Source organism: Thalassophryne amazonica, chromosome 3 (assembly GCF_902500255.1).
Source record: "Thalassophryne amazonica chromosome 3, fThaAma1.1, whole genome shotgun sequence".
NCBI classification, from domain to species: domain Eukaryota; kingdom Metazoa; phylum Chordata; class Actinopteri; order Batrachoidiformes; family Batrachoididae; genus Thalassophryne; species Thalassophryne amazonica.
Window position 1 is genome coordinate 123,211,906 of NC_047105.1, and position 72,089 is coordinate 123,283,994.

The 72,089-nt window shown below is 42.3% G+C and overlaps 1 protein-coding gene across 1 annotated transcript; it reads right to left on the minus strand.

The window, feature by feature from the left end:
• Window positions 1–12,305: 12,305 nt before the first annotated feature.
• Window positions 12,306–58,846, minus strand: si:ch211-112f3.4 (EF-hand and coiled-coil domain-containing protein 1). Its single transcript, XM_034167403.1, has 9 exons — window positions 58,154–58,846; window positions 43,761–44,202; window positions 43,545–43,679; window positions 37,743–37,822; window positions 22,424–22,571; window positions 15,857–16,004; window positions 13,918–14,028; window positions 13,435–13,504; window positions 12,306–13,337 (listed from the first exon to the last, which is right to left on the minus strand). Exons 1-9 carry the CDS (start codon window positions 58,704–58,706, stop codon window positions 13,210–13,212), a joined length of 1,815 nt encoding a protein of 604 aa, XP_034023294.1. The 5' UTR covers window positions 58,707–58,846; the 3' UTR covers window positions 12,306–13,209.
• Window positions 58,847–72,089: the final 13,243 nt, after the last annotated feature.

Sequence of the window (72,089 nt, forward strand, 5' to 3'; positions counted from 1 at the left end):
CTGTTCTGTGTACTATAAAATGAATTTAAAGTGGATATGACATCTAAAAATTAGGTAAACTGATATAGAATATCAAAAATATACATACAGTATATAAGTTGAAAGTGGTTTTAATCATTATCACTGAGAAATGAAGTTTGTACAGATTCTCAAAAGTGTGTTTCTTTGTTGCATCAGCGGTCATGTGATGCCGTGACGTCACAGCGCGTAGAGTCCCATCTTTGTCTGTTCGATTGACAACAAGAACAGATAGGCCTCAGCATGGACAGACGAGAACTTTTCTGACTCCTCTTCAAGTGTGGATTGTTTCTGTGAGGAAATCGAGACTTACTCGGATCCTGAGGATGTCGCAGCAGTGATTAGACCCTACAGATTCAAGCCGTATCTTTCAGACGAACAGTCAAAACAGGAGCATTCTGATCTGACAGCGAAAATAATGCCGATGGTGCTTATGGCGGAGCCGAAGTAGAGGCAAGAGACGTGCCAATTCCAATGAATTTTGAAAGGCTGCAGAATACAGAATGGTAAGGGAGGCTTTGATTTTTGTTGCTAATTATAGCATTTTCGATTCTAGCGTCTGTTTACCACCTTTGTTATTTTTTCCGGACCCGCGATAATGTAGCTACTACTTGCAGACCACCGTCATTACCTTCGGGTTTTTGCCGTTTTCGAGTGCCTGGCATTGCATTAATCCGTGTTAGTTACGTTATTTTTCTTTGCCGTGGACGTCGATGTGCCGCGGGGAAAGGTACTTGGAACAGCCCCTGGCAACAAAACCTTCTTGTGACGTACATTTATCAATCAATCAATCAATCAATCAATCAATCAATCAATCAATCAATCAATTTTTTTTTTTACATAGCGCCAAATCACAACAAACAGTTGCCCCAAGGCGCTTTATATTGTAAGGCAAGGCCATACAATAATTATGTAAAACCCCAACGGTCAAAACGACCCCCTGTGAGCAAGCACTTGGCTACAGTGGGAAGGAAAAACTCCCTTTTAACAGGAAGAAACCTCCAGCAGAACCAGGCTCAGGGAGGGGCAGTCTTCTGCTGGGACTGGTTGGGGCTGAGGGAGAGAACCAGGAAAAGACATGCTGTGGAGGGGAGCAGAGATCGATCACTAATGATTAAATGCAGAGTGGTGCATACAGAGCAAAAAGAGAAAGAAACAGTGCATCATGGGAACCCCCCAGCAGTCTACGTCTATAGCAGCATAACTAAGGGATGGTTCAGGGTCACCTGATCCAGCCCTAACTATAAGCTTTAGCAAAAAGGAAAGTTTTAAGCCTAATCTTAAAAGTAGAGAGGGTGTCTGTCTCCCTGATCTGAACTGGGAGCTGGTTCCACAGGAGAGGAGCCTGAAAGCTGAAGGCTCTGCCTCCCATTCTACTCTTACAAACCCTAGGAACTACAAGTAAGCCTGCATCTGAGAGCGAAGCGCTCTATTGGGGTGATATGGTACTACGAGGTCCCTAAGATAAGATGGGACCTGATTATTCAAAACCTTATAAGTAAGAAGAAGAATTTTAAATTCTATTCTAGAATTAACAGGAAGCCAATGAAGAGAGGCCAATATGGGTGAGATATGCTCTCTGCTTCTAGTCCCCGTTAGTACTCTAGCTGCAGCATTTTGAATTAACTGAAGGCTTTTTAGGGAACTTTTAGGACAACCTGATAATAATGAATTACAATAGTCCCCGCCTAGAGGAAATAAATGCATGAATTAGTTTTTCAGCATCACTCTGAGACAAGACCTTTCTAATTTTAGAGATATTGCGTAAATGCAAAAAAGCAGTCCTACATATGTGTTTAATATGTGCTTTGAATGATATATCCTGATCAAAAATGACTCCAAGATTTCTCACAGTATTACTAGAGGTCAGGGTAATGCCATCCAGAGTAAGGATCTGGTTAGACACCATGTTTCTAAGATTTGTGGGCCAAGTACAATAACTTCAGTTTTATCTGAGTTTAAAAGCAGGAAATTAGAGGTCATCCATGTCTTTATGTCTGTAAGACAATCCTGCAGTTTAGCTAATTGGTGTGTGTCCTCTGGCTTCATGGATAGATAAAGCTGGGTATCATCTGCGTAACAATGAAAATTGAAGCAATGCCGTCTAATAATACTGCCTAAGGGAAGCATGTATAAAGTGAATAAAATTGGTCCTAGCACAGAACCTTGTGGAACTCCAGAATTAACTTTAGTCTGTGAAGAAGAGTCCCCATTTACATGAACAAATGTAATCTATTAGACAAATATGATTCAAAGCACCGCAAGCGCAGTGCCTTTAATACCTATGGCATGCTCTAATCTCTGTAATAGGAAATTTATGGTCACCGTATCAAAAGCAGCACTGAGGTCTAACAGAACAATCACAGAGATGAGTCCACTGTCCGAGGCCATAAGAAGATCATTTGTAACCTTCACTAATGCTGTTTCTGTACTATGATGAATTCTAAACCTGACGGATAACTCTTCAATAGACCATTCTCTGCAGATGATCAGTTAGCTGTTTTACAACTACCACTTTCAAGAATTTTTGAGAGAAAGGAAGGTTGGAGATTGGTCCTATAGTTAGCTAGATAGCTGGGTCAAGTGATGGCTTTTTAAGTAATGGTTTAATTACTGCCACCTTAAAAGCCTGTGGTACATAGCCACTAAACAAAGATAGATTGATCATATTTAAGATCGAAGCAATAAATAATGGTAGGGCTTCCTTGAGCAGCCTGGTAGGAATGGGGTCTAATAAACATGTTGATGGTTTGGATGAAGTAACTAATGAAAATAACTCAGACAGAACAATCGGAGAGAAAGAGTCTAACCAAATACCGGCATCACTGAAAGCAGCCAAAGATAACGATACGTCTTTGGGATGGTTATGAGTAATTTTTTCTCTAATAGTTAAAATTGTGTTAGCAACGAAAGTCATGAAGTCATTACTAGTTAAAGTTAATGGAATACTCAGCTCAATAGAGCTCTGACTCTTTGTCAGCCTGGCTACAGTGCTGAAAAGAAACCTGGGGTTGTTCTTATTTTCTTCAATTAGTGATGAGTAGAAAGATGTCCTAGCTTTACGGAGGGCTTTTTTATAGAGCAACAGACTCTTTTTCCAGGCTAAGTGAAGATCTTCTAAATTAGTGAGACACCATTTCCTCTCCAACTTACGGGTTATCTGCTTTAAGCTACGAGTTTGTGAGTTATACCACGGAGTCAGCCACTTCTGATTTAAAGCTCCTCTTTTTCGAGAGAGCGGCAGCATCCAAAGTTTGTCCTTCCATGAGGATGTAAAAACATTGACGATACTCTATCTCACTACAGAGTTAGGTAGCTACTCGCGGCACTGTGTTGGTATATGGCATTAGAGAACATAAAGAAAGGAATCATATCCTTACACCTATTACAGTGCTTTCTGAAAGACTTCTAGTGTAATGAACTTATTTCCCACGGCTGGGTAGTCCCATCAGAGTAAATGTAAATGTTAGTAGAAAAGGATCAGACAGAAGGGAGTTTTCAGGGGAATACTGTTAAGTCTTCTATTTCCATACCATAAGTCAGAAACAAGATCTAAGATAAGATTAAAGTGGTGGGTGGACTCATTTACATTTTGAGCAAAGCCAATAGAGTCTAATATAGATTAAATGCAGTGTTGAGGCTGTCATTCTCAGCATCTGTGGGGATGTTAAAATCGCCCACTATAATTATCTTATCTGAGCTAGCACTAAAGTCAGACAAAAGGTCTGAAAATTCACAGAGAAACTAACAGTAACGACCAGGTGGACGATAGATAATAACAAATAAAACTGGTTTTTGGGACTTCCAATTTGGATGGACAAGACTAAGAGTCAAGCTTTCAAATGAATTAAAGCTCTGTCTGGGTTTTTGATTAATTATAAGCTGGAATGGAAGATTGCTGCTAATCCTCCGCCTCGGCCCGTGCTACGAGCATTCTGACAGTTAGTGTGACCGGGGGTGTTGACATCAGTTAAACTAACATATCATCCTGCTGTAACCAGGTTCTGTAAGGCAGAATAAATCAATATGTTGATCAATTATTATATAATTTACTACAGAGGACTTAGAAGAGAGAGACCTAATGTTTAATAGACCACATTTAACTGTTTTAGTCTGTGGTGCAGTTGAAGGTGCTATATCGTTTTTTCTTTTTGAATTTTTATACTTAAATAGATTTTTGCTGGTTATTGGTGGTCTGGGAGCAGACACCGTCTCTACGGGGATGGGGTAATGAGGGGATGGCAGGGGGAGAGAAGCTGCAGAGAGGTGTGCAAGACTACAACTCTGCTTCCTGGTCCCAACCCTGATAGTCCACGGTTTGGAGGATTTAAGAAAATTGGCCAGATTTCTAGAAATGAGAGGCTGCTCCATCCAAAGTGGGATGGATGCCGTCTCTCCTAACAAGACCAGGTTTTCCCAGAAGCTTTGCCAATTATCTATGAAGCCCACCTCATTTTTTGGACACCACTCAGACAGCCAGCAATTCAAGGAGAACATGCGGCTAAACATGTCACTCCCGGTCCGATTGGGGAGGGGCCCAGAGAAAACAACAGAGTCCGACATTGTTTTTGCAAAGTTACCAATCTGCCAGAGGGGAACTAACGGCGGCTAAGCTACCTTGGTCCGCACCGACTACAGGGGCCTGGCTAGCTGTAGAATTTTCCACGGTGCGGAGCCGAGTCTCCAATTCGCCCAGCCTGGCCTCCAAAGCTATGAATAAGCTACACTTATTACAAGTACCGTTACTGCTAAAGGAGGCCGAGGAATAACTAAACATTTCACACCCAGAGCAGAAAAGTGCGGGAGAGACAGGAGAAGCCGCCATGCTAAATCGGCTAAGAGCTAGTAGCTGCGCTAAGCTAGCAGATTCCTAAAACACGCAAAGTGAATAATGTGTAAATAATTTAGAGGTGATTCAGCAGAAGGAGTGCTTTAGTTAAGGCACGTGAAGATTACACTGGGAAACAAATCGTTATCTAGATAACTAGATCAATCTAACTGCGCAAATTAAACAGCTAACAGATACAGAAAAACACCGCTGTGCTCCAGAACAGGAAGTGATACAATACCGCAGTGAGAGCCAACCACCAGTAGAGGCAAGCAAGCAAGTTATCCCAAGCTGCTCCTTCAAAGCTGGGACAGCGTCGAAACACCCATCTTCAAATGTGCACAGCACAACAAAGAATACGCAGTTGGCCTCCATAGCATCCCCTTCATCAGACCTGATCTTGTACGACGAACTTGCTGAACTCACTTTTTGCTGAGATTTTCATCCTGTGGAAACTTGAAAAGGCTTAAACCTTTCGCCCTTGTGTTTGTGCAATATGCTGGGACACACTGGTCAGGCATATCGACAAACAAGGAGAGCTGTGTTTAATCAAAGTTTCTGCCGCTAAAAAAGTGTAAACAATGGCCGCAAAGCGTGCAAGCCGATAAGGTCTCCAGGCAGTGAGGTATTTCCGGTTTTGTGGTTAGCGGGAAGCTGGTCACAGGGCATGCAGATTTTTCAGTGGCGGGACATTCAAATGTTGTATATAACGGGAGAACTGCGTCCATTTTCCCAAAATGCTTAGGTTGATCAAATTATATAACCTTTGTTACATGTAATAAGACTATGTTGACTTTAAGTGTTATATCCACTTTAAAGGGATAGGAAATATAGTTCCATACTATGCCAGTATGCTTGCCATACAAGAGGGAGAATAAATGTGTCTTAGTTATTATTGTATTAATAGTGCATTGTGCGTGGGGATCCGTGGGTTCTAGATTGGCTAGTGTTTATAAAATAGTTAGGTGACATTTTTCAGGGGTGGTAATAAATTATGCAAAGTTTCTATAATGATTTTAACTGAAAGTGCAGGAAATTAAAATGAGAAAGTTTTCTGAATAATTGTATTAATTATTTGGCACATTTAATTAATGTCATGCTTTACAACGGGCAGCACGGTGGCTTAGTGGTTTGCACTGTTCACAGTGAGAACGCCATGGGTTTGATTCCCACCTGTGGCCTTTCTGTGTGGAGTTTGCATGTTCTCCCTGTGTTTGTGTGGGTTTTCTCCGGGTGCTCCGGCTTCCTCCGTGTGTGTGCGGGTGTGAATGTGTTTGTCTGTGGCCCTGTGACAGCCTGGCATGACTCCTGGGATAGGTTCCAGCCCCCTGCAACCCTTAATTGGACTAAGTGAGTGTGATGTTTTACAACTGGCAAGGTTTAGATATTTCCTTTGTTCAGAGCTTGTCTGGTTACCAGGGACTGATTAATGGTGATATCTACATCCAATGTTCACTGTTGTTACAGTAGTTTTCAGAATAATAGTAGTGCTATGTGACTAAAAGATTAATCCAGGTTTTGAGTATATTTCCTATTGTTACATGGGAAACAAGGTACCAGTAGATTCAGTAGATTCTCACAATCCAACAAGACAAGCACTCATGATATGCACACTCTTAAGGCTATGAAATTGGGCTATTAGTAAAAAAAAAAGTAGAAAAGGGGGTGTTCACAATAATAGGAGTGTGGCATTCAGTCAGTGAGTTCGTCAATTTTGTGGAACAAACAGGAGTGAATCAGGTGTCCCCTATTTAAGGATGAAGCCAGCACCTGTTGAACATGCTTTTCTCTTTGAAAGCCTGAGGAAAATGGGATGTTCAAGACATTGTTCAGAAGAACAGCGTAGTTTGATTAAAAAATTGATTGGAGAGTGGAAAACTGTCTGAACACTACTGTATCTAATATCCATATTTTTTTCCAAAATATTAGTCCTGTCAGCTTTCCATGTTCACGGTGTTCATCCTTGACCCAAAATATATATCTACGCCAAACGGCAAATGTCAGGTCTCCCCGGTTTCTCAGTGATCAAAGTCACACACACGCATATACGTACACAGATGCCACTTGGCTTTTAATACATGGATAGTACATCCAGATAGAATTCACAGCATTTCACTTTTGCCACATTTTGTTATGTTACAGCCTTATTCCAAAATGGTGTCAATCAGCTTCCGTACATGAGGGGTTTTAGCCTCTGACACAGCAGACCCTTGGAAAAACATTGTGCAAATCCCATCTGTCACTGTTCATTTCAAGGGCTTTTGTTTCATGTATTTTGAACCCACACTGAGCCTTTGTAAACTGTTTGACCTCACTTAATATGCACAAAAAAGGAATTGCATATGTTGCACTTTGCAACAAAAGCATATTTGAACGTTGTGAAAGGTATAAAGAGCATTTGGATGAATACTGCCACAAGTTGGAACAGAGGTCTTTACTTAATTTTGACAAAACAACATATGGAGCATTTTACATTTAAACTCTTCACATATTGTCGTCTAACTCCTGAGAGCCTCCAGCTCTGCTGTACAGTAGAAGTAAATGAATATCTAATAGTATAAAGTGAGATAAAGAATTGTGTTTCCAGTATTTAGAAATGTAGACCTGGGTTCAATTCCCCTTCATGCTACCTCTCTGGGGAACAAAGTGTGATGAACTACCATCCCCACTTGGGGGATTCAGAAAGCATCCTTTGTTTCACACATCAGAATCCAGGGACAAGCACTGACACCAATATGCCTCAGGATTTACTTTTCTGTATTAGTCACATGATCTTTGGCCTTGCGTAACCTTGAAAGTTCAAACTCATTTAGCGAGCATAGACAGCATATTTTTTTCTTCCAGGATCTACAATGTGTGTGTGTTTGTTCGTTTGTTTGTTTGTTTGTTTTGTGTCCTAATGGAGCAATGGACATTTTTATGATGTACTTCCCAGTTTGCATCACAGAAGGATATTGATAGACATTATTTTATTTGCTAAAGACACAAGACAACTAGCTGGAACTGGTGAGTAATTTTCTTTAACAACTATGCTCATGAATGTACCAGATCACTGCCATGCAGTGTTTCCAGTGGTTGGAGCTGCTGTGCTGTACGACAAGATATATTGTTGTTGATTGACTCTCGGCTGCTCCTACAGTGCATCCAAAAAGTATTCACAGTGCTTCACTTTTTCACATTTTGTTATGTGATAACTTAATTCCAAAATGGAGTAAATTATTTTTTCCCTCAAAATTCTACACACAATACCCCATAAAGACAACAACAAAAAAGTTTTTTTTTTTTTTTGTGCAAATTTATTATATATAAAACAACTAAGAAATCACATGTACATACATATTCACACCCTATGCTCAGTACTTTGTTGATGTACTTTTGGCAGCAATTACAGCCTCAAGTCATCTTGAATATGATGCCACAAGCTTGATGCACTGATCTTTGGGCAGTTTTGGCCATTTCTCTGGAGCTCCATTAAGTTGGATGGGGAGCATCGGTGCAGAGCCATTTTCAGATCTCTCCAGAGATGTTCAATCAGATTCAGGTCTGGGCTCTGGCTGGGCCACTCAAGGACATTCACAGAGTTGTCCTGAAGCCACTCCTTTGATATCTTGACTGTGTGTTTAGGGTCATTGTCCTGCTGGAAGATGAACCGTCACCCCAGTCTGAGGTCAAGAGCGCTCTGGAGCAGGTTTTCATCCAGGATGTCTCTGTACATTGCTACATTCATCTTTCCCTCCATCCTGACTAGTCTCACAGTTCCTGTTGCTGAAAAACATCCACACCGAATGATGCTGCCACCACCATGCTTCATTGTGGGATGGTGCCTAGTTTTCTCCAAATGTGACACCTGGCATTCACACCAAATCTCATCAGACCAGAGAATTTTTTTTTTCTCATGGTCTGAGAGTCCTTCAGGTGCCTTTTTGCAAATCCAGGTGGGCTGCCACATGCCTTTTTCTAAGGAGTGGTTTCCATCTGGCCACTCTACCATACAGGCCTGATTGTTTGATTGCTGCAGAGATGGTTGTCCTTCTGGAAGGTCCTTTTCTCTCCACAGAGAAATGCTGGAGCTCTGACAGAGTGACCATTGGGTTCTTGGTCACTTCCCTGATTAAGGCCCTTCTCCCCCAATCACTCAGTTTAGATGGTGGTGGTGGGGGGGGCAGCTCTCAGAAGAGTCTTGGTGGATATGAACTTCTTCCATTACAGATGATGAAGTCCACTCTGCTCATTGGGACCTTCAAAGCAGCAGAAATATTTCTGTACCCTTCCCCAGATTTCTGCCTTGAGACAATCCTGTCTCGGAGGTCTACAGACAATTCCTTTGACTTCATGCTCAGTTTGTGCTCTGACATGCACTGACACCTGTGGGATCTCATATGTAGACAGGTGTGTGTCTTTCCAAATCATGTCCAATGAACTGAATTTACCTCAGGGGGACTCTAATTAAGCTGTAGAAACATCTCAAGGAAGATCAGTGGAAACAAGATGCACCTGAGCTCAATTCTGAGCTTCATGGCAAAGGCTGTGAATACTTATGTACGATGGCAGTCTACAATGAATTACTCCCTGTGCGAGACCCTCTCCAAGTGCTCCTCCCCCCATTTGTTTTTGTTTTTGCATAAACAGCCATTTTTTTATTATTTTAGATTGTATTATATATATATACACACACAAACACACACTAGGTGGGGTACCCGGTGCTGCCCAGGTTAACTTGTTTTAGGCATAAGCCAAATGCCAATCATTTCAATCAAAACAATTGCTCAACATTTGTTTTTGTAATGCTGATCTCTAATAAATATAACAGTTAATGGGCTAAAGTTTATCCAGCAGAACTATAAGAGTTGGACTCCCAAACTAAGTGAAATGTAAATATCAATGAATCAAAATTGAGGTAGTGGTGTATTTCACTGATTTTACATTGCAATTTTACAAACATAAAATGAATGTATTCAGACAGGAAGGCAAACAGGGTTGTACAGGGCAGTCAGGTGCTTTAACAGTTGAGAACATAAAGTAGCTGAAGGACGGGATTAAATAAACAGAGATGGCCAACAGATATACAGTGGTGGAAATTTGAATCTACCTGGTCATACCCACAGCCGGCTATTTTGAGGGTAATTTTCAGTTCAACTTTTTAAAAAATGGTACCAGTTTGTTCCCCATGTCATGAGGATTCAGTGTGTGTGTATATATATATATATATATATATATATATATATATATATATATATATATATATATATATATATATATATATATATATATATATATATATATATTACAAGTGCCCTGAAATTGCATCTGTTGCTTCTTTTTTTTTTTTTTTTAGAGCCAGTTTATTTGTCTACACAATAGTCTCAACAAATAGGTGTGACGGATTTAGAAAGCTGAGATTGTTATGCACATGTTTGATATGCAGTACATGAGCATTATACAAAAACAATATCATATGGGAAGTACTGATAGGATGGTAAAAATTGAGAAAATGCCCTTGGAACTGATATGGATTAGCCATGGTGGAAAGGTGGTTTCTTAAGGATAAAGAAATTTAATGCTGGAGTTAAATGACAAAAGGCCACACAGAAGCACATATTATGGAATTACTGAATCACAATCACTGAATCGTATTGGTACCCAGAGGTAGATTTTGTTTGCAGTAGAGTCCCCATACACACATATGGAAAAGAAAAGGAAAAAAAAAAAAAAACAGAGGCACCAGAGGCATTTCAATCAACAAGCAAACTTGACAAGAAAAAGAAAATTAAAAATGGGAAATTTTAATGTAAAATAAAATAAAAATAGAATGAAAAGTTAAAATGGAACAGTTAATTACAGGTCCAGGTACTACCAAAATAAAACAGTAAAATCTAAAAACAGTATAATAACTGGTAAAACAACAATAAGGAAATTAAAAAAACAAATAAAATATCAATAAATACTAAAAACTATATGTGCAAAAAAGAATAAAAAGTTATGAACGATTCCTCTGTGTAATAGCTGCTGGAACAAAATTGTTTTACAATCAATTTGTTCTCCACCCCGGGGATTTGAACCTGCGACCAGAGGGGATAAGCTGAAACTTAGTGTGCAATCATAGAAGTAGAGAGAATGAACGCCAACTTCTGATCTCGGGGACTGAGGTTGCACTGCGCATGCGGAAGAGGACTTGGGGTTCTTTACTCTTGGTCTTTTGCTCTGTAGCCAGCGTTTCATACACAGGTATTTTATGTAAACTCCAATATCCTGCTGAGAATTGACAATATCAAACATCATAAATTAAGGTTAAAGATAAACATATATTTTGATCAATTAATCTGAATAATTTACCGAGCCTTACATTTTGTAGCTGCCCCAATTAATGCTTGCAAAGTCACCCTGCTCTCAAATGAAAATGCATCGGCGGTGCTGAACTGTTATTGCTGCGATGGTTTGGAATTGAAAGATCAATATATAACCCATGTACCCCACATGTCTGGAACTATTCAGATCAAATATATCTCAGCTAAGCCTGTTTTTTGAGGTTCAAAGATGCAGATATGACTCAAGAAAATATTTTTTTCAAACAGAGTTGTAACTTTGTGGAACAGCCTCTCTCATCATGTGGTAAATGCTCCAAGTGTTATTACTTTAAATAAATACTATGATTATTTTACGGTGTTTGATTTTTTATGTTATATGGCTGGGGGGGCCTGGCTGCCGGTTTGTTTCTGTCTTTTGGTTTTCCTCCCAGGTGGCGTGCGTTTGGGACTGAGTGGCTGTGTTGCTGAGGCTGTCAGGACCTCACCCTGATCACCTGCGACTCGTCAGGACTCACAGCTGTGGTGCATCTGGATGGATTGGAACATGTTGGCATTTAAGACTGGAGTGCACAGTGTGTATTTGCCAGAGACTCGACCTTGTGACCAGACGGGTGAGATTGTCGTCTCGGGAGCCATCTCATCAGCAGCGGATGCTGAGAACGTCCAGGTTTGATGCACAGTCTGTGAAAGAGGAGGGGGTGAGGTTTCACGCTCGTCAGCACACTTCCTGAGGTACGTTAGATTTTGTGAGTAACAGTTATACAGTCAGTAAATGTGGTGTCCCTCACACCTTATTGTATTGAGCTGTTTGTTAGTCATGTATCAGCTTCCACTGCAGTGGAGTTTTGTGAACTGGATGTTCCATGCCTGCAGGTGGGAAGCTGATCAGTAATCAAGCCAGGAAGTGTTTGCTGTTTGTACACCTTAAGTGTTCTGTGTGTAGAGTGTGGACTCACATAATGGTTCCTCTTTCACAGACTCGGTTGTTGCGGCCACCTGGGGGGTGTCGGCGGGGTCCTTGGGTCCGAAACAGCTTCTGGCTCCGGACCGTTAGCGCTGCTGGGAGCGCACCACGCCAGACCGCACCTTTTTGTTATTATATTATCACTGTTATGTATTAAATTCAGTTAGCCTTTGTACCGTGCTCTGCTTATTTCATACTGGGTCCTTCAAACGCTGGTCGGTTCTCCGAGCTGCGTCCGACACATAACATTTTATTGTGATTGATGATTTTATGATAGTGTTTGATGACTTTTACTGTGCTATTTACGTGTTTTATACTGTTACATTTATGAGTTTTACTATGATGCTTTTTAATGACGAATGATGTGTGCTTTTATTCTATTTTTATACACGTTTATGAATAATTAATGAATACTGACTGTGATTTTCTGCCACAGTTGCCAACAGTCTGCATGCTCTTATCAATAATATTAGCAAGTTTGTCCTGAGTATGATTTAAAATCAACAACAACTTCATTCAAGCTACACTTTGAACATACTTCGAGGGGATAACTTGCTGATCCCACATCAGAAAGCGCAAGAAAACATGCAGAAACTCTCGTTTCACACTGCATCTAGTGTAGCTGGCAGATGACTGGAAGTGAATTACCCCAACTCTCGCGGTTGAGTGGCTGAAATCTCGTGGTCGCAAGCTCACAAACAAAACTCAATGGAACGAGATCTTGAGTTGGCATTCCAGTATCTCAACTTCTATGGTGCAATGGATGGGAACTGTCATTTAAAATGGATTTTGTTATGTGTTTAAACTGTCTTGTATACAAAGTCTCCAAGTTGACCTGTGGCTCACCAGTCAGCCTGCTGGCCCACTTAATTTGATTTAATGAGCTTTTGTTCTTCAAAGAGAGGCCCTCAAATAAGTATATTATTGACAGTAATTGTTGCACAGATTGAACAACGTTAAAAGTAGAATCTTTACAGCAGTTATAAAATCACAGATTCCTTACAACTGAGGAGGGAAATGCCCAAGATAAAGTGAAGAGAAACAGATTTTTGCTAACAGGAGGTGGACATGGGGTTCCCACTGCTGGTCGGTCGTCATGAAGACGGAGCCTGGAATTTGTCTCCCCACTCTTCTCCTCTGTTGTCTCCGCTCTCTCCGAGGAGATCAGTAGCGGACAACCTGGCACAGAGGGCGTCGGCCACCTGAAGAACTTGGGATGGACCTAGATGAGGAGAATTCAAAGTATCAATGAAAAGCTAAGAAGAGTATAGATGTAAAATCTGAATATGAGGACATGTGACAGATCAGACAACACTTACTGTGTCCGCTCTTATTGCACATATCCAGAGTGTCGATGACAATCTTCCCCAGGGCCTGACGGGACACATTCTAGACACAAACACTCTTCTGTGCTTTCATTTTTGGCTTTTTAACAATGACATATTTTACAGCACAAGAATCAAACAAGTACCGAATCACATTCAGCAACTGACTTGCTGAAACAACACAATATCCTTCATAAATGCTCCAATATAAAATGATGCCAATCAGTTAAATGTTGAGTCTAATTTATGAAACAGTTTAGTGGGTAATCATACTGAGGCATGCCCTGAAACCCAAAGTCCACCCCGAGGTGTGCCAGTGACCCTACATGGAAAAATCTAGTTTTAGTAGTGGCAGAACATTCTGGAAATCAATGCCTTGCAGACTGAAGGTGGAAAACATATGTATGAAGCAAATATAACATGGCACTAAAGAGACATGACTGCTAAGGTCAAAGGTGAAAATCCGTGTGAGCGTACCTTGTTGCGAAGCTGCAGCAGCAACGTGAGAGCATCTGTGAGTTTTTCCTCCAGTAAAGACAAACGCGTCCTCCCTTTGTCCTCTAGCACCGACACGTTCACGTCACACTGCTAGAAACGTAAAGTCAAAGTCCAAACAGAGACAGTCACAGTATATCAACAACTAAAAACATGACTAGCAGTGTCATCACAAAGGGATTATTAAATACGCTAACATATAACGCAATGCTGAAATACCCTTGGCCGTATGAGCATAAAAATAGGAACGAGAATAGGAAAGACTTTGACCTCTTAAAATAGGTCAAGGTTAGCCATCTTTGAACCTGTCCAAGGTCTGTGTCCCAAGAATGTTCCCTGTGAATTTGAAGACCCTGGCAGTAATAGGACTGGACTTAAGCTGAACACAGACAGACGGACGGATGGACAGACACAAGGCCTTCACAATACCCGATGGCCATATTTTGGCCTCGGGTAATGAAAAGACAAACTAAAGTGCAACAGTCACGTCCATAAGTGACACAGTAAGGGTGTGAGGTGGAGTACACCCTAGACAGGATGCCAGATTGTCACAGGGCCACATATAGACAAACAAACACATTCACACCCACCCACAATATAAAGTTTCCAGTCCACCTAAGCTGGATGTATTTGGATGTGGGAGGAAGCCAGAGCACCTGGAGGGAACCCACGCAAACATGGGAAGAACACGCAAACTCCACACAGAAAGGCCACAGGTGGGAATCGATCCCATGACCATCATGCTATAAGGCAACAGTACTAACCACTAAGTCACCATGCTGCCTATTATAGATACACTATTCTGTATTTTTATGTACGTATTATTACATCCGCCAAGGATGTAATAAAATCATCAGGATTTATTTATTTATTTGTTTGTCTGTTAGCAGGATTACATCAAACTACTGTACAAATTTTGACACAATTTTCACCACAGATAGATATTAGTCCATGGAAGACTCCATTAAATTTTGGAGGTGATCTGGAGCCAGTTTCTGGATCAAGGTTTCACTTTATAGAGGCTTTGAAGGATTAGGTCAAAACTACTTCACGGATTCTCACCAAATTTGCACCACAGATAGATATTAAGGCAAGGAAGACTCCATTGCATTTTGGAAGTGATCTGCATCAGGATTGGCGGACGTCAGAAATCTCTGATTGCTCTTGTTCAGTGTTACAATGAAAGGGAACTATAATTCACTTACTGATTTATCAGAGATTTTTAATTTAATTGGACATTATTTCTGTTTTAATTTGCATTAATTTGCATGTCCCTCAAAAACAAAAAACATTTAAACCAAATTGTGAAATGGTTGAGCAAGCTGATTGGAGAGTCTCAGCTTTGGCCAGAATCCCTGTATACTAAACAGGTACAGAGGATAGCTGGTTTGATTCTGAGAGACATCTCCCACCCTCTTCATGGTGAGTTTCAGCTGCTCCCCTCAGGTCGGAGGTTAAGGCTACCAGCTTGTAAAACCAAACACTATAAAAACAGCTTTGTACCAGTAGCCATCAGTGCTGTTAACGAGAAACTTAAATTTAATTGATGTATTTTTTTTTTGTATAGTTTCTTTTACCTTGTTTTCATGAACAGCACATTTTTTATTTTATTTATTTATTTATTATCCTTTGGCTTGGTACCACATGTTTAAGACTTTTTACCTATTAGGGTTTTAACTCTTCTTGGGGCCATCCTTGTTGTTATTTTAGCCTTGGCACTGTTGTCATTTTGTCTTGTTCTGTGTTTCTCTGTGTGTTTACAAAATGAGATAACTCACTGTAAACCAAATTTACCCAAGGGTACAATAATAAATTGAATCTTGAATTAAAAAGGTTTTTGAGTTATTCTGCATCACAACCTATTTAAAATGGTAACATTTTATGATTTGGCAGGGATTTACAGTATCCTTTCACCACTCACCTTAAAATTATCAAAATTTCTGCTGCCTTCCTCTTTGTTTTGTCCTGTCAAGCCACAGAGCTCCCTGCTGTCTGTGGACATGCTGACATGGTTCTTCTTGTGCAGGTGGCTTTGAGAATAAGGATGCTGACATGAGACGTTCAGACATCTGGAATTAGACAAAAAAACATTCATTTATGTTCTATACCCCCTTTCTCCAATCAAGGGTCACAGTGGGGCAACAGCACATCCCAACAATCATAGGGTGAGAGGCAAGGTAGACCCTGAACAGGACCACGGTATTGCTGTGCATGGTATTACTTTTTGGAGCTGTAGGTCATAATTATCAAAACTCAAACTAAAGCTTGAAACATTTTAGTTTATATGGAATAAGTCAACAGTAGAATATATAAAATCTGCACTTTCTGAAAAAAGTAAGTTCCTTCAGCTGCTCCCTTGTTTGCAATCAGGGTCACCATAGCAGCCCAAGGTGGCTCTGCATGTTGAACTGGCACAGGTTTTACACCAGATGCCCTTCCTGACGCAACTTCACATTACATGGAGAAATGTGTCAAAGGTGGGGTTTCAACTGGCAACTTGCCGCACTGAAACCAAGTGCACTAACCACTTGGCCACTACCCCTGTCTGCACTTCCTGAAATAACAGACAAAAAAAAATAAAAAATCTTTTCATGATCTTCTGAAATTTTCAGATGCACTTATGAAGCAATGCAAAGCCAATCACATGAAAATTTTATGCAGTAAGGGTTTTATCAGTCAGTCATACTAGACCCATGACAAGATTTTCATGGAAGCACAAGAGAGAATATTTTGCAGGTTTTGCCCACTGACCATAATCCATGTTCATTAATAAGGTGAGAAACCAGACAGCTTTTTAACCCAAATGATGCTGAATGAAATGAAGACTGTATTATCCAAATTGTAATAATAATATTAAACAGTTGCATTAATGATATATGATCTTTGGTCCTCTATTGTTTGCGCTCACACTTCATGTGGTCGTGCCTTTGCACAACTCTACATGCCTCAGCATACCTATGCACCAGAGAAAATCTGTTAATTGGGAACCTTAATATAAAACATCCTTTTAATCAGCAGTGAGTCTTCACGCCACAGAAAACTCAACTCATCAGTATTTCATCTTTTCCCCGCTTGGTCTGGGGTGCAGTCCCAGCTGGACTGAATGGCAAGTAAAGCCAAACCCATGTGAGCTATTGAAAACTATACCACATTATTTGTCTGATCATAGCAATTCCAAAAAGGTATTGTTTGGACTATCTATGACTGAATATTATGGAGTTATGGGGTTGTACCTTAATGTTTATTTTTGTGAAGAACTGTCTTCCTAAACAATATAAAGGATAGTTGGTACATTGATCTTATCTTACAACTTCAACGGGGAGGTGTCCTGTGGAATTCTGGTGGAGCCTGGTTCTGCATGTTAGAAGAGTAAACCATACATTCTACTTCAAAGTTGTTCCTGAAACCAGTATCAGTTAAACTCAGTTCAGAGTGAAGTATGTGACACCCTACCTAAACAGCTACAGCTACAGCTGATCTTCAAAGCATCACAGGTCAAACCTTTTAAGCAAAACCAGCTTGGTTAGAGTCATAAAAAGAACCAACATTTAGGGCAGAACATGGCTCCCCCTGGAATTCTGGAGTGGAAAAACTTTGTATTGTAAAGAACATACTTTATCCAAATAGAAAAGTTATAATGTTTTCTTGTTTGTATTATTAACCAAAAAGGACATTGTATATTACAATCTAACTTGTTTTCTTTCAGGTAAAGTTTGTTTAACTGTTGCTATATGTCAAATGTTATTTCTTGAATTATTAATGCTTTTCATGGTGAAAAGCTTTTTCTTTTAGTCAATGGTTTGATTTAGGGGGTACTTAAAAAACTTGAATCATATCTGGCATAGTTAAAAGAACCTAAAAACAGATTGTATTTCGATATGTGAAGTTCTTCTGATTTTCTCGGAGTCATTGCACAAAGGATGGCTGAGTACCTGTGCAGGAATGGGTATGTGGATAAATCTGTTCAGAAGGTAGGAATACCAGGCTTCTCTGGGTGTCTAGAACATGCCAGCATGATCTGGAACCAGATCCAAATGGCAAAGCGGGAGAAAAGGGACCTCCATGCAGTCTTTTTGGATCTGGCAAACGCCTTCGGCTCTGTGCCCCATGAACTCCTCTGGACTGCATTCAAGTTTTTCAACATCCCAGACATGATCACAACCTTGATCAAAGTCTATTTTCAGGACCTGCAGTTCTGTTTCTCAACTCCTGAATTTACCACCTTGTGGCAGCACCTGGAAATAGGCATCATGGCCGGATGTACCGTATCTCCCCTAGTTTTCACCATGGCGATGGAGGTCATCATCCGAGCCTCAAAATGGGTCGTAGGGGGACAAAGATTGGGATCTTGCCGGCGGCTCCCTCCCCTCAGAGCCTATATGGACGACATCACCACCCTGACCACCACCGTCCCTTGCACCAGGCGGTTACTCAGAAAACTTGAGGAGAACATCAGTTGGGCCCAGATGAAGATTAAGCCATCAAAGTCATGCAGCATCTCAGTGGTGAAGGGAGTGCTTGCTGACCTGCAGTTCTTCATCAGAGACGACCCAATCCCCATGGTATCTGAGCAGCCAGTCAAAAGCCTGGGAAGGTGCTATGATGCAAGCCTGAAAGATAAAGACCAGGTGAAGCAACTGTGCAATGATGTCAAAGCCTATTGGTGATAGACAGCACGCATCTTCCTGGGAAACTCAAGGCCTGGTGCCTCCAGTTTGGCTTACTACCCCGATTGCTGTGGCCCCTGGCAGTCTACGAGGTGCCCATCTCAACAGTAGAGAAGCTGGAGAGAAGAGTTACCGGCCACATCAAGAAGTGGCTTGGAGTTTTTTTGCGTCCTTGCTCTCGGCTGAGACGGTCGCATTTTTCTCTTCTCCCTCCCTCCTTATCTTTCCTGCTTCTGTGGCGTGTTGTCTGTGAGGCTGCCAGGTTTGCTCTTCTGGAAACAGCAAAAATTGATCTGTTAAAGTGGTCTCTGTACGCAATTGACACTATTTTTTCTACAAGACACTCGGGAGCGGAGGACCCGACCTGTCCTGCCGGGACACATGTGATGGGTTACGTGATGGACAGTTGGAGGAAATGGCAGGTCATGTGCATTTACACGCTGTCTGTGGAGGACGTCGAAGATGTGAATATATTTGGCATGGTGGTGACCGGGTTCCTGCTGTGTGGAGCGGGCATAGCGCTGGTTTACCGGAAAATTAAGAAAGTGGAAGTGGCAATAATTGGCCCGTCCAGGCTGCCCCACACGATTGATTCGATTGGAAGGGCAGTGTCAGCTCAGTCGGCGGGTGTTAACCGCGCGTTGGATACCATCTCCGGTAGGATGGCTGCACTGGAAAACCGCATTGATCATCAGTAATGACCACATCTCCTCTCCTAATTCAGATGTATTGGAAGCCACTCTGTCTCAGACTGTGGAATCTTTCAGGCGTCTGCTAATCTGGATTTTCATTCAGCTTCCCAAAACACAGCTGCACTTCAAGGCCGCTGTGATAAAAACCTCCTGGAGAAGAACAACGCTCATGCCTCACTCCCCTCGTCTTCCCCCGCCCTCAGCTTCTCCACCTCTGTCGTTGACTGTGGACAGTGAACTGTTCAGGGCTGGGCCCCTCCTACCTCCAGAATGGACAAGCAAGGCCGTTGATGGCGCCTAAAGGCGGCCTCTGGGTGTTCTGTCTGACAACTGGACTCTTACAAATCTCTGTCATCGTCTCTTGTCCTGTTGTTGTGTGTGATCATGGTTCATGGGTTTTTTCCTGCATTGCTGCTGCATGATTCAGTGCAGCAGCAATGAAGGTTTTTCTTTCCCAAGTTTTACCTTGTGTGTGCTTTTTATATGTGTTCATGTACCGGGCCGCCTTATGTGTGTGTTATGTGTGTGTCGTCTGTCGTCATGAGGCCGGTCAAGGTTTGCTCAGCCCTGCTGTTGACCTAAGGCAGGATATACATCTGGAGCTGGTCCCCGGGCGCCTAAAGGTGACTTCTGCTCCTAAATGGCAATTAGGATGGGTTAAATGCAGTAGTCACATTTCATTGTGCAGGGAACATGTTCCTTTGTGCATATGACAATAAAATTCTTTTGAATCCTTGAATTTGAATCCTTGAGTTCCGTGTTGCCTGACCACCATAGGCCTCTACGGAGACAGTGTCCTGAAGTTGCCTCTTACCAGTCTAACAGAGGAGTTCAAGTGTGCAAAAACACGACTGCAGATGACCTTGAATGAATCCAAAGACCCAGTGGTTAGGGAAAATGCACCAACCTTGGCAACAGGGTGCAAGTGGACACCAGCAAGAGCGGTGGAAGAGGCAACAGCAGCTCTCAGGCACAGGACAGTGGACACGGTGGGAAGGTGTCTAAAGAAGAAAGTTGAGCTGGAGGGATGTATGGGCCATGCAGGCAAAGAGCTTGAGCCACTTACGATGTCCTTCCAACTCCAACCAATCTCCACCAGTGGTTTGGCGAGGATCTTGCGTGCATCCTGTGCACCAAGCCAGCCTCCCTCCGACACATTCTGACAGGGTGTAAAGCCAGTCTCACCCAGGGATGGTATACTTGGTGTCACAACCAAGTCTTGAAGAGCCTCGCCTCCACACTGGATGGCAAACGATCCAGCATCAACGCCCTGCCACTGCCAACATCTGATGCCTCATGGGTAACTGCCTTTGTCTGTGAAGGGGCCACAGCTGCCAGGAGGAACTCTAAACCAACAGAGAGAAGCCAGCTGTGCCCAGCACGCGACTGGAAGATGCTAGCAGACATTGGCAAACAGCTGGTGTTCCCCGCAGAGGTCGCCACTACCACCCTGAGGCCTGACCTGGTGCTCTGGTCCCTTTCCCTAAAGAAGGTATACATAGTCAAACTTACTGTACCCTGGGAGGACTCCATGGAGGAGGCATTTGAGCGGAAGCACCTGCGGTATTTTGAGTTGGCCGCAGAAGTGCAACATCGTGGCTGGAATGCTGAAGTCCGCCCTGTGGAGGTTGGGTGCAGAGGCTCCGTGGGAACATCTACCACAAAACTCCTGAGGGACTTGGGAATCAGGGGCCAGAACCTGCACACAGCCATCAAAGCCGCATCAGAGACAGCCGAAAGGAGCAGTCAGTGGCTCTGGTTGAAGAGGAATGACCCCAATTGGGCCCCCAAGTAGTGCAACAGGAGGTATGCGGTCAGCCAGTCTAGGCCTGACTCAGGGAACTGGACGCCCCTGCCATGCATAGTCCCCTGAGATGTCTCATGTTTCATGTTTCATGACTAATTGGGCTTGGGATGCAAGCTCAGGTTTGATCATCCTGTAGCTGGCCGCGTCTGGAGAGGGTGTATAGTGTTAAGGGCTGAAACACCCTATGACCCAGAGGAACACTACTGATGATGTGTACCCGTAAATTCAATTCCTCTTCATACCCGTAAATCCAACTCCCCTTCAAGTCCACCATCCATCATTCACCATCCAGCTCGCCACAATTTCCCTGATACTTACTGGACTGGTAAGCATTGAAAGCCGAGATAGACATGTCCAAACTTGTCCTCTGACATGCCGAAACGGAGGTGTTCCTTTGTCTCGCTTCCAAAGCGAATCAGTCGTGATGCGCGAAGCCTCCGCGTGGCTTTCCATGACAAAATCTCTTGTTTAAAAGTGAAATCTGCCGGAAAATGGCTGATGTCCAGCTCTTGTGATAACCAGAGAAAGAGCACACGATGTTCTCATATCCACAGAGCCATCAGCTCAGAAATGGTCCGGTGGCTTGTGCCGTGTCGTCGCAGCTCGGAGCGCGGCGCGCTGAGCGTCCTTAAAGGGGTCCATAAAGCTGTACTAACAGACCTTATTCTCTGTGAAGCCCGTAAAATTTTCACCGAAAGCCAGATAAATTTTTCGAGTAGTTTCCAGGTGCCAGTCTCTAACAGCTTCTGAAAAAATTCTGATGGAAAAAAACCCCAAATCATTCCGCCATTTCCAGACAATGAAAATCCGACGACGGGGCGGGACCACTCCTTCCACAAGGCGTGCTCACAGGCAAATGACATCACCGACAGGCGTGGAAAAACTCACGCATGCGCACAAGGGTTCAAGCTTGTCTGATGTGAAAACATATGAATCAAATCCATATAGTTTAAAAAAATAAAAAGGTACGATACTTTATGGACAGACCTCGTAGACATATGAATTCATATTCTGAAAACATGTTAAGGATTATTTCTTAGAACTGAGGCAATCTTTTGTTCCTGTTGCCATGATAAATCATGTCATGTGTGTTCCATTGATGTAGGCTTTTTATCTCCTCATGCACACACTTTACTGGACTGGAGTGTTGAGAGAACTAATGCAGATCAGCTGTTCTGAAACCAAAAAGTCTGAGTTTGACAGCTCAGTGTTAGTTAACCCAGCGTTCAACTTTCCAGTCAGGGTTTGTTGAGCCTGCTTATTAAAACAGCAGAAACACATCACATAAATATTCATAAGATATAGTTGTGTATATGTGTTACCTGCCAGCTAACCCTTTGCTGCGGTCATGTAGCTGGTTAACATGCTGCTTCATCTCCAACAGGTGACACTGTCCTTCCTCCTTCATTGCCCGGTCCTCCTCTTCTTCATCAGATGCAGCTCTTCCCTCCACTGCTCTCTGCAGACTCTCTGAAATAACAATATAAGTAGATTATTTCCCAAATATAATTTAGAGATACATGAAGACAAGCCAGACTTCACACTGAGGTTAAAAAAGCTCAGTGTCCTCAGGTCAATTTGGAATTTTCATCAGCACAATCTTAAGGACTACGAGGTCTGTCCATAAAGTATCGTACTGGATGGTGACAACTGCTGCGCTGTTTGTACATAGATGGAGAGTGTCTCTGTGACATTATTTTTCACAGGCAACATGATGACATGTCAACCGTTTAGTCCAATTAAGGGTTGCGATCACTTTTTGTTTTTCACAGTTACATACAATAATAAGCGTTTGTTTTTATTTTAACAGGCTGTGTTTATGACTAATGGCCATGCAGGTGTACTAAACCTTCTCAGGGCTGCTGCTTTTACCGTAACTGCATCAAAATGAACAGTTATCACGTGAAAATGAGTCACCATAACACGACATCACACTTATGTAAACTTTGGAATTAATCTGTGGCTCAGTTCTTAACGTTAGCAGCTACATTCCATTCAAGCGTGAGCTGGAACATAGGCCTGGACGATTTGGCCATAAAAATCAAATCTCAGATTTTTTCAGAAAAAATTTGACTTTCAATTTTTGTAAAAAATTTTTTTAAAGAAAACATTTAGTAAAAATGACAGAGATAACTCAAAACAAGCTTTGCTTTTATTTTATCAAAATCGGGCCATACTAAAATATGAAATGGGTGAAATGGGGACTGATAATCACGAAATGGAGATAAAATTTAACAAATCGGAGCAGAGTGAACCAGACCTACTCCAAATACACTCAACAAAAATATAAATGCAACACTTTTGGTTTTGCTCCCATTTTGTATGAGATGAACTCAAAGATCTAAAACTTTTTCCACATACACAATATCACCATTTCCCTCAAATATTGTTCACAAACTAGTCTAAATCTGTGATAGTGAGCACTTCTCCTTTGCTGAGATAATCCATCCCACCTCACAGGTGTGCCATACCAAGATGCTGATTAGACACCATGATTAGTGCACAGGTGTGCCTTAGACTGCCCACAATAAAAGGCCACTCTGAAAGGTGCAGTTTTGTCACACAGCACAATGCCACAGATGTCGCAAGATTTGAGGGAGCGTGCAATTGGCATGCTGACAGCAGGAATGTCAACCAGACCTGTTGCTCGTGAATTGAATGTTCATTTCTCTACCATAAGCCGTCTCCAAAGGCGTTTCAGAGAATTTGGCAGTACATCCAACCAGCCTCACATCCGCAGACCACGTGTAACCACACCAGCCCAGGACCTCCACATCCAGCATGTTCACCTCCAAGATTGTCTGAGACCAGCAACTCGGACAGCTGCTGAAACAATCGGTTTGCATAACCAAAGAATTTCTGCACAAACTGTCAGAAACCGTCTCAGGGAAGCTCATCTGCATGCTCGTCGTCCTCATCGGGGTCTCGACCTGACTCCAGTTCGTCGTCGCAACTTCGCACAGCCATTGAAGAGGAGTGGACCAACATTCCACAGGCCACAATTGACAACCTGATCAACTCTATGCGAAGGAGATGTGTTGCACTGCATGAGGCAAATGGTGGTCACACCAGATACTGACTGGTATCCCCCCCCCAATAAAACAAAACTGCACCTTTCAGAGTGGCCTTTTATTGTTGGCAGTCTAAGGCACACCTGTGCACTAATCATGGTGTCTAATCAGCATCTTGATATGGCACACCTGTGAGGTGGGATGGATTATCTCAGCAAAGGAGAAGTGCTCACTATCACAGATTTAGACTGGTTTGTGAACAATATTTGAGGGAAATGGTGATATTGTGTATGTGGAAAAAGTTTTAGATCTTTGAGTTCATCTCATACAAAATGGGAGCAAAACCAAAAGTGTTGCGTTTATATTTTTGTTGAGTGTAATTACTTTTACTTAATTGTTTAGCTTTTGTTTTATTTGAGATGTGCTCAGTACATGTAGTAGGGGCAGGTGCGCCATTTAGCTTTAAGTTTTACATTTTACCCCCATTTCGTTATTATTAGTCCCCATTTTGTCCCATTTAGCTAAAAAAAACTTAATAAAAGTACTTAATTGAATCATATTTGGAGTCAGTCTGTTCCATTATTATCAGTCCCCATTTCACTCATTCGCTTAAAAATAATTAAATAAAAGTAATCAACTGAATCATATTTAAACATATTTGGAGACAGTCTGGGTCAGTCTGCTCCATTTCGTTATGCTTTACCCCCGTTTCCTTATTATCAGTCCCCATTTTGCTTAAGAATAATTAAATAAAAGTAATTAATTGAATCATATTTGGAGTCATTCTGGGTCAATCTGCCCCATTTTAACATCATAACGACGATTTCCCTTCCAAGATGGCGCCACATGAAGGCGCCCTGGTATTCTGGTGCTCCCTGTTTTGTCTGTTTTTGTGCATGAAACGTGTGTCATCGTGTCCCTACACCCACGAGGAGCTTCTAAACATCAAATCATCAACACCCACGGACATTACACCAGTTTTTTTAGTGCCTGCAGCTAAACTGGTTCACTTTTTGGCCAAAAAAGCGAGACGACGGCTGAGAGGAAAACGAGCTGGAGCTCTCGTGCGCCTCAGACGAAGGGGCACGCGCACGCCCCTACCTGGGATATTTCTCTCCAACGTCCGCTCACTCCACAACAAGATGGATGAGCTGGCACTGCTGATGAAGAAGAATAGAGATTTCTCCTCATCTTGTGTACTGTGCTTCACGGAGACATGGTTAAATGCACAGACACCGGACTGCGCGCTCCAACTAGAGGGATTCCGACTCCTCCGCGCAGACAGAGACCGAGCACTCTCTGGTGGAAACTAGAGGGGGAGGACTCTGCTTCTATATCAACAACGCCTGGTGCTCCGATGTGACTGTGATCTCCCAACACTGCTGTCCCTCTCTGGAATATCTCTTCATAAACTGCAGACCGTTCTACTCTCCACATGAGTTTAACTCTTTCATACTTTGCTCTGTGTATATTCCACCGAGCGCGGACGTGCACCAGGCCGAGCGCGCGCTTGCGGATCAGATTATGAGCGTGGAGAGAGACTTTCCGGACTCTCTTGTTATAATTCTCGGTGATTTTAACAAAGTGAATCTCAGTCAGGAATTACCAAAATACAAACAGTTTGTTAAATGCCCGACCAGAGAAGGGAGCACGTTAGATCATTGTTACACGACAGTGAGCGGCGCCTACCGCGCGGTGGCCCGTGCAGCTTTGGGACTCTCAGATCACGTGATGGTCCACTTGATCCCCATGTACAGACAGAGACTTAAACTCTCTAAACCTGTTGTGAGGATGTCTAAAGTGTGGAGCAATGAAGCTGTAGAGGAGCTACGCGCGTGCTTGGCCACCACGGATTGGGATATGTTTGAGGCTTCAACAGACAGTCTAGATGACTACACGGACACTGTGACGTCATATATTCACTTCTGTGAAGACAGCATCATCTCACAGCGTACCAGGGTGAGATATAACAAAGACAAGCCCTGGTTCACACCTAAACTCCAGCAGCTCCGTCAGCAGAAAGAGGTGGCTTTCAGAGAAGGAGACAGAGACAGCCATAGAGGTGCAAAGTACAGATTTAGCAAGGAGGTGGCAAAGGCTAAATCCATGTACAGTTCACGTCTGCAGCAAAGGTTCTCTGCCAACGACTCGGCCTCTGTGTGGAGGGGGTTGAAAGACATCACCAACTACAAGCCCAAAGCACCTCGTTCTATTGACGACCTCAAGCTGGCCAATGACCTGAACGTCTTCTATTCACGCTTTGAAGACAAGGACTCACACCTCCCCACCCCCCACACAACTGGATATTCAAACACTCTGGACCTCCCCCCTCTCACTGCTGCCCTCCCCACTCCCCCTGTTGCCCTCTCGGTCCAAGAGGAGGACGTGAAGAGACATTTCAAAAGGTTGAATCCACGTAAGGCCCCAGGCCCAGACTGTGTCTCTCCTGCCACCCTGAGACACTGCGCTGATGAGCTGGCCCCAGTCTTCACGGGGATCTTCAACACCTCCCTGGAGTCATGCCATGTTCCAGTCTGTTTCAAGTCCTCAATCATAGTTCCAGTCCCCAAGAAACCACGTGTCACTGGACGTAATGACTACAGGCCTGTGGCTTTCACGTCTGTAGTCATGAAGACCTTCGAACGCCTGGTTTTATCCCACCTGAAGTCCATCACCGACCCCCTCCTGGACCCCCTGCAGTTTGCCTACAGAGCCAAGAGGTCTGTAGATGACGCCATAAACCTGGCCCTGCACTCCATCCTGCAGCACCTGGACTCCCCAGGAACCTACGCTAGGATCCTGTTTGTGGACTTCAGCTCTGCATTCAACACCATCCTTCCAGCTTTGGTCCAGGACAAGCTTTCTCTGCTCCACGTGCACAACTCAACCTGCAGGTGGATCACAGACTTCCTGACGGACCGGAGTCAGCGTGTGAGGCTGGGAAAAAATGTCTCGAACACTTGGGCTCTCAGCACAGGATCTCCACAGGGCTGTGTCTTTTCCCCTCTGCTCTTCTCCCTGTACACTAACTGCTGCACCTCCAGCCACGACTCTGTAAAGCTCATCAAGTTTGCGGACGACACCACCCTCATCAGACTCAGTTCGGATGGGGATGAGTCTGCCTACAGGAGGGAGGTGGACCGGCTGGTGACCTGGTGCAGCAGCAACAACTTGGAGCTCAACGCCCAGAAAACAGTGGATATGATCGTGGACTTCAGGAAAGCCACAGCCCCCCCGCCCTCCCTCACCCTCACCAACAGCCCCATCACCACTGTGGTCTGTCACCGCTTCCTCAGCACCACCATCACCCAGGACCTCAAGTGGGAGTCAACCATCAGCTCCCTCATCAAGAAGGCCCAGCAGAGGATGTACTTCCTGCGGCAGCTGAAGAAGGCCAAGCTGCCTGTCCAGCTGATGGTGCAGTTCTACACGGCCATCATCGAGTCCATCCTCTGCTCCTCCATCACGATGTGGTACGCTGGGGCCACAGCCAGGGACAGACACAGACTGCAGCGCATTGTGGCCTCTGCTGAGAAGGTGATCGGCTGTAGCCTTCCATCTCTCCACGACCTGCACATCTCCGGGACTCTGGGCCGAGCAGGTCGGATCACAGCTGACCCTTCTCACTCTGCACACAGTCTATTCAAACCACTCCCCTCGGGCATGAGGCTATGGTCCATCCGGACCAGAACCTCCCGCCATAAGAACAGTTTCTTCCCCTCTGCCGTTAGACTCATGAACACCTCATAACTCAGTCACCTTAAGCTTAACTCTGTCACTTTATCATTTTATCACGGGTCACTTTAGACAATGTACTTTGGTTTTTAATTGCACTCCTCCCACTGCACTGTTTTTTCTGTTTCTCTGTTTTTCTGTTGCACACAGCCTTTCATATTTCTTTTTTTTATCTTATATTTTATCTTATTTTGACACATATGTTATATTTTATCCTAGCATTTTATCTCTTCTTAATGTTGCACCATTGTACCAAAGCAAATTCCTAGTCTGTGAATCCTGTTCACTGGGAATGGCAATAAACTTCTTCTAATTCTGATTCTGATTCTGATTTTGTTACTTTTTATCTCCATTTTGTGATTATTAGGCTCCATTTGACTCCATCTGGCAAATGATTCCACCAGAGTAAGCTACTTTTGAGCGGGGGTTTGCGCTCTTGTTCCCCTTGTAAAGTGTGGCATTTCTCCCACGCAGCTGGATGCCTCTGTTTTAGATGCTGGAATAAGTTTATTGTGCGGCTGCGTTTTGTTGCAATGGGCTATAGACAAACTTTTCAGCATGCAGTCACATATTCCACGTCTGTTGCAGCAATCCCAAACCACAAATGAAACTCACTCTTCATTATCGGTTAGCCATGTTTGTTATTTTGTGAAGGAAACGGGACGGGAAGAAGGGAGCTACAGAAGGTCCTGGGGAGAAAAAGGTGCACCACAGCAAGAGGAGAAAAAACTCATTTTTTAAAAAATCGTGTCACTGCTGTTGGAAACACACGAGTACTCACAAGTATTTTGTTTTCTGAAGTCTCCATAGCTGTTTGTTGCCATATACAGTAATGTTAAAATCAAATCAATTTTATTTACACTCAACAAAAATATAAATGCAACACTTTTGGTTTTGCTCCCATTTTGTATGAGATGAACTCAAAGATCTAAAACTTTTTCCACATACACAATATCACCATTTCCGTCAAATATTGTTCACAAACCAGTCTAAATCTGTGATAGTGAGCACTTCTCCTTTGCTGAGATAATCCATCCCACCTCACAGGTGTGCCATATCAAGATGCTGATTAGACACCATGATTAGTGCACAGGTGTGCCTTAGACTGTCCACAATAAAAGGTCACTCTGAAAGGTGCAGTTTTGTTTTATTGGGGGGGGGGGATACCTGTCAGTATCTGGTGTGACCACCATTTGCCTCATGCAGTGCAACACATCTCCTTCGCATAGAGTTGATCAGGTTGTCAATTGTGGCCTGTGGAATGTTGGTCCATTCCTCTTCAATGGCTGTGCAAAGTTGCTGGATATTGGCAGGAACTGGTACACGCTGTCGTATACGCCGGTCCAGAGCATCCCAAACATGTTCATTGGGTGACATGTCCGGTGAGTATGCCGGCCATGCAAGAACTGGGACATTTTCAGCTTCCAAGAATTGTGTACAGATCCTTGCAACATGGGGCCGTGCATTATCCTGCTGCAACATGAGGTGATGTTCTTGGATGTATGGCACAACAATGGGCCTCAGGATCTCGTCACTGTATCTCTGTGCATTCAAAATGCCATCAATAAAATGCACCTGTGTTCTTCGTCCATAACAGACGCCTGCCCAAATTCTCTGAAATGCCTTTGGAGACGGCTTATGGTAGAGAAATGAACATTCAATACATGAGCAACAGCTCTGGTTGACATTCCTGCTGTCAACATGCCAATTGCATGCTCCCTCAAATCTTGTGACATCTGTGGCATTGTGCTGTGTGATAAACCTGCACCTTTCAGAGTGGCCTTTTATTGTGGGCAGTCTAAGGCACACCTGTGCACTAATCATGGTGTCTAATCAGCATCTTGATATGGCACACCTGTGAGGTGGGATGGATTATCTCAGCAAAGGAGAAGTGCTCACTATCACAGATTTAGACTGGTTTGTGAACAATATTTGAGGGAAATGGTGATATTGTGTATGTGGAAAAGGTTTTAGATCTTTGAGTTCATCTCATACAAAATAGGAGCAAAACCAAAAGTGTTGCGTTTATATTTTTGTTGAGTGTATATAGCGCCAAATCACAACAAACAGTTGCCCCAGGCGCTTTATATTGCAAGGCAAAAGCCATACAATAATTACAGAAAAACCCCAACGGTCAAAACGACCCCCTGTGAGCAAGCACTTGGCGACAGTGGGAAGGAAAAACTCCCTTTTAACAGGAAGAAACCTCCAGCAGAACCAGGCTCAGGGAGGGGCAGTCTTCTGCTGGGACTGGTTGGGGCTGAGGAGAGAGAATCAAGAAAAAGACATGCTGTGGAAGAGAGCAGAGGTCAATCACTAATGATTAAAAGCAGAGTGGTGCATACAGAGCAAAAAGAGAAAGAAACACTCATGGGAACCCCCCAGCAGTCTAAGTCTATAGCAGCATAACTAAGGGATGGTTCAGGGTCACCCGATCCAGCCTTAACTATAAGCTTTAGCAAAAAGGAAAATTTTAAGCCTAATCTTAAAGGTAGAGAGGGTGTCTGTCTCCCTGATCCGAATTGGGAGCTGGTTCCACAGGAGAGGAGCCTGAAAGCTGAAGGCTCTGCCTCCCATTCTACTCTTAAAAACCCTAGGAACTACAAGTAAGCCTGCAGTCTGAGAGCGAAGCACTCTATTGGGGTGATATGGTACTATGAGGTCCCTAAGATAAGATGGGACCTGATTATTCAAAACCTTATAAGTAAGAAGAAGAATTTTAAATTCTATTCTAGAATTAACAGGAAGCCAATGAAGAGAGGCCAATATGGGTGAAATATGCTCTCTCCTTCTAGTCCCCGTTAGTACTCTAGCTGCAGCATTTTGAATTAACTGAAGGCTTTTCAGGGAACTTTTAGGACAACCTGATAATAATGAATTACAATAGTCCAGCCTAGAGGAAATAAATGCATGAATTAGTTTTTCAGCATCACTCTGAGACAAGACCTTTCTAATTTTAGAGATATTGCGCAAATGCAAAAAAGCAGTCCTACATATTTGCTTAATATACGCATTGAAGGACATATCCTGATCAAAAATGACTCCAAGATTTCTCACAGTATTACTAGAGGTCAGGGTAATGCCATCCAGAGTAAGGATCTGGTTAGACACCATGTTTCTAAGATTTGTGGGGCCAAGTACAATAACTTCAGTTTTATCTGAATTTAAAAGTAGGAAATTAGAGGTCATCCATGTCTTTAAGTCTATAAGACATTCCTGCAGTTTAACTAATTGGTGTGTGTCCTCTGGCTTCATGGATAGACCATTCCTCTGCAGATGATCAGTTAGCTGTTTTACAAATACCCTTTCAAGAATTTTTGAGAGAAAAGGAAGGTTGGAGATTGGCCTATAATTAGCTAAGATAGCTGGGTCAAGTGATGGCTTTTTTAAGTAATGGTTTAATTACTGCCACCTTAAAAGCCTGTGGTACATAGCCAACTAATAAAGATAGATTGATCATATTTAAGATCGAAGCATTAATTAATGGTAGGGCTTCCTTGAGCAGTCTGGTAGGAATGGGGTCTAATAGACATGTTGATGGTTTTAAGGAAGTAACTAATGAAAATAACTCAGACAGAACAATCGGAGAGAAAGAGTTTAACCAAATACCAGCATTACTGAAAGCAGCCAAAGATAACGTTATGTCTTTGGAATGGTTATGAGTAATTTTTTCTCTAATAGTTAAAATTTTATTAGCAAAGAAAGTCATGAAGTCATTACTAGTTAAAGTTAAAGGAATACTCGGCTCAATAGAGCTCTGACTCTGTCAGCCTGGCTACAGTGCTGAAAAGAAACCTGGGGTTGTTCTTATTTTCTTCAATTAGTGATGAGTAGTAAGATGTCCTAGCTTTACGGAGGGTTTTTTTATAGAGCAACAGACTCTTTTTCCAGGATAAGTGAAGATCTAAATTAGTGAGACACCATTTCCTCTCCAACTTACGGGTTATCTGCTTTAAGCTGAGAGTTTGTGACTTATACCACGGAGTTAGGCACTTCTGATTTAAGGCTCTCTTTTTCAGAGGAGCTACAGCATCCAAAGTTGTGCTCATTGAGGATGTAAAACTACTGACGAGATACAATGAAACTTATTCCCCACTGCTGGGTAGTCCATTAAAGTAAATGTAAATGTTATTAAGAAATTATCAGACAGAAGGGGGTTTTCAGGGAATACTGTTAAGTCTTCAATTTCAATACCATAAGTCTGAACAAGATCTAAAGTATGGTTAAAGTGGTGGGTGGCCTCATTTACATTTTGAGCGAAGCCAATTGAGTCTAATAATAGATTAAATGCAGTGTTGAGGCTGTCATTCTCAGCATCTATGTGGATGTTAAAATCGCCCACTATAATTATCTTATGTGAGCTAAGCACTAAGTCAGACAAAAGGTCTGAAAATTCACAGAGAAACTCACAGTAACGACCAGGTGGACCATAGATAACAACAAATAAAACTGGTTTTTGGGACTTCCAATTAGGATGGACAAGACTAAGAGTCAAGCTTTCAAATGAATTAAAGCTCTGTCTGGGTTTTTGATTAATTAATAAGCTGGAGTGGAAGAATGCTGCTAATCCTCCCCCTCGGCCCATGCTACGAGCATTCTGACAGTTAGTGTGACTTGGGGGTGTTGACTCATTTAAACTAACATATTCATCCTGCTGTAACCAGGTTTCTGTAAGGCAGAATAAATCAATATGTTGATCAATTATTATATCATTTACTAACAGGGACTTAGAAGAGAGAGACCTAATGTTTAATAAACCACATTTAACTCTTTTAGTCTATGGTGCAGTTGAAGGTGCTATATTATTTGTTTCTTTTTGAATTTTTATGCTTAAATAGATTTTTACTGGTTGTTGGTGGTCTGGGAGCAGGCACCGTCTCTACGGGGATGGGGTATTGGGGGGATGGCAGGGGGAGAGAAGCTGCAGAGAGGTGTGTAAGACTACAACTCTGCTTCCTGGTCCCAACCCTGGATAGTCACGGTTTGGAGGGTTGTTCAGAATGTTCAGAATAATAGTAGTGGCATGTGACTGGAAAGATTAATACAGATTTTGAGTATATTTCTTATTGTTACATGGGAAACAAGGTACCAATAGATTCAGTAGATTCTCACAAATCCAACAAGACCAAGCATTCATGATATGCACACTCTTAAGGCTATGAAATTGGGCTATTAGTAAAAAAAAGTAGAAAAGGGGGTGTTCACAATAATAGTAGCATCTGCTGTTGACGCTACAAACTCAAAACTATTATGTTCAAACTGCTTTTTTAGCAATCCTGTGAATCACTCATGTAGTATTTAGTTGTATAACCACAGTATTTCATGATTTCTTCACATCTGCCAGGCATTCATTTTGTTGGTTTGGAACCAAGATTTTGCTGGTTTACTAGTGTGCTTGGGGTCATTGTCTTGTTGAAACACCCATTTCAAGGGCATGTCCTCTCCAGCATAAGGCAACATGACCTCTTCAAGTATTTTGACATATCCAAACTGATCCATGATACCTGGTATGCAATATATAGGCCCAACACCATAGTAGGAGAAACATGCCCATATGATGCTTGCACCACCATGCTTCACTGTCTTCACTGTGAACTGTGGCTTGAATTCAGAGTTTGGGGGTCATCTCACAAACTGTCTGCGGCCCTTGGACCCAAAAAGAACAATTTTACTCTCATCAGTCCACAAAATATTTCTCCATTTCTCTTTAGGCCAGTTGATGTGTTCTTTGGCAAATTGTAACCTCTTCTGCATGTCTTTTATTTAACAGAGGGACTTTGTGGGGGATTCTTGCAAATAAATTAGCTTCACACAGGCGTCTTCTAACTGTCACAGCACTTACAGGTAACTCCAGACTGTCTTTGATCATCCTGGAGCTGATCAGTGGGTGAGCCTTTGCCATTCTGGTTATTCTTCTATCCATTTTGATGGTTGTTTTCCGTTTTCTTCCACGCGTCTCTGTTTTTTGTCCATTTTAAAGCATTGGAGATCATTGTAGATGAACAGCCTATAATTTTTGCACCTGCGTATAAGTTTTCCCCTCCAATCAACTTTTTAATCAAACTATGCTGTTCTTCTGAACAATGTCTTGAACGTCCCATTTTCCTCAGGCTTTCAAAGAGAAAAGCATGTTCAACAGGTGCTGGCTTCATCCTTAAATAGGGGACACCTGATTCACACCTGTTTGTTCCACAAAATTGACAACCTCACTGACTGAATGCCACACTACTATTATTATGAACACCCCCTTTTCTACTTTTTTTTACTAATAACCCAATTTCATAGCCTTAAGAGTGTGCATATCATGAATGCTTGGTCTTGTTGGATTTGTGAGAATCTACTGAATCTGTTGGGAAAGTGTAGGAACACGGACCCACAACAGGGGGCGCAAATGAACGGACAATGGAGGAAGTCAAATAACAATGCTTTACTGTTGTGAAACACGCACAACAAACACAACTGATTACAATGTCCAAGTATAAGCCGAATTCCAACGGTGTCGTGTGGGCAGGCTCGAAGATAGGAGACGTCTGGAACCACCCGATTTCCTCCGCCACCGAACCCCGGGAATACTGGAGCCGCCAAGTCCCGAACTCCCAGGTGGCCACTGCCTCCGCTCGTCGGATCCGGTACTGCTGGCGAGGAACAGAAACAGTCAGATGTGGGTGCGTCTGCACGCAGCAGCACGTAGGGTAGAAACACCACCTCCACCTCTCGTCAGAAAAATACTGTAGTGTAGGAATGTGAGTACTTATCCAATAAAGTCCAATACAGTCTCCAGCTGTCCTACACACAAGCAACAAAGTATTATTGTCAGACGATAACACAATTGGCTGAGTACGTTACCTCCTTGGTAGAGCGATATCTCAGCAAAGAGGTGGAGATGACGTCTTGCTGATATACTGATGCTGATCAGATGAGTGGTGACAGCTGTCATAGGTGATGAGCGTCAGCTGTCACCCCGGCTACTCCTGTTAGGCGGCAGCGCCCTCTGGTGCCTGGAGCCCGCACTCCAGGCAGGGTGCCCTCTGGTGGTTGTGGGCCAGCAGTACCTCCTCTTCTGGCGGCCCACACAACAGGATCTACTGATACCTTTCCATGTAACAATAAGAAATATACTCAAAACCTGGATTAATCTTTTTAGTCACTTAATGCACTTGGCTTCAGTGCAGAACGTTCCCGGTTCGATTCCCACCTCTACCACATTTCTCCATGTATTGTGAAGTTGCGTCAGGAAGGGCATCCGGCGTAAAATTTGCCAATTCAACATGTAGATCCACCTTGGATTTGCTGTGGCAACCCCGAGTACAAAACAAGGGAGCAGCTGAAGGGACTTACTAGTCACATAGCACTACTATTATTCTGAACACTACTGTACTTTGAAACCGGTCACAGAAGTGCACAAAGTAACCCCGGTGGATCATCGGATGGTCACTAACAGCCTAAATCTTAATTGTTATGATTTTGGTGCGGCATGTCCTTTAATGGTCGGAAGCCACTCTTTGTTTCAGGATGGTTGTTTTCGGCTAGTGGTCTCACACAGTTGTTAGCAATCCATGCAAGAACCTTTACTGTGGTCAGCAGTAAGGAGATTCTGTAAGGGTTTAAGCAGGCAAACCTGTCGCTTTTCCACTTGTGGATGGTGACAATTACTGTCTTTCTGGCATTTCTTCTTGAGTCCAGATTTTGATAATGAGTTGGTGCAGCTGGTGTTGGAGAAAGGGACCAACTTCTTGAAAAACCTCAGTGAGACTGTTGCCTTCCTTGGGTGCTTTGTTGTTTTTCATGCCTTTAAGGGCAACAAAAGTTTCTTCAAGAGTTGGAGTTCAACTGAGTTCTTCAATAATGTCTTGGTAAATGGTTGAGCACTTCCTCCTCTTCACCAATTGGGTTTTAGTTCAAGAGGTGTGTTCTTTTCTTCAAGCCCTGATGTCATCTTTTGCCTAATAACTGTGCACACAGTGTATCGTCTCTGGTATATTGTGTCACACATAACAGCCTGGTTGTCCTTCAGTCCTCAGATCATCTTGACTACTGTACATGGGATTTGCCCAACTAAACACATTGGCTAACAGATATGTTAACAAAACACATACATAAAGTGCAGTGAAAAAGAGACCATCCAATTGCTGTTTTGTGACCACCCTGGACACTGTCAATTCATCTGTGATTACACACAAGAATGTGATGACACTCATATTATTTAAGAGTCTTGTGTAATGGGTTTAGTATGACTGGAAACCTGTATGAACAAAATTCTTTATTCACTAATGAACAATGGGAGTGCAAAGCACAGGGCGAAGCAGTCTGTGTAGCAACACTGGGACTGGCAGGTTAACCCTCTGAGGTCCACAAACACTATATTGCTTCACAATATTGTGGTGGACACAGAGCTAAGTCAGCAGGTGAAGCTTTGAACTGACCAGACAATTTACTACATTCTAGTGGAAAAAGGAGTTGATCTTCTCATATGGAGACCTGACCTTGATTTCTGATTTCTGGTGATACAAGACACCTTATCAGCATTGTCCCAGTCCACTCAGTTGTAAATGGGTACAGGCCTTGGCCATGGAAGTAACTCATGATTTACTTGTGACAGAGGGACTCTAATCATCTCTATGTGACATGTGAGTATTCACACCACCACCGCCCCACCCCCGCAACACATGTGCCATTCAGAGGGAGCACACTTGCCTGACATGCTGATAATAATGTACAGACAAGATCACATGGGGACCGGCCAGCCACATCTGAGCATGCACAGCACGGCAAGGCATCTCTCAGCTGATCACCGGCCAGCCACTCACTGACATCTGGAAATGACTGCTCAGTGCACACGATGCGTTAACACAGGACAAGTATATAAATAAATATGACAATAACTACATACATAATTACAGAAAAAATAAGTAAAATAAATTATCACTGAACAAAGAAACAGAGAGTCACACTTTGTTCTGTGCACTGAAAGAAAAAGTGCGTGTGTCCGCAAACAGCTGTAGCTATCGGGATCTGTGGACCTGCAAGTTACAGCTGGAGAACACATAACGTGTTATGACAAACATGACCTTACAACTCTCCACCATGGCACGCGTGCATGTGCATGCTGTCCTCACGTGGAAATACAAAAAAACATATATCACTTTTGCAATGGCCTGCAGGACAGAGGTGTTTGATCATGCTGACAGTGACAAGAGTATCACTTGCATAATGAGGGAACATCAGCTATGACATTTTGGCCATGTGGTGCATTTGTCAGGGCATGAGCCAGCCCACAGTCTGAAGGAACCCACCATGTTGAAAAGGCCAAGGACACGTCCACCTATCATTTGGCTGCAGCAGATAGATGGTTACTTTTGAGACATGGGGGTGGACCAGTCCTGTGCCTTAGTGGTTGCCATCCAGTATCCAGTGCAGTTCTGTGGTGTGGTTGATGCTGTAATGCACAGACCTTGCGCATGCTCCCAAATCTGACCTAACCTGACCCAAGAGGGTCTATACATCTCATATGGGTCCTGGATTTACCAGTTACTCTAGCTGCCAGTAGGCATGGCAATAAACTCGAGTTATTTCAGCAAAATTTTTAAAACTTAAGGTAGAAGTATTTGGAAGTACTAAATTTATTTAAGGCTAAACAGAGAGAAGTGAGTTTTGATGATGAATCCTTGCTGAAAGGACTGAATTGTACTTTGAGTCACAGCTCTCTTTATAGTTTAACTTGAGGTAATTTAAAAAGAAAAAATATATTTCCTAAATCTAAAATGACATTTTAATCAAGCTCTGTTTTCAGGCTCAAAATATAACAAATCAGAAGAAAATATTTTTTCACATTAACATCACTTATTTTTGCTTATTTCAGATTGTTCTGAGATCCCTCAGTTTTCTGGTTACTCACCTGTTTTAGTGCAGGTGTCTCCAGCTCCGACTGGACAGGCAAGCTCATGGGTGGGGTCAGGGATACAGATACAGCAGGATCTGAGGGGGGTATAAGTAATCGTACCTCAAATACCTGCAAATTAAGTGCAGATTTGTGCTGCTTTGTGCATCTTGAATCAGTGCAGCACTGCCCAGAGACTCGGACTCTAATGAATGTTTTACACTTTACAAGGAGACTGGAAGGTTTTTATCTAACATGTTGCTGATTCATTCATAGTGCTGGATTTCTGAGGAGCAGGTAGAAAAAAAGTGACATTAGTTTTGCATAGTACATTACTACAGTAGATAACAGATAAATACTATATATCATTTCTGGGTTGTGGTGTCCCCAAAAATATTTCATTATCATCAGTCTCATAGCTGTTATTTATAACAAATAACCACATACAACTCTAAAGATGTTTGTGGCCTTAGTGGCTGGGTTGCATGATTGGAGGAACTGTGCATGTTCAAATTTGACCTATTTCATCTCCAGTTTTCATGGAAGAGTGGCACAGAGATGTTTCCTAAAAAGAAGGCATGACATTTCAGCAACAGTTTGCCAGAATACACAGGAGAGACATGTGCCTAGATTTGATCAGTTCTCCTGTACAAAAATCATTCTCACTTCCCATCCAACATAAATGCAACAGTCAAAAAAAGAAAAAAAAAAGCACAATACACATTTTCTCCAACCATGGCCACAGAAGATTGTCGTGGGAGTCTGCCTACTCCAGACAGAGTTACCACACCGTACTATTTTGTTTGTATTTATTAATAATTTATGGATATGAGGGCATCATGCTGGATTAGTGTTTAGCAATGTTGCCTCAGAGCAAGAAGGTCCTGGGACTGCTTCCAGCCTCGTCCTTTTTGTGTGGAGCTTGCATGTTCTCCCCATGTTCATGCGAGTTCCCTGCGGGTGCTCTGGTTTCCTCCCACTTCCAAAGACATGAAGGTGAGGTGAATTGATGGCTCTAAGTTGACCACAGGTGTACGTGTGAGAGTGAATGTGTTCGCCTGTCTATATGTGGCCCTGCGACAGACTGGTGTACTGTCCTGGATTAACCCTGTCACCCTGTAACTGCTGCAACCTGCATGTGGTTTGGCTGTACCATCAGGACTTTACTACAGGCTGGCAATAGCTGGAAATGGGCATTGCCATGGGGTGCTCAATTGCTCCCATCATATTTGTTGCAGCCTTCGAGATCATCCTAATCGGGACAAGCAAGATGGTCAGAGGAGTGAAGCTGCCATCAGGTCAAAGGCTGTCACCAATGAGAGGCTATATAGATGACATCACCACCATTCTCCAGACAGCAGTATGTACAAATGATGAAGATCAAATTTGCCAAATTGCATAGTTTGTTCCTCAGGAATGGGGTTAGGAGCGACCATACCATCTTTGTCGTAGGCAGTGAGGAGATCCCATTGCTAGTAATTCAACCCATCCATACCCTGTGTCAAGCCTACACTGAAGAGCTCTCTGACAGGCAGATGGGGGAAGCAGTGTGGAAGCAGCTCACAGATGGCCTGGCAAGGATCAATCAGAGCCAGCTCCCCCACAAGTATTAAGTATGGAGCTACCAGTTCATACTGTGCCCAGTGGTGATGTGGCCTCTGGAGATGAGCGAAGACCCCTCCTCAGTGACAGACAAGATGAACAGGCTGGCAAACTCGTTCATCAGGAAGTAGTTGGGACTGGCTATCTATCTATCAGACATAGTCCTCTTCGGCAGGAACACGGTACGACTGCCGCTGCGATCCATCAGCCTGGGATACAAACAGAAGAAGGCTTGGATGGTGTTGGAGCTGAGGGAATCCACTGACCAGCTGGTGAGAGCACCTGGCTCCCAGATACGAAGAGAGGAAGTGGTTGGCCCAGGAAGAGGTTGGCATGGCAATCAGCAGACTGAAACACTTCAAGGTATTTGGTAGAGTCCAGGAGGGATGAGCAGGCCTTGGGAGAGGCAAGGCCCTCCTCTTCTGGTCAAAGGCCTCCAAGGAAGAGCAGAGAGCCATGGTGGTGGCAGGACAGAGCAGGAACACCTTACCATCAAAGCATCATCTCAGAGCCAGCAAGGAAGCTGGATGTTGTACAAAGGTATCGCAGACAGGCCCATGTCATGCTCTGAGCTGTGGAAGATCTCCCAAGCCAGGCTCAGCTTCATTATCAAATTGACTTACAACACCCTACATTGTCTCCGAAAACTCCACCAATGGTTTGGTGTTGACGAGACCTGTCCACTTTGCATTGCCATCAATGCAAGCCTCCAGTATATCCTGTCAGCCTGCAAGACAGTGTTGTTCCAATCCCGCTACAGTTAGTGATATGATCTGGTGCTGAGGAAGCTGGCAGAGGTAGCAGAGTCATGTAGAAAGGAAGATAACAGTAGACCTCCTAATCCAGCAAGATATCCCATCCTGTTTGAAAGGGCCGGGGAGAACATCAACACCCCCCACCAGAGAGAAACATCAAGACTCCACTCACCCAGTAGTGAGTGACCATGAGGGTCAATGTGGGGGATAAAAGCTCCAGTTCACTAGAGAGATTATAGAAACATCACTCCAGCCAGACCTGATTATGTGGTTAGAGCCATGCAAGACCAACCTGCTGGTGGAGCTCACTGTCCTGTGAGAGGAGAGTATGGAGGCTGCCAGTGAGTGGAAGCTTTCCAAGTAAGCAGACCTGACGGTGGAATGTAGGGAGGCTGTGTGAAAAGCTATCACGTGCCCTATTGAAGTGGGATGTAGGTGCTTAGTCAGGTCCTTAACTGCTCCTCTACTCCACAACATGGGATGCACAGGAGAGGGATACCAGAAAACTATCAAAGATCTGGCTGAGCAGGTGGAGAAGGGCAGCTTCTGGCTATGGCTAAGGGGAACCATAGACATTGGGGGCTGAATAACACCTAGGGCATCAGCAGGGGGTGGCAGGGAGAGATCCCTGCCATGGCTAAACCACCAGGAGATGTACAGTTGTATGCAAAACTTTGGGCACGCCTGATAATTTTCATGATTTTCCTTTATAAATCATTGGTTGTCTGGATCAGAAATTTCAGTTAAATATATCATATAGCAGATGGACACACTGATATTTGAGAAGTGAAATGACGTTTCTAGTATTTACAAAAAGTGTGCAATAATTATTTAAACAAAATTAGACAGGTGCATAAATTTGGGCACCCTTGTCATTTTATTGATTTGAATACATTTAGCACTAATTATTGGAACACAACATTGTTTTGGTAAGATCATTGACCCTTGACCTCCTTACACAGGTGAATCCAATCATGAAAAAGGGTATTTAAGGTGGCCATTTGCAAATGTTTCCCCTCTTTGTATCTCTTCTAATGAGTGGCAATATGGGAGCCTCGAAACACCTCTCAAATGACCTGACCAAACAAAGATTGTTCAACATCATGGTTTAGGGCAGAGGTCTCAAACCGGTTCCAGAAAGGGCAGAGAAGGTGCAGGCTTTCTGTGCAACCACCCACTCCAGCAGGTGATTTCACTGATTAACTGATTCCACCTGCTCAAAGTGATGTTAATTAGTGAAATCACCTGCTGGAGTGGGTGGTTGCACAGAAAGTCTGCACCCTCTTGGCCCTTTCTGGAACCGGTTTGAGACCTCTGGTTTAGGGGAAGGATACAAAAAGCTATCTGAGAGATTTCAGGTGTCAGTTCCACGGTGAGGAACATAGTGAGGAAAGGGGGAGACCACAGGCACAGTACTATTATGGCCCGAAGTGGCAGGTCAAGAAAATCTCAGATAAGCTAAAGCGAAGGATGGTGAGGGCAGTCATAGTCAACCCACAGACCTGCTCCAAAGACCTACAACATGATCTTGCTGCAAATAGTGTCTCTGTGCATCATTCAGCTATACAGCGCACTTTACAGAAAGAGATGCTGTATGATGCTGTTATGCAGAGGAAGCCTTTTCTGCGTACATGCCACAAACAGAGTCGCTTAAGCACATTTGGACAAGCCAGCTTTATTTTGGAATAAGGTGCTGTGGACTGATGAAACTAACATTGAGTTATTTGGACATAACAAGGGGCAGTATGCATGGCTGAAAAAGAATACAGCATTCCAAGAAAAACGCTTGCTACCTACAGTAAAATTTGGAGGTGGTTCCATCATGCTGTGTGGCTGTGTGGCCAGTGCAGGTACTGGGAATCTTGTTGAAGTTGAGGGTCACATGGATTCTCATCAATATCAGCAGATTCTTGAGACCTATGTTCATGAATCAGTGACAAAGTTGAAGTTGCGCCGGGGCTGGATCTTTCAACAAGATGACCCTAAACACTGCTCAAAATCTACTAAGACATTCATGCAGAGGAACAAGTACAACATTCTGGAGTGGTCATCTCAGTCCCCAAACCTGAATATTATTGAAAATCTGTGGTGTGATTTTAAGCGGGCTGCCCATGCTCGGAAACCAACAATCCTGAGATGTTTTGTAAAGATGAATGGTCCAAAATACCTTCAACCAGAATCCAGACTCTCATTGGAAGCTATAGGAAGCATTTAGAGGCTGTTATTTCTGCAAAAGGAGGATCAACTAAATATTGATGTGTTTTATTTTTTTTTTATTTTTTTTTTTTTTCTGTTGGGGTGACCAAATTTATGCACCTGCCTATTTTTGTTAAAAGAATTATTGCACACTTTCTGTAAATCTTATAATCTTAATTTCACTTTTCAAATATCACTGTTTGTCTGCTATATGATATATTTAACTGAAATTGCAGATCCAAACAACCAATAATTTATAATGGAAACTCATGGAAATCATCAGGGGTGCCCAAACTTTTACATACAACTGTACTGGGTTTAAAGGAGTGAAACATCCATTTCTAGTGGTCCCCAGCTGATGACCCGTTTATACTCACAGAGGTGTTACACTTGTACAAAGGTACCAGGCAGCAATGCCCAGCAGTTAGACCATCAACCTGTATCTTTAAAGTTTATGGATCCATCCCCTGACTTATCAAGAGAAAATTGGCTGCAAAAGTGATTATTTCAATTAAAAATAATTCTAATATAGTTTGTTCAATTCGTTTTGGGCTCTAAACATAGAGGGTCTTTGTATAAAATGGCACTAATTCCTAAATGGTTATGTCATTTAATTAAAAGTCTACACAATAAGCACATTTTGATTGTTTCATTTCAACTTCATTGTGTTTGTACGTATGCAGAAGCAAAATTACAAATACTTTCTCTAATTACTTATGAACCTGACTGTATGTGTGCATGTGTGTGTGTGTGTGTGTGTGTGTGTGTGGTGTGGGTGTGTGTGTGTGTTGGTGGTGTGTGTGTGTGTATGTGTGCATGTGTGTGTGTGTGTGTATGTGTGTGTGTGTGTGTGTTGTGTGTGTGTATGTGTGCATGTGTGTGTGTGTGTGTGTGTGTGTGTGTGTGGTGTGTGTGTGTGTGTGTGTGTGTGTGTGTGTGTGTGTGTGTGTGTGTGTGTAGTAAAGCTGTTCACTGCATCAAAAAAGACAGGTTGATCTGCATTATCTCTGTGGCATTGTGTGTTGATAAAAACCTGCATAGAATGTTGTCCCTGAGGGGGGTAAGAACAGAGTCTTTGTTAAATATTAATGCAGGTGTGTTTGCTGAAAGTTAACTCCAGTTTGTATTCAGCACTCCTTAGGAACAAGTGCAACTTGAGCTGGCTTTTGGGCACTGAATTTCAAATCTGCACAACAGATGTTGTGCTGAATTATTGTTTTCACATGCACAACACACACATGCTCTTTCTTGCACTCGTCTTTTGTACCTATACTGTTGCAGTTCAGCCTCCAGCTGACTGATCCTGTACTGGAGCTGCGGCACAGACTGAGCCTGTTCCTGGATCAGGCGAACCCTTTGCAGACCCAGGCTCAGGGCCTTCCGTGCCTCCTCTGCCCGCCTCCTGAAAAGGATCACCCATATGTCATCTTTTGTACTCCTCAGATGTCACTCAACCAAATAACAATAATAAGCCACTTCCCACCTAATCCGAGCGTTGTCCTTCCTCACAGCAGCCTCCACTCCCTGAAGCTTCTGCACCTGCTGGTAGGCCCAGCGCAGCTCCTCCTCCAGGCGTTCATTAAATCTGATGGCCTCCTGCAGTTGCCCATCACGTGAGGAACGTATCAGCTTGAGCTCCCTGAGGAGGGGGTCCCGGATGTTGCACCTCCTCACCACCCTCCTCACTACATCACCTCCTGCACCGCTGCAGAGACCCTTAATTCTGGTTGTTGGTTTCAGTTTTCCCTCAATGAAGGTAATAGAAGTTGAGGTGTTTAAAGCTGTGGAGTTTAAAGTAGATGGAGTGGGAAGGGTATGACTCCTCTGTCGCCTGAGAGCCACCTCCAGTGCTAGGCAGCGAGCATCGCTCCCCTGCAGTGCCGAGCGGAGGTCCTCCACCAACTCCCTCAGGGCTGCTACCTCCTCTGCAGATGGAGAAGAATGTTACAAACACAGCAACAGTGGAATCCACTTATTGCACAGCTCAAGTGAAATGTACTTCTGCTATTAAAGGTCCTGTAAATGATTCAACATCCAAATTGGAACAATTACCAGCTAGAAGGGCTCTCCATTCAATAGAAGGTAGACATTTGTTTCATTCTAGCTGACACTGAAACAGGAGATGCTAAATGTTGAGTCAACACTGAAATCAGGAACGCTAAAGTGAGAGGCAGTGCACACCTTGACAGCTCATTAAGTCAATCAGTGACTATTTAGTGTGTAAATTACATGAAGGGTTTTAGCCATGCTTATGCTCCCCAGAACCATTTACTGGAAAAAAGTCTGAAGGTTCTAAACGAGATGGTGAGGATATTCCAGGCATGCGACAGGCAAATAAAGACAAATGCTTAAAATAGCGGGGGGTTAAGAGGGCTGTAGTTGGTGGGGGGGATCTGGGAGCAAAGCTCCCGAGAAGGTGAAGGGTTTTAGCCATGCTAATGCTCCCCAGAACCATTTACTGAAAATAAAGTCTGAAGGACCTAAATGAGATGGTGATGGCTTTTCAGGCATGTGAGAGACACATAAAGAAAAATCCTTAAAATGGGTGGTGGTGGTGGTGGGGGGGGGGGGGGGGGGGGGGGGGGTCATGAGGTCAGGGGTCTGGGGAGCGAAGCATGAATTAGATTTTGGTGTACTTTTAAGGAAAACATGGTCCAACAACACCTTATTTTGTGTATCTCAGACCACCAAGAAACTTAGAAGGACTATAAATCAATACAGTTCTTCATTCCAGGCAAATCCAACTGTGAAGAGGCTCTGAGAGAGTCCCAGGACAAACTGGAAGGATTATACAGTGCATCTGGAATGTATTCACAGCTCTTCACTTTTTCCACATTTTGTTATATTACAGCCTTATTCCAAAATGGATGAAATTCTTTATTTTCCTCAAAATTCTACACACAATACCCTATAATGACAATGTGGAAAAGGTTTTTTAGATTTTTGCAAATTTAAAATATTAATAAAAAAAAATAAAAAAAAATCTAAGAAATCGCATGTAGATAGGTATTCAGAGCCTTTGCCATGAAGCTCAAAATTGAGCTCAGGTGCATCCTGTTTCCATAGACATGATTTGGAAAGACACACACCTGTCTACATATAAGGTTGCACAGTTGACAGTGCATGTCAGAACACAAACCAAGCATAAAGTCAAAGGAAATGTCTGTAGACCTCTGAGACAGAATTGCCGTAAGGCACAAATCTGGGGAAGGATTTAGAAACATTTCTGTTGCTTTACAGGTCCCAATGAGCACAGTGGCCTCCATCATCCATAATGGAAGACGTTTGGAGCCACCAGGACTGTTCCTAGGGCTGGCCGCCTGTATAAACTGAGCAATTTGAGGAGAAGGGCCTTAGTCAGGGAGGTGACCAAGAACCCGATGGTCACTCTGTCAAGCTCCAGCATTTCCTCTGTGGCGAGAGGAGAACCTTCCAGAAGACAACCATCTCTGCAGCAATCTATCAATCAGGCCTGTATGGTAGAGTGGCCAAACAGAAGCCACTCCTTAGTAAAAGGCACATGACAGCCCACCTGGAGTTTGTCCAAAGGCACCTGAGGGACTGTCACACAATGAGAAACAATTTTTTTTCTGGTCTGATGAGACAAAGATTGAACTCTTTGGCATGAATGTCATGTTTGGGGGACACTCGGCACCATCCCTACAGTGAAGCATGGTGGTGGCAGCATCATGCTGTGGGGATGCTTTTCACTGGCAAGAACTGGGAGACTAGTCAGGATTGAGGAAAAGATGAATGCAGCAATGTACAGAAACATCCTGGATGGTAACCTGGTCCAGAGCGCTATTGACCTCACATTGGAGTGATGGTTCATCTTTCAGCAGGAGAATGACTCTAAGCACACAGCCAAGATATCAAAGAAGTGGCTTCAGGACAACTCTGTGAATGTTCTTGAGTGGCCCAGCCAGAGCCCAGACCTGAATCTGATTGAACATCTCTGGAGAGATCTGAAAATGGCTGTGCACCAATGCTCCCCATCCAACCTGATGGAGATGAGGTTCTGCAAAGACGAATGGGCAAAGCTGCTCAAGACTGGTGTGTCAAGCATATGCAACATATTTAAGAAGACTGAGGCTGTAATTGTTGCCAAAGTATTGAGCAAAGGGTGTGAATACTTATGTACACGTGATTTCTTAGTTTTTTATATATATATATATATATATATATATATATATATATATATATGAGGTCTATTAGAAAAGTATCCAACCTTATTATTTTTTTTCAAAAACCATATGGATTTGAATCACGTGTGATTACATCAGACATGCTTGAACCCTCGTGGGCATGCAAGAGTTTTTCACGCCTGTCGGGTTACGTCATTCGCCTGTGGGCAGTCTTTGAGAGAGGAGGTCGTCCACCCGCTCGTCGATTTTTTCATTGTTTAGGAATGGCTCAGAGACTGTTGCTTGTTTGATAAAAATTTTTTCAAAACTGTAAGGCACAACTGAGTGGACACCATTCAATAAATTCAGCTGGTTTTCGGTAAAAATTTTAACGGCTGATGAGAGATTTTGGTCTGGTAGTGTCGCTTTAAGGACAGTCCACGGCGCCTGACGGCGATCTGCGCTTCGAGGCGGCAGCGTCTCGCCGTTTCAAGTTGAAAACTTCCACATTTCAGGCTCTGTTGACCCAGGAAGTCGTCAGAGAACAGAGAACTTTCAGAAGAAGTCGGCATGAGGAGTTTATTCAGACATTCCATTGTTAACGGTCATTTTGTAATGAAAGAACGTGCGGGCAGAGTCGCATGTCGGGCTGGACCCGACCGCGGGGGGTCGCGGCAGGAAAAATACCTCCGTTGGAAATCTTAATGGGCAAGTTGGAACATGCCCAAGCTGTTAAACAATTTCTCAGTTACTCACTTGTTGAAAGCCATTAAAAGCCGCCTGAATTCTACAAATGGTTTTCAACACGGAGGTGTTTTTTCCTGTCGCGGCGCACACAGATTTGCCGAGTCGTCACGGAAACGACTCGGCGAATTTGCGCGTACGTCTTTCATTAAAAAAATGTCCTTAAACAGTGGAATGTCCGCATAAATTCCTCATGCCGGCCTCTTCTGAATCTTCTCTGTTTTCTCACGATGTCCTGGGTGAATTAAGCCTTAAATTAGGATGTTTTCAGCTCGAAACAGACCGACGACAGCGCCTGGAAGCGCTGCAGGACGTCCCGCTCCGTGGGAAGTCCTTACACCAACAGAAACACCCCATAATCTCTCATCAGCCGTTAAACTTTTCACAGAAAACCAGCTTAATTTCTCGAATAGTGTCCACTCGGATATTCCTCACAGGTCCAGAAAAAATTTTGATAAAGCAACGCGCGCCGTCTCGAGCAGCGTGTGAAACAAAGGAATTCAGCCGAGAGGGCGGGACCACATCTCACTCAAGGCCTGCCCACAGGGAAATGACGTCACCGACACGCGTGAAAAAACTCACGCATGCGCACGAGGGTTCAAGCATGATTGGTGTAATCGCATGTCATTCAAATCCATATAGTTAAAAAAAAAATAAAAGGGTCGGTTTATTATCTAAGAGACCTCGTATATAAATTTGCAAAAATAAAAAAACAAACATTTTTCACATTGTCATTATGGGGTGTTGTGAGTAGAATTTTACAATTACTTTACTCAATTTTGAAATAAGGCTGCAACATAACAAATATGGAAAAAGTGAAGTGCTGTGAATACTTTCTAGGTGGCACCATATTTCCCAGTGCATTGGAAATGCCTCTGGATCCCCCAGGAAGAGTGAGAAGTCTTAGCTGAGGATAAGGAAGTGTGGAATAAGCTGCTTTGTATACAGCCACCGTGAGTCTAAAACATATTGAGCAGCAAAATATTTGTGACTGATTGTTATGAATGACTTCATAATGACATTATATGGTGAAGTCATACAATAATTATTATAATAAATAAATAAATGAAAAGAACCATTTCACATCTATATTTTTTTTGATTGTGGAGGGTATGCATCAGCCCTCAGATGCCTTCATTGTATTTTTTCTTCTTTTTTTTTTGTGGAATTTAAATAAAACAAACAAGCTGTGCTTGTTGTACTTACTGAGAATAATCTCTTTGAGCCACTGCAGTCTGCTTTTAGAAAATATCATTCCACTGAGACAGCTCTCACTAAAGTGATGAATGATCTTCTGCTTACAATGGACTCGGACACCACTACGGTTCTGCTGCTGTTAGATCTCAGTGCTGCATTTGATACAGTGGATCATCATATTCTACTTGATAGGCTGGAGAATCATTTTGGTATTACTGGGAGTGCTGGGAGTTCTCACTGTGTTTTGTAAAGTAACACTACCTCTAACCTTAGTGACATGAAATTTGAGGTTCCTCAGGGGTCTTTCTTAGGCCCCCTGCTTTTCTCCCTTTATATAGCACCCCTTGGGCACATATTGCGGCATTTTGGGATTACCTTTCACTGCTATGCAGATGATACTCAGTTATATATGCCGATAACTGCTGGTAATCTCGTTCACATAAAATCCTTAGAAGATTGCCTTGCAGCATTGAGAAATTGGATGTCTAGAAACTTCCTACTTTTAAACTCTGAAAAGACTGAAATGATGGTTCTTGGTCCAGTGAGACATCGGCATCAATTTGACCAGTTAACACTCAACCTAGGCTCGTGTGTCATACATCACACTGACAACGTGAGGAACCTTGGGGTAATTTTTGATCCTTCTTTGTCCTTTGGCCTCCATATTAAAAATATTACTAGGACTGCTTTCTTCCACCTGGAAAATATAGCGAAGATTCGTCCCATCCTGTCTATGGCTAATGCTGAGACCCTGATCCATGCATTCATATCTTCTAGATTGGACTACTGCAATGTTCTATTTTCTGGTTTACCGCAGTCTAGTATTAGGGCTCTCCAATTGGTTCAAAATGCTGCAGCCAGACTTTTGACATGAAGCAGAAAGTTCGACCACATTACACCCATTTTGTCGATAAAATTAGTCATGGACTGGCACCTCCCTACCTAGCTGACCTAATTAAACCTTACGTACGCTTTACGTTCTCAGGGTGCAGGATTACTTTGTGTCCCTAGAGTGAATAAGAAGTCTGCGGGTCACAGAGCTTTTGCTTATCATGCCCCTGTACTGTGGAATGGTCTCCCTGCGTCAATAAAACAATCAGATTCTGTGGAGACTTTCAAGTCCAGACTTAAGATGCACTTATTTTCCCTTTCATATGGCTAGCATACTGGTACAGTTTTGTTTTATGCTTTTTACTCTTTTAATTCATGTTATTAGTATTTGGAGCAGGCCGCGGCCTCAACCTCACCTAAATTCTGGGTCTTTTAGTGAAGCTTAGGGATAGCGGCTGGCGATCACCTTAGTATTTAACATAAATACTAATAATAACAGAATAACAGCACCAGCGGATCTCCCCGATGTTGTAAAAGTACAACCAACAACTGGCAGACAGTGAAAGAGAGGCAGATGAGGGGGAATACGTCAGCGTCTCCGGCGGAGAGGGACCAGACCTCCACTACCCGGCATACTGTTTAGCAACTTAAGATGGCTAAAAAACAAGATCAAAGAGCTCCGTATGAACACCAAAGCTTACTGGGAATACCGGGAAGCAGGCGTGTTTGTTGTGTGGGCCGCCAGAAGAGGATGTACTGCTGGCCCACCACCAAAGGGCGCCCTGCCTGAAGTGCGGGCTTCAGGCACGAGAGGGCGCTGCCGCCACGGACACAGCCGGGAGTGACAGCTGTCACTCATTAATTCCTGACAGCTGTCACACATTCTTCATCATCGCACTCCATAAAGACCAGACGTCATCTCCACCTCATCGCCGAGATATCATACTTCATTGGAGGTAATATCCTCAGCCGTTTGTGTCTTTTGCAATATATCTGTATATTGTGAGTGTTTGCAGGAGTACCGGTTCCTTTTTCTGTGGAGGCTGAGTGAGTGCAGGACGGCACTCTTTTCCCCTGAGGAATCACTGCGGTACTCTGCAACATATTGAGTGAGAGGTGGAGGTGGCATTCCCACCGCTGTTGTTACTGGGTGTACACACACCCACACTTGACTGTCTTTGTTCTTCGCCAGCAGTACCAGATCCGACAGTCAGGGACGGTGATCACCTGGGAATTCGGGACTTGGCGGCTCCAGTATTCACCGGGTTCTGTGGGGGCGGAAATCGTGTGGTTCCGGCTCTTCTCAGGACAGATGTCTTCTATCCTCGAGCCTGCCCACACGTCACCTTTGTAATTTGACTGTAATTATATTCTGAGATTGTCTGTATATTCGTTGTGCACGTTTCACAACATTAAATTGTTACCTTTTGGCTCATCTATTGACCGTTCATTTGCGCCCCCTGTTGTGGGTCCGTGTCACTACACTTTCACAACAGTGTTGGCCTTTTCTGAGACTGGCTTCATCAAGACATCCCTGAATCTCTTGTCGAGCTTGAAGGATTCTCCCTTATCCAAGCGGACAGATCTGAGCTGTCAGGAAAGAGCAGAGGGGGCGGGATCTGTCTGCTTGTGAATGACAGCTGGTGCAGGCACTACACCATGAGGGAGACCACGTGTACAGTGGATGTAGAACTACTGTGTCTGTCACTGAGGCCCTTCTATCTCCCGAAGGAGTTTGGGAATATAATTATTTGCATTGTTTATGTTCCACCCAGCGGGAATGCAGCAAGAGCAGCAAGCCTTATAGCCGAATGCATTCATAAACAGCTGCAACGTACATCGGCAGCTCCAGTGTTTGTTTTGGGAGACTTTAATCATTGCAAATTAGAACTATCCCTCCCTGGTTTTCAACAATATGTAAAATGTGACACACATGGAAACAAAGTGTTGGACAAATGCTATGGCAATGTGAAAAATGCTTATACTGCCAAATCAAAGCCCCCGCTCTTAAACTCGCACCATAATGCTATCCAGCTGATCCTGCTTTATAAGTGACTTTATGAGACAGAGACAATATGGAGACGCTTAAAGGATCTTTTCGCTGCACTACTTGGGAAATATTCCATGAAATGGAAATAAATGAAGCCACCGAAACAATAACACATTACATTAAATTTTGTGTAGACAGTGTTATGAGCAAGAAAGAAGTTACAGTGTATCCAAACAATAAGCCGTATATAACTAAACAGGTGAAAGAGTGAATCAACAGGGAAAAAAATAGCATTTAAGAACAAAGACAGAATGAGTGTGAAAGCAGTACAAAGAGAACTTAATACATTGCTGGAAAAGGCCAGGATACTACACAGGCAAACTATTGAAAAGAACTTTAGAGAATCAGACACTAAAAGGCTGTGGGATAACATCAAGACAATAACAAACATGAACCCAGCTAAAAAGACACTTGCAACAAATGACTTTTTTTTTTGAGGTTTGAAATACAAGATTTTTCGGATGATGGCAAGAATACTTTGGAAAACCTTCCTGCTGACCAAAATACCAGGATTGTAATTGACCCACGGAGAGTCCGATCAATCTTTAAGAAGGTGTCCACAAAAAAATCCATCGGTTCAGACGGTATCTCTGCACATGCTCATAAAAGCATGTGCAGAAGAACTGGCCCTGCTTAGTGTCCTGTCTTCCAGCAGTCTGTAGACCTTCATACTGTACCAACTCTCTGGAAAAGATCCATTATTGTTCCAATTGCCAAAAAATCATGTTCATCTGAAAACAACAACTATAGGCCAATAGCTTTAACAACATGTAAGCAAGTGCTTCGAAAAGATTATGCTATCTTTTCTCAAGATGGACGTCAATCCTGTACTTGACCCATTCCAATTTGCTTATAGGCAGGGTAGAGGCACTGATGATTCCACCAACAGCTTAACCCACCTTTCACTTAAGCACTTGGAAGATCCTACTGCATATGCACGGATTTTACTGGTTGATTTCAGTTCAGCCTTTAATACATTACAACCATACCTGTTGCTGTCTAAGCGAAAAGAAATGAATGTCAACCCATTTTTAATTAGATGGTACCATTCTTTTTTAACTAATAGACTACAACAAGTCAGAGTTAACCGAGCTCTTTCGGTACTCAAACCATCAAGCACAGGTGTACCACAAGGCTGTGTTAGTTCTCCTGTCCTCTTCACGCTCTATACCAAAAACTGTACAAATAACTACTGTAATAACTTTGTTTTTAAATTTTCTGATGACAGCCATTTTGAGCCTACTGAACAAAGTATTTCTCTGAAGTGAAACACTGTGCAGTGGTGTGATGACAACCACTTGGTTTTAAATGCTAACAAAACCAAGGAAATGGTTCTGGACCCAAGGACTGTTGGGGACCATACTCCTGTGGTCATACATGGTACTCCTATTGACCAGGTCAGCTCATACAACACTCTCAGCTGGACTGTACATGTGGATAGTCTGTGTTCTCGACTCCATCAGAGACTCTACTTCCTCCACAGACTTTGTTTGTATGGAGTCAATCAAAAAATAATGTTGTTTTACCAGGCAGTTCTAGAGAGCCTAGTCAGATAAGGCATGACTGCCTGGTATGGCAACCTCTCTGTACAACTTAAAACAAAACTTAACAGACAAATTGAAAATGCAATGAAGATAACTGGAAAGAAACAATATCAGTCTCTCAGTTCACTCTACGAAGAGTCTGTTCTGAAAGCAGCTCAGAGGATACTGACGGATACAGCTCATGTCCTCCATACAGAGTACACTCTCCTTCCCTCTGGGAGAAGGTATAGAGTCCCTCGGAGCAGACTGAATAGACTCAAAAACTCATCTGTCCCCATGTCTATCAAATTGCTAAACAATAATGTCTAAAACTGGAAGTGTGCAACACTTACGGTGTCTCTTTTGATTTCCTGTCATGTTAATTTGTTATAGATGTGGCTGTGTTTCTATTTGTATTTGTTTGTTTTCCTTTTGTAAAGGCACTTAGCATGAGTCCAAGACAAATTTCCCTAAGGGGATAATAATGTGTATTGTATGGTATCGTATTTCTTCTGTTTTTCTTGTTGATTAATGCTGGCAAATTATACAGTATTTTCTATCTTTCTGATGCCTGATTCTGTTTTTTCTCTGTGTAAGGTTCAGCTCCATCCAGAGATGGGAGTTGTGTTTGTGTTGGCGACCCTCCTGTCCTGTGCATCAACAGCAATTCTTGTATATTCATCCATGAATTGTTCTGTGAATTATTTCTGTAATTTATGTTTGTAGCATGGCCCAAGCAGAGGGTCACCCCTTTGAGTCTGGTCTGCTTGAGGTTTCTTCCTCAGAGGGAGTTGTTCCTTACCATTGTTGCTCTGGGGGTTGGAAAGGTTAGACCTTACCTGTGTGAAGCGCCTTGAGGCAACTCTGTTGTGATTTGGCACTATATAAAGGAAAATAAATTGAAACTGAAAATTGAACTGTGCATCCCACGGGCAATGTTCTAGTTATTTTCAATACAAAACACCACTTATACAGACAGTGTTCTTTTGACAAGGCAGGGGATGGATACAAGAACATTTCCAAGTCCTAAACTTTATTTACATCAATTATTATACCCAATTTTTATACCCAATCCTGACACTCACAATTAGTGTCCTCAATTCCCAAAGGCTTATTGAGTGTTGTTAGAAGGAAAGGTGATGTAACAGTGGTAAACAGACCACTGTCCCAGCTTTTTTGAAACGTGTTGCAGGCATCCATTTCAAAATGAGCAAATATTTGCACAAAAACAATAAAGTTTATCAGTTTGAACATTAAATACCTTGTCTTTGTGTGTAGGTTGAAGAGGATTTGCAAATCATTGTATTCTGTTTTTATTTACATTTTACACAACATCCCAACTTCACTGGAATTGGGGTTGTAGTACTGTTATTTATTTATATTCTTACAAGTATCTGAAATATATCTCAACACGGTCACTTTACAACTATTTTGGAAAAAAAAATGAACTTCTTGCTCATAAGTCATATTTCATTTTTTAAATAACTGACAACTTTTTTCTATCTTTTGAACACTACTTTTCAATACAAAATTCAATACCTACTCACTGCAGTTGCAGTCAGCTTGAATGAAAACTGATCTGACTGTGGGGTAGTTATAAAAAAAATTGACACAAAGGTAAAAAAAAAAAAAAAGCTGTGGAATCCAACAAGACGCCATTGTCTTAAACTGGGGTCTGGTCAGACCCCATAAAAAAATTATTACGGAGCCCACAATATTTATTAAAATATGATCAAACGAAATGAAACTATATTGGTGACATGTCAATAAAGTGTTAGCTGAATAAGTTTAAAGATTTAAAGGTTCAGAAATTATATCAAAACTTATACCCCAGTTTTACTAATTAAGGTTAATTGAATGCATAATTTCATCTTCATTGCGGTGGTGTACAGAGGCAAAATTTCCATCATTTTGTCACTGTCACTGTTTAGGGGAGGTGATGTGTAGTTAAAGTGTTGGGTTTGAGACCACGGGGTCCTCGGATCAAATCCCAGCCTGACCTGAAATTCACTAAGGCCCCTTGGGCAAAGTCCTTAATCCCCGAGTTGCTCCCGATGTGTAGTGATACCTTGCATGGCAGCAGCCTCACATCGGACTGAATGTGATGCATTGATGTGTAAAGTGCCTTGAGCGTCTGATGCAGATGGAAAAGTGCTATATAAATGCACTCCTGACTGTATGTGGGTAATCACTACCATCTCTTAATAAATGTGATAGGGGTTTCGGTGAGTGGGACTCACATGCCCTAAAGTTGCATGCGTGACTGATGGATAGACTATACACTCACTGGCCACTTTATTAGGTACACCTCTTCGATTGCTTGTTAACAGAAAAAGCTAATCAGCCAATCACATGGCAGCGACTCAATGCATTTAGGCATCTCGATGTGGTGAAGACGAGTTGCTGAAGTTCAAACAGAGAATGAGCCAAAGGACAATTTTGGGTTCCATATGTCTAATTATATAAGTAACATTTATAAGTAAAGTACAAATACATATTGACTAAATGATTACTAATTTGCATAGTATGGATTATGCGTACTATGCAAGCTTGTCATATGCAGCTGTCAAGGTTGCTAGGCAACAGTGGCAAGGACAGAATAATGTAATTACAAAATGCTCCATGGGCTAGATCATCTCATTTCAGAATAGTTGGTTCAGCTTCTCTGGTCTTGAAAGGCCAGATTTTTGTAGAATGCAGCCTTCGAAGTATGTGGCTCTTGAACTGAAACACAGTCAGTGAGTCTGGCAGAGCAATGGGAAGTCTAGTTATGGATTTTCATGACATACATCATAGAAATGTTATTTATAGAACAGCAGTGTCCAAACTATTCCAGAAAGGGCCAAGAAGGTGCAGGTTTCCCTTGCAGCCACTGACTCCAGCAGGTTATTTCACTGATTAACATCACTCTGAGTAGGTGGGATGAGTTCATCAGTGATATCACCTGCTGGAGTCAGTGGCTGCAAAGAAAACCTGCACCCTCTTGGCCCTTTGTGGAATAGTTTGGACACCACTGTTATAGAAGGAAAAATTTGACATAGTCAGAATTGTGGCACTTTCAAGAAAATTAATTATACCACAACTACAATTGTAAAAAGCATTGGACAACATGACCCCTTCAACGCAGTTTGACAACTACAAGGCCCTCTAATTTATTTAGGTTATGGATCTTGTATGTATCTATCAGTACTGTTTCAAACACAGAATCCATCATCTATGAAATACTCCCTATGTGAGGGTCTGAGCATGTTCAAGGATGCACTGCACACAGGTACAGCGTGCGTCCAGTCCATCAAAAACTGCCACCAGTGGCGGCTGGCCCATAGGGGGCGCTCTAGGCACTCTTTTCTAGCGCTGCCCTCCTAGATGTGGAGGGGAAAAGTCATAATATATATTTAAAAAGTATTATCAGTGTCAGTTTTACTTAATAGTATGTGCCTACATGTAATATGAATGATTAAAACAACACTTCCTCCAACTGACTCTCATTCAACAGTGCATTTCCACCGACAGGAGCAGAAAACGTACGTTCCTCGTCTTGGGCGCTCATTCAAAGCGCCCTTGAAGTGCAGCGAAATAACCAATTGTATGTAGTTACTAGGGAAAATTAATAAATATTTGGCAAATCAACATTGCCAAAATTAATGGCTTTGGGGCGCTGGAATTTTAGCCCTTGCTACATAAATGCGGGAACGTTAGATTACAGTCAGTGATATACGTGACGCTGCAGCTGTCAGTCAGTCAGGAAGAGCGAGACGACATTTGGGTTATATTTATTTATTTTTATTTTGTCTCCGTGTGTTTTGCTGGAGTAAGTTGAAGAACTCTGGGACTCCTGCTCGTTATGTCTTCCGAGGTTTAAAACGGGACAAAAACGAATTAAATCAATGGCACCAAAGTTTGGCGGGGATCCTTTTGGAGGCGCATGGAGGTGCGCACATCAGATCTTTCTCGTGGTTTAATGACAATTGCACATCCCGGTTGGAGGAGAGACGTTTGTCTGACTCGTTATAAACCGTGTCAGGCTTCATTCACACTGTCAGCGCGCACACGTCACGGAGGCTGCTGATCTACGCGGGTGGAAAGGAGCGAATCCACCTCTTCAGGTGAGCTGACGAGCTGCTCGGATTTATTCCCGAATGTTGCTCCTGGTGTGGAAACGAGGGTGAAAATTTAAGATAAAACGAATGAGTGATGTTTTTTTTATTTGTTTTAGGGGGTCAAAGCTGTGATCTTTATTGGGACAGCAGACCAGTTATAATGGTAATAGGGGAGGCCGGGGCTGTTTGTAACAGTGTTCAAAGCTGTAGCCATGCTGGTATTTTGATTTCACTTTACACGTTATGAGGATCAGTTCACAGAAGTGAAATATTCTTTGGAGTATTCCACAGTCTAAAACAAATTATTTGCTCAGTTTAAAAACAAAACAAAACAAAACCCTAAAATAGCAATTTGCATGTTTTTTAAAAGAAATTCTAACTCAGCCACTGAGTACACACAAGACACTTATAGTCAGACAAACCCAAGTTTAGCAACGCATTTAATTAAGTGGTTTTGTGTACTTAATTTGCTTTGTCCTCTACACTGTTAATTAATTTTAACCAATTTAATTTAAAGGTTTTGGTGTTATTAGTTAGTCAAGTTATTTAAGTTTTCAAGCTTCTTTAGTTTGCCTCCATTCCACTCATAATGTCATGCAAAATATTACCTTAATTTTCTCTCTCTCTCTCTCTCCTCTCTCTCTCTCTCTCTCTCTCCTCTCTCTCTCTCTCTCTCTCTCTCTCGCTCTCCTCTCTCTCTCTCTTTCTCTCTCCTCTCTCTCTCTCTCTCTCTCTCTTGGAAGGTGGTATGAACATTGTGATATTTTCTATTATGTTAAGGTCGGTGTCATTGTGAACCCCAGGATCTGTTTGTCTGAAGATATCGGCAGTTCAGTACAGTTTGGTGTACTATGTGTGTAATTGGTGTCAAATAGTGAAATGTTCTTTGCTCAAGAACTTGAGTGTTGTATTTGATACTGTTCCTTTCCAAAGTAGAAATGGGGCCTGATATAGCTGTAAATGGTTAACTTTATCTGTAAAACTGCTGATTTTGAGAAGGACATGTAATGATTATTGTGGAATTGTAGTAATTTTCCGACTGTTCTCTTGAATGCCTGTACTGGACAAGACAAGGGAATCTATTGGCACAGCAGCCCCACCAAGACTGTTTTTCACCAGCCGCCAATGACTGCCACTCATATTTCCACCTGCAATAAATCTAGTTATTACTGCATTATATCAATCTTGAATAAGTGTATTAAGAGTCAGTTAAGGCAAAATCTCCGCTGATTTTCCCAGAGGATCCCTACAAACGTGAGACTGGGTTGAGGATCCATAGTCTGTGCGTAAATCCACGGACTCGGTACCTGGCTGAGCTGGCTCTCGGTCTTCTCGGCCTCTGGTCACGTTTCCATTCTGACCGCGCAGATCAAAACTGACGCACTTTCTCCTCCTGACGCGCGGCCACCGTAGGCGGATCTGTCTCTCTATCAGCTCCGTGTCTTCAGTGACGGGGACGCGCCAGGCGCAGTCTCCGGTGCCATGACGGGCGCTGCGCACACGGAAATACTCACAGAGGCGCCAGTGGAATTCTTTAAAGGTCAGCTGCGGGGGCAGTCCCGAGCACACATCCCTGAACTCTTCTTCATCTCCGTTTTCCCGTTTCCTCCTCTCTCCTTGCTCCGCCAGCCCCAGCACCGCGCACAGCGCGCTGAAGTCCTCCGCGGCCACCGTGTCGTTCCCGTGTGGGTGAGCAATGTGGTGGAAGACTTCCTGCAGGTACTGATCTATTCCCGTGGCCAGAACCACGATTTCATTCTCGGCACCCAAGTCCGGCCGGTGGTAGTGCGCCAAGGTGCTGCGGAGCCACTCGCTTTTACGCGCCGGTCGCGGCGCAGGCTGGACGCAGGACAGAGCCATTAGTGCAAATCAGCCAAACGCTTTTAAAACTGATTTTAGGTCAGCAGATGGTACTTAAACCCAAAACCACGCCGCGCACGGTGAAATTCCCAGGAAACCTCACCTTGGATTCCTTCCTGACGCATCGCGTCAGGGTTGGATCCTCTGCTGTCTGAGAAAGTGCACATCCACCGACTCCACCCTGTTTGCGCAGAAACACTGAGCGCACGGTTTGTACCAAATAACCGTGACAGCTGCAACTAAAGAACGGATATTGTTCCGCCAGCTGCAAAAAAACAAAAACAAAAAAAAAAACAGGATCACATGTCAGATACAGTGAGGAAAACATTTAGGAGACAACAAATGAAGATCACACTTGATGTCTATGTATATGGGACATTTCCACGTGACATTCAATACAATAGTTATGTCAGAGACTTGGATCAGTGGTGAGAAGGGAGTGGACTTTGAAATTGAAAGATATGAACTGAATTGTCGGAACAGAAAGAATAAGAATGGAAGGGGTGTGGCAATATACAGATGAGGATGAAATTATTCTCAAACATTAGCAACTATCTGCCTCAGCCAGGTGAAACGTGGGAATCCCCTTGGCCTTCTCCAACTACTGGGACCTTCAACACTCGGGCACCTGTGTGTTGAATCATGCACAGAGAAACAGGCCATATGGCCAAAATGTCGAGGCTGACGCTTCCTCACAATGCAGGTGGTACTCCTCATCTCTCTCGCTCTCTTAGAAATAGGGTGACCAGATGTCCCACTTCATGCAACAAATTGAGATGGTTTCCAGCATTGTTATTGACAGTCAGGCTTCAGTTTTGAAATGCATGCATTTCAACAATTTTCAACATTTCTAATTTTCTGCTAATCAGCCATCGACAGTAACAGTATCATGCAGTATTTTTTTTTTGCAATTTTTGTAGGAGGCAATTCACCTTTACGGCACATGTGAAGCCAGATCCATTCTTTTCTTCATCAGTTGCCATGTTGGGAATTATTTGGCCAGTAGCCATTTTATTTCTTCCATAAATCATCGCAAAGTCTATCAGTGATGTTTCCAGTTTTGTTGCATTACTGAAAATGTGCATGTCACAATAGAAAGATTCAGCAGCTCGTTCGAAGCGGCATGCAGCAGTGCCAAATTTTGAGTCCACGGTGAAACAGAAAATGTCAAATGTTGAACACTTCCTGGATTGACAAATGAGATCTTGTGGAATATCATGAGAACTCAGTGGCAAGTTCACACTGAAACAGAAAGTGCCAAATTTTGAGTCCACGGTGAAACAGGAAATGTCAAATGTTGAACACTTCTTGGCATGTGTGCAACTAGAACAGAGGCCAGGGTTGTGCTGGACTCCCCTGAAATCTGACTGGACACATATGATTGACATGTCACGGCATATGCAAAAAAAACAAAAAAAAAAAAACAAAAAGAGCTGCATTTTGAAATCAGTGTCACATATTGACAGCGAGGTCCCTCCTGTCCAGTAGTTGGTGATATGTAAAACATCCACCTTGTTAGAAGATTTGAACATGAATACGTCATTTGAACCACAGACTCCAAATGACACCAAAGTTATATCAGTGAGTAAATGGCCATATTTTATGCCAGAAATTAGTTCCAGGTTGTTTAAAGCAGCATTTCTCCTTTAATTTGGGTTGCCTTATATATACATGTTTCTCCAGTGATTTTAAACAAGCAAGCAGTTGTTGATTCATGAGATATAATGTGAAGATGCTCAGGCTGGAAAGAAATACAGGTAATTTACTCCTCCTCTGTTCTGTATAAAATCTATGTAACCTCTTATTTTTGTTCTCTGAAGGACTTATTTTTAAATAACCTCTTAATTTTGCAGTCTGAGTGACACACCATGACACAACTTTAGACAAATAAATCTAAAGTTATCTTCCTTAAGCTCAAACTGAAAGTAAATCTCTACAACTTGTTATAAATTAATTAAAAATATAAAATCCAGCTTCCTGATGAAGTGGTGTACAGGAAGATTTTCTTGAAAAGAAAACCTGATAGTTCAGCTACAATTTGCCAGAAGGTACATCTGAGATGCAAGCCCAGATTTGATGTTTTGTTGAAAGAAACTTTTGTATTTCTTCATAATTGATGTAAATAAACTCCAAGATATATTTGGTGACTTGGAAATGTTAATGTTTCCATCCCCTGACTTGTCTGAAGAATACTTGCAATAACACTGATTATTATTTACAGGTTTTATCAAGTTTTAGAGATTTGCTTTCAGTTTGACTTTGAGGAAGATAATTTTAGAAATTTTTATTCTTTATATTTTTTGTATTTCTTGTATTTGTAATGGCATATACAAATTACAATGTGTGAAATACCAAGTGTTCCAATACTTTTGGAGGGCACTGTATCCTAATCTTATGATGAGTGCAAAATGAGTGTGGTATTATTACTGTTTTGTTTAAGAATGTTTAATTTTCACTGTTGTTGCACTTTGTGTAAAATCATAGTCATATCTTATATCATACTGATATGACAATATTGAGATATGATAATTTGGCCATATTGTGCAGTCCTACTGTCAACTAGCTGAAAACTTTGAATATTAATTTACATCTACATTAAAAAAATGCTTAAAGTGGCAGGGGGCTAAGAGGGCTGTAAGTAGTGGGGTCTGGGGGGTGGAGCCACCCCCCAGAAGCTGAAAGGTTTTAGCCATGCTAATGCTCTCCTGAAGCATTTGCTCAAAAAAAAAAAGTCTGAAGGACCTAAATAACGATGAGCTGCTGAAGAACTTCGCTCGTTCATATCTGTGACATATACATATTAGATGAATGCCTATTAATTAGACAACCAAGGAGCTCATATTAATTTCTGCAAGTTTAAATTAACATATGGCAACATGTATTTTGCCACTGAATTGATGAAGTGCATGGCCTTGACAGTGTAAACGTTAAAACTTAAGACTTGACTGCATCTTATTTTGGGGTGGTAATTCAGAAGTGCAGATTCAAAATGTAATGGAAAGTTATTTTCAAGCTAATTACTGGATCAGAAATGAAGAGGTGGAGAATATTTTCTTTTTGCTATAATTTACTGCCCCTTCAAATACGTTTAAATGTGACTGTTTTTCTCAAAGCTGTATTAATCTGCATGAATCTCCTGGATGACATGTTGGTAACGCAGTAAAGACAACAGAGCAGAAAGTGCATGTTTTTGAACTATGGAGTGTTGTGAGAAGTTTTGCATCATTTGAATCAGACTGTTGATTTGTATGTAGGTTGATTTTGTATGTTTCTCTGATATTAGAGATGTGCCAGATGTTTCTGCTGCCCTACTGATTATAGTAATAGTGTTCTCTCTCTGCGTGAAGATGTCGCGCTGTCATTTTCTGTCATCCAGCTCAATTTTCAGAGACCATCACAGGACTAATCCTTGTTGCAAATGGAAGTATTTTGCACACACACACACACACACAAATATAAGCACATATCTGTGTGTGTGTGTGTGTGCACGCACATATACACCCACCAGCTACTTTATTAGGTACACTCAGTGTTGCCAACACTTCAGTAAGAAAAGTAGCTATTGGCTGTCCCAAAAGTCCGCAGAAGTCACTAAATGACGCCATCATCTAATTTGCATATTATTTGCACAGTATGACGTCATTACAGATGCTGTAAGGAAAATATGTGGGAGAGATCATTGAATACATTATCAATGTTTTAATGTTATTTGGTGAATTCCATATTCATAAATGTAGAGTATTGAAAAGGAATTTACACAGACTTCTGGCTGAATTTGAACAATATATAAGCAGTATTAATCTTATAGACTATCCTAAAACTGTCACACTCTATAAGGAATTTTTTTAAGAGAATTAATGTTAAAGAATGGCTTTACTTTTGTTATTGTACGATAATTTTTTGTTTTCTATCTATTGTGGCCTCGTCCTTTGTTCGTTTGCTGTTCATTTTACTGTTAATGTATTTGTTGGAAAAAAAAAAAACACATTGTGACAGACAAAAAAGTGAGTAGAAACACATTAATAATATTTAACTACAAATAAACTTGATTATTGGTTTGTTTGTTTATTTTGCCATTAAAACTGGCCAGCACTTCTCAAAATAACATAACTTCTCTAGGCCAGGGATCCTCAAAATCTGGAGACTAATTAGCCACAGTGCAGCAAACGAGGTGAGTAGGCTGAGCAAGTCTGAGTCAGGTTTATCATTCAATGCAGGAACAGCCGCGGAGGCATCGCGCATGCGTGTTTGAACGCAGAGGATTGTAGATATCCCTCCACTCAGTGCTTTGTAATAGGGCTCTGTGGCTTTGCAGCACCAGCATAGGTGGGGAGACCTGCTGCCGCTCGGTGAGAACAGAGACTAGATCTGAGTCACCAAACATCAGAAAAGTCTCCAGTGGAAAAGTAGGAAAAGTAGCTAGATTTGTCGCTAGTCACTTTGAGAAAATAAGTCGTAAAGAGGGTTTGGAAAGTTGCCAGACTTAGCGAGAAAGTCATCAAGTTGGCAACACTAGGGACACCTTGCTTGTACCGGTGTAGCAGACCGAATGGTCCCCCCTAAAAATCAGTCTGACCTGCCTTCACTGCACACGCATCATTAGCTGTTATCACCTCCAGTCATCATCTATCTCAGTGAGAGATATCTGAAGCTTTTGTACAACAATCATTTCTACATAAATTCAGCATTATTTCATCATAAAAAGACAGAGGAAGCAATCAGAGTGCCGCAGCTACACGAGCTGCTAGCTGATGCGTTCACTGTGCATCAGTCATTTCAAAGTGTCACTGAGAATTGCCTCGTTTCTGCTTAAAACTGCCTCATTTCTGCTTAAAAATGACTTTAGAATGATTTAAGAAGTTTTATCTTGTCATCCGATGGTTGATCCTATTAATCCATTTGATCACTTTGGATGAAGAGACTCTGTCTTAGACGAGCTCCAAAATGCCGCGTGCGCAGTGGAAGCAGGGCAGACCAATTTTTTTTGGGGGGGGGGGTTCAGTCTGTGACACCAGGTTGGACCCCCTTTTGGCTTCAGAATTGCCTTAATTCTTCATGGCATAGATTCAACAAGGTGTTGGAAACATTCCTCAGGGATCTTGGCCCATGCTGACATGACAGGGGGAGGTGATGATCTAGTGCTGGCATCCCCAACCAGGCGATCGCAATCGACCAGTCGATCACGGGCTGAGTTCCAGTCGATCGCATGAAAAAATAAAAAAATCTGGATTCATTGGAAGGATTTAGTGCTGCTATAACAGACTGATGCAGAAGGTGGCAGCAATCTAATATATAAAGCTGACCGCATGTACATGTGTGTTTGCTATGTACAGCCACAGTAATTAAGCAATCAACACCAAACTTAGGATAGTGACTGGGGGCACCAATGGGGAGGTCACTGGGGCCCTTAGGTTGAAAGCATACATACAGTAGTATTCAGAATAATAGTAGTGCTATGTGACTAAAAAGATTAATCCAGGTTTTGAGTATACGAGGTCTATTAGAAAAGTATCCAACCTTATTATTTTTTCAAAAACCATATGGATTTGAATCACGTGTGATTACATCAGACATGCTTGAACCCTCGTGGGCATGCAAGAGTTTTTTCACGCCTGTCGGTTACGTCATTCGCCTGTGGGCAGTCTTTGAGTGAGGAGTCGTCCACCCGCTCATCGATTTTTTTCATTGTTTAGGAATGGCTCAGAGACTGTTGCTTTGTTTGATAAAAATTTTTTCAAAACTGTAAGGCACAACTGAGTGGACACCATTCAATAAATTCAGCTGGTTTTCGGTAAAAATTTTAATGGCTGATGAGAGATTTTGGTCTGGTAGTGTCGCTTTAAGGACGGTCCACGGCGCCTGACGGCGATCTGCGCTTCGAGGCAAAAAAGAAGCTTGAAAAACTTAAATAACTTGACTAACTAATAACACCAAAACCTTTAAATTAAATTGGTTCAAATTAATTAAGAGTGTAGAGGACAAAGCAAATTAAGTACACAAAACCACTTAATTAAATGCGTTGCTAAACTTGGGTTTGTCTGACTATAAGTGTCTTGTGTGTACTCAGTGGCTGAGTTAGAATTTCTTTTAAAAAACATGCAAAAAATTTTAACGGCTGATGAGAGATTTTGGTCTGGTAGTGTCGCCGTAAGGACAGCCCACGGTGCCTGACGGCGATCTGCGCTTCGAGGCGGCAGCGTCTCGCCATTTCAAGTTGAAAACTTCCACATTTCAGGCTCTGTTGACCCACTAAGTCGTCAGAGAACAGAGAACTTTCAGAAGAAGTCGGCATGAGGAGTTTATTTGGACATTCCATTGTTAACGGACATTTTGTAATGAAAGAACGTGCGGGCAGAGTCGCATGTCGGGCTGGACCCGACCGCGGGGGGTCGCGACAGGAAAAATACCTCTGTTGGAAACCTTAACGGACAAGTTGGAACATGCCCAAGCTGTTAAACAATTTCTCAGTTACTCACTTGTTGAAAGCCATCAAAAGCCGCCCGAATTTTCCAAATGGTTTTCAACACGGAGGTGTTTTTCCTGTCGCGGCGCACACAGATTCGCCGAGTCGTCACGGAAACAACTCGGTGAATTTGCGCGCACATCTTTCATTAAAAATGTCCTTAAACAGTGGAATGTCTGCATAAAGTCCTCATGCCGGCCTCTTCTGAATCTTCTCTGTTCTCTCACGACGTCCTGGGTGAATTAAGCCTTAAATTAGGATGTTTTCAGGTCGAAACAGGCCGACAACGGCGCCTGGAAGCGCTGCAGGACATCCCGCTCCGTGGGAAGTCCTTACACCGACAGAAACACCCCATAATCTCTCATCAGCTGTTAAACTTTTCACCGAAAACCAGCTTAATTTCTCGAATAGTGTCCACTCGGATATTCCTCACAGGTCCAGAAAAAATTTTGATAAAGCAACGCGCGCCATCTCGAGCAGCGTGTGAAACAAAGGAATTCAGCCGAGAGGGCGGGACCACATCTCACTCAAGGCCTGCCCACAGGGAAATGACGTCACCGACGCATGATAAAACTCACGCATGCGCACGAGAGTTCAAGCATGATTGGTGTAATCGCATGTCATTCAAATCCATATAGTTTTTTTAAAAAATAAAAAGGTAGGATAGTTTTCTAAGACACCTCGTGTATTATGACTTTTCCCCTCCACATCTAGGAGGGCAGCGCCCGAGCGCCCCCTATGGGCCGGCCACCACTGGTTGTATAGTAACGAAGTAAAAATACTTCATTACTGTACTTAAGTACGTTTTGGGAAACTTTGTACTTTACTTGAGTTTTTTTTTAATTCAGCTTACTTTCACTTTTATTTCACTACATTTCCGACCTTAATTGCATACTTCTACTCTGATAAATTTTCTATGCACCATGCTGTTACTTGTTACAAAAAAAACAAAACAAAACACACACACACACGAAAAAAGTCGTGTTTTCACCCAGAGACACCACTAATTACTGCAACAAAGTCAGGCCGATTTGTCATGAGGCATGTCCGGTAGGCTTTTTTGCAGTTGTGCACTCGTTTGTCAGGTCTGTAATCAACTTTTCTGCAGCGCGGCTTTGCTTTGAACCTTGACCCAATCGAAGCAGTGATTCACAGATTTGTGGATCCATTGTCGCTTTATCCTAATTTGTCCCCGCTAAAACCCAGAAAAGCATATGTCTGTGAGTAATATTTAATATTTTTATGTTAAACTGACCTGTTATGGTCTTCTGAAACAGCTGATAGATGTATTTTATAACTTAAAAACGGGACCGATGCTAACGCGTTAGCATGTCTATGGCGTTTTCAATGTTAAAGTCAGCATTAAGCTGTTCACATCAGCACATTTGTGTTGATTTGTTTTCTGTATAATTAATGGCTTAGCATTCGTTGTCGTAAAAGAGTCAAATTGTAATTTTTTAAATTTATTTTTATTCATATAGCAAGAACAATAATAGTCAATGTAATAGACAATGATAGTCAATAATAATAGACTAATAATGTTACAATACAATTTTGGAGAAAGAGACAAAAGAACCTAATGAAACAAAACACAACAGAAAAGATAAAACCATGTAACAATGAAAATAAATAAATACATATAGAAATAAATAACTGTTTCCTGTGAACACCTAGTGAGTAGCCTACTCTCGTTTAGGTTTTGAAACCTTGTTTCTGAAGAGTTTTGTGTGATGTGCACAATTTTCAGTACTTTGACTAATACTAATACTAATCATTTAAAAGCCTAGATAAATTTTGTAATATAAAAAAAAAATCAGTCCATTTTTGATTAACATTTACTTGTACTTTTACTTTCAATACTTGAGTACATTTAGTTGTACATTACTTGTCATACTTAAGTACAATAAATGCTAAATACTTTAAGACTTTTACTTGAGTAGCATTTCAGTCGGTTACTTGAACTTCTACCAAAGTCATTTTTTTAAATGGGTATCTGTACTTTTACTTAAGTGTGATTTTCCGGTACTTTATACCACACTGGTAGGGAACAACTTTCCCAACTTGAATTAGGCATTGTATTATTTGGATTGTTTTGTTGTTTTGTTATGGGCCAGTCCTAGGCCTACTTGTACTTATTCTTTGCACCATGCATATTTACTTCAATAGTGCATTATTATTGTTAAAACTTTATCTTTGTGCCAGAAAATTGTGTTATTATATTGGTGCACAATATATTGTGGCTACACTGCGGCGTTCAATATGACTAGGTAGCTCTTGACACACTTTCAGCTTTAAAAGTAGATCTTGGTTCAAAATAGGTTGGGCACCCCTGGTGTAGATAATCTGCAGGGATCATGAGGACTTTCCTGAAATGTGAGGCCTGATCTTGAATGACAAAAATGGGAAAAAAGAAAAAAATATATATATAGTATGAGTCATGGTGGGTTTCAATATGTAATGTTAAAAAAATCTGTGTGAGGTGTGTCTGAGTCACTAACCAACAAAAGACTGCTGATACTCAGCATCATGTGAGTGCACTGTTCTTATGGAACTGCAACTGGAAGCCAAATTCATTTCAGGAACAAAGCAACTCCCAGAGGAAGTAGGTGGTCACTGCCCTGACCTCACTACCTGTCACACGCGTGACTCAAAGAGAGAGGCTACACACACGCCACAACCTTTTCACCCAAATGTTCTCTAAAATATGTCTTCGAGTGTATACATTAGTCCACGTCACTCCACATAACCAACAATGAGCAGCACTCACTACAGTCATATGGAGTCAACATTAAAATATAAACAAAGTACTATGTCTTTCCTTGATACTGTACAACTTCATATACATATATGATATACAGTATGTTATTTTAATCTGGTGAGTTTTGAGACCTTAGTATTGATTGTTTTTGAGTTATTGTCCTATTCCCTTGAATGGGAAAGTGTATTTAAAATATACTATTGGAAAATAATATCTGAGCTCTGGGAGGGTTAAAAGTTTAACTCTTTGGATAGTCTTGATTAAATGATCAACACTCGTCTTTTTGCTTTATGCCATGAAGTGTGTGATTGTTCTGTTTTGAAAGGAGACAATGGTATTTTATCCTAAAGGCAAAATAACCAGCTGCTTCAGACCCTAACAGGGAGGGGTAGACCAGCGCAGAATAGGATCAAGTTCACCTCTGCATTGTTATGCACACTATTATTTCTGACAGGAGAACATATGGTGGGGCATTTACACTCAGATGCGTGGCACAATCGACACAACAACATTACTTCTGGGACTGTGAGCATGTGCTGTTGATGTTCACCACACTACAAAACCATCTCGGGTCTTGGATGGTGTCCACCCAGATAGACACCCAATATATACCTAACTGTTGAAAGTAACAAGCCACTGTGATCCTCAACACCTGTGTGGGGGAGCATGTCCAGAGAAATGCACTGTGTGATACAAAGTAATTCCAGCAGTACCTATGGATCCTTCTGAGATGGCTACTACTTAAGACATCCAGTTGTTTCCATAGGTCACTGGTTAGCATCCATCTCTCACAACCATACAGTCAGACAGGAAGTACCAGGACCCTGAATACATCAACAAATACCTCTGTCTGGGAGCCTCATGACTTCATGACATCTTCTCGGGCAATTGTCAATCTCGGCTGAGAACCCAAAAACATGAATGTCAGTTTAGAGATAAGTGTCTGCCAGTTCAACACTTTCACCGCATACAGATACCAGAGGTGGAAAACACCAGCTTCAGTGAGTAAATGTCCAACAACATATTGCTTCTACCTGCACCTAAAACAGGTCATTTCACTGATTAGCTCATCTACCTGTCTGAATGTTTGGACTAATTAGAAACAGCATGGTTTAGAAAGTGGATGGAACAAATATGTAGAAGGTCTTTTACTCACTGAAGTCGGGGTTTTCCACTTCTGACAGATACACCTCTGATGGCTGAGTACAGGAAGCTGTTGAAAACCTGGATCTTAGTCTTGATCCAGGAAAAACACAAACCCAGACACTCTGATTCCCCACTCAGCTTCTGCAGTAAAAACATTGATTCATCGTATATCACAGTATCGTCTGCAAAGACAGTAAACCTTTCTTTAAAAACAAAGACGCCTAAGTCTCTGGTTTCCACAAACCTACCCATCAACCAGTCCATGCAAGCACTGAACAGTGTAGGAGCCAGAACACACCCATGAACAACAATATTATTCACTGCTCTAGGGGTTGTTAAGGTTAGACCTTACTTGTGTGAAGTGCCTTGAGGCAGCTTTGTTATGATTTGGTGCAATATAAACTAAATAAATTGAAATTGGGAAAAAAAACTGAGAATCTGCTCCTGTGTTGCACAGCGCACAAAGTATGTGCATATTGGTTAGTGATGATGACCAGCAACTTCTTGAGGATCCTGCAAATTTTCGATGTCCCAGAGAGAAGGCGACAACTACATCAAATGCTTTGCAAAAATCATTATAGGCATAAAAGAAGCAATGCTGATATTTGCAGTTGCTTTCAGTAGGCCACATGCAAGAAGATTTGCATACATTTCTCTGAAATTTCTCATACAGTCTTTAATACAGTCACCTCATAATATAATTCCTGACAACTGCCTAAATTACATATGTATACATCCTGAATTCCCCTCTGTGTAAATCAGTACACATTGACAGAGTGACATTCACTGTCACTATGAGAAAAAAGTAATTGTGACAGTGTTGTGTTTATAATCTATCTTAAACACTGTGCACATTAACACCATATAACCATGAACTGGCCATGCCCCAGGAATGCCCTTCAAGTGACAAACGGCAACTGCTTGTTGCTCTTATTTGTAGCTAACGTGGCCATAGGGTTAGTGAAACAGAGTAGAAAGTCTGTAATTATTAGCAGAGAAAACATTGGAATAAAGGGACCTGTTAAAGCCAGTGAATGGAAAAACCTGATGAGGTTTTTAAACAACCTTTAATCCCATAGTGGGTGGCTGAAATAAGGAAGGACAATGTCTCACTGTATGAACCAATGAACAATTTAACCTGCCAAAAACCCCCTAATTCATATACTGTACCTCATGTACAGCTTAACTTCAATCTGTTGTCTGTTTCACACATTTTTTTTTTCTCTTATTGCACATTTTATTCCTGTGAATTATTCAGTGTTTAGTGGGTATTTATACATGTCCATACAGAGAGACTGCAGCTTAAACCAAAGTCAGATTCCTTGTATTCTGTTGATACTTGGCAAATAAAATCTATTCTGGTTCTGATTCTGAAGGCTATTGCTGTGTGCCAAACTTCAGCAGATGTACATTAGTGGATCTGGATAACTCATCTTCAGAACACAAGATTCATTTAATTTGAGCCACACTGGATGTTTTTTTTTTTTTAAATGAAGATGCATGATTGTACAAACCATCTCAGTGGGTTTGAGATAAAAACATCAACCACCATTTTCAAGTAGTCTGTAGATTCTCTTTGGAAGTTGGTGCCAGTTGAATTTTACCATTCACATGTGTAACACCTTGTTGCTGCAATTTGGAAGCTATTTCTGCTTCTTCTATGTCATGTAGCTCTCTGGTATAGATCACACCTTGGCAACTGTTCAGCCAAGGGGGAACATCCCACTAGTCCGAAGGTTCACTAGCAGATGTACATGAGCACTCATCTTGCAGGCTGTGATGTAACAGAGTCAGCTTTTCGCAGATTTGCAGACAAAGTTTGCAGTCATGTGACTTTTGGTGACATTCTGTCACAACTCTGGTTTGAATCTATGACATCTGCAACTTGAAACTTTGAAAAACATTTGCAAGTAAGGATTGGACTCAGAATGGTTCATTAGTGGTGGTGAGGGTTCTGCATCTGATGGGATGCAGAGAAGATCTGGTGGATGGAGATGAAGGAGGTCCAGGGGTTGCAGGAACAAGGTGCTAAACGCCTTCTGAAGCTGTGGTTAATGCTGCTTCTGTGTACTCTCAAGATCAACCACTGAGACTATTGGTGATACTATGGATCAACACAACAGTCATAATTTTAGATATAAGTAATAAGAGGATTATAACACTCACTCACTCATCTTCAACCACTTACTCCAATTAAGGTCATGGGGGCCGGAGCCTATCCCAACAGTCAAGCGGCATGAGGTGGGGCCAGTCTGTCCTATTTCCACATACAGGCAAACAAACACATACACATGCACACCTACGGACAATTTAAAGATTCCAATCCACCCACACAAACACGGGGAGACTCCACACAGAAAGGCCACAGATGGGGATCGACCCCATGACCTTCTTGCTGTGAGGCAACAGTGCTAACCACTAAACCGAAGGATTATAACCAATACATTTAATTTGTTAAACACTTTTGGCACCTTCTTTTCTTGTAACGTTTGTAGTATTAATGTTAGTCCATCTTATCTCACTAAATTCCTAATTTAGTATACTGTAGTGTCAAATAATCAAATGTACTTCCCTTCCAGGATGGATAGAGTGAACCTAGTCAATGACCAGAAGATTCACTCCAGCATGTCTATTCAAATCCTCACTTGGGTTCAAAGAACTTAAAAAAAAGATTCTGCAAACAGTAAAGACCTAAAGAATGTGTGATGTTTGGGGGTTTTCACGTTAAACCACATTCATCTAATCATTTGGCCAGTTGTTGAGTGATGTAACCCGACAATGATGTTTTGTCTGTTTGTTGTGGAAAGGATTATAGTGAGCATGACTGAATTACAAGATAACAATGAGTCATCTGGGGGTTTCACCTTAAAAAGCTTGACTTGTGTAATCCTGTGTCTTCTACACACGTGCAGAATTCAAACACACAAACTGTTCTAAAGCTATAATAAGACACTTATCCATGTCTATTGTACAGACGTGTGGAGACAAGCAATGCCGTCCACTGTCAGTGTCTTGA

Bases quoted from the DNA above. Each gene is read 5' to 3' on its own strand.
- si:ch211-112f3.4 (XM_034167403.1), bottom strand. From the start codon at position 58,706: ATGGCTCTGTCCTGCGTCCAGCCTGCGCCGCGACCGGCGCGTAAAAGC. The intron at 22,572-37,742 runs GTGAGTAACCAG...TTGTTATTTCAG, and splicing joins AGACACCTGCACTAAAACAG to AGAGTCTGCAGAGAGCAGTG. The intron at 13,505-13,917 runs GTACGCTCACAC...GTTTGTGTCTAG, and splicing joins TGCTGCAGCTTCGCAACAAG to AATGTGTCCCGTCAGGCCCT.